This window comes from Oncorhynchus kisutch, linkage group LG11, assembly GCF_002021735.2.
Source record: "Oncorhynchus kisutch isolate 150728-3 linkage group LG11, Okis_V2, whole genome shotgun sequence".
Classification (NCBI taxonomy): domain Eukaryota; kingdom Metazoa; phylum Chordata; class Actinopteri; order Salmoniformes; family Salmonidae; genus Oncorhynchus; species Oncorhynchus kisutch.
In genome coordinates, this window is record NC_034184.2 from 23,640,682 (window position 1) to 23,707,258 (window position 66,577).

The 66,577-nt window shown below is 42.0% G+C and overlaps 1 protein-coding gene across 4 annotated transcripts; it reads right to left on the reverse strand.

Annotated features, from left to right (window-relative positions):
* Positions 1-33,427: 33,427 nt before the first annotated feature.
* On the reverse strand, positions 33,428-58,696 carry hps1 (HPS1 biogenesis of lysosomal organelles complex 3 subunit 1). 4 transcript variants are annotated; one of them, XM_031835462.1, is made up of 18 exons: positions 58,554-58,696; positions 57,546-57,675; positions 57,110-57,244; positions 54,100-54,242; positions 53,895-54,003; positions 50,490-50,650; positions 49,927-50,029; positions 49,746-49,842; positions 49,500-49,630; positions 38,911-39,078; positions 38,516-38,692; positions 38,018-38,094; positions 37,290-37,430; positions 37,045-37,110; positions 35,688-35,832; positions 35,312-35,425; positions 35,124-35,206; positions 33,428-35,011 (listed from the first exon to the last, which is right to left on the reverse strand). In XM_031835462.1, the coding sequence occupies exons 2-18, from the start codon at positions 57,660-57,662 to the stop codon at positions 34,849-34,851; spliced, it is 2,130 nt and encodes a 709-aa protein (XP_031691322.1). In that variant the 5' UTR covers positions 57,663-57,675; positions 58,554-58,696; the 3' UTR covers positions 33,428-34,848. The 4 variants fall into 4 exon arrangements, with proteins under 4 accessions (XP_031691322.1, XP_020351035.1, XP_031691323.1 ...); XM_020495446.2 differs by having other exon boundaries at positions 57,546-57,709; XM_031835463.1 differs by having other exon boundaries at positions 34,858-35,043; positions 57,546-57,709.
* Between the last annotated feature and the right edge of the window lie 7,881 nt (positions 58,697-66,577).

Below are 66,577 nucleotides of genomic sequence, written 5' to 3' on the forward strand. Positions count from 1 at the left end.
CGGCTATGGAACCCTGACCTGTTCACTGGACGTGCTACCTTGTCCTTGACCTGTTGTTTTGGACCCTCTCTCTACCGCATCTGCTGTCTCTAACTCTGAATGATCGGCTATGAAAAGCCAACTGACATTTACTCCTGAGGTGCTGACCTGTTGCACCCTCTACAACTACTGTGATTATTATCTGACCCTGCAGGTCATCTAGGAACGTTTGAACATCTTGGCCATGTTCTGTTATAATCTCCACCCGGCACAGCCAGAAGAAGACTGGCCACCCCTCAGAGCCTGGTTCCTCTCTCGGTTTCTTCCTAGGTTCTGACCTTTCTAGGGAGTTTTTCCTAGCCACCGTGCTTCTACATCTGCATTGCTTGCTGCTTGGGGTTTTAGGCTGGGTTTCTGTACAGCACTTTGTGACATCGGCGGATGTTAAAAGGGCTTTATAAATATATTTGATTGATTGATTCTTTTTTTTTTTTTTTCTTTTTTTTTTTTTGAATTTTACCCCTTTTTCTCCCCAATTTCGTGGTATCCAATTGTTGTTGTAGCTACTATCTTGTCTCATCGCTACAACTCCCGTATGGGCTCGGGAGAGACGAAGGTTGAAAGTCATGCGTCCTCCGATACACAACCCAACCAAGCCGCACTGCTTCTTAACACAGCGTGTATCCAACCTGGAAGCCAGCCGCACCAATGCAACAGTGCTGAACTTTCTCCATTTATAGACAATTTGTCTTATCGTGGACTGATGAACATCAAGGCTTTTAGAGATACTTGTGTAACCTTTTCCAGCTTTATGCAAGTCAACAATTCATAATCTTGGTCTTCTGAGATCTCTTTTGTTCGAGGCATGGTTCCCATCAAGCAATGCTTCTTGTGAATAGCAAACTCAGTGTTTTTTATTGGGCAAGGCAGCTCTAACCAATTTCTCCAATCTCTTCTCATTGATTGGACTCCAGGTTTGTCACGATCGTCCTAAGCATACTCGGACCAAAGCGCAGTGCGATATGGGTTCCACATGTTTATTCAATGAAACGCACAAAAACAATAAAGAAAAAACGAAACGTGACGTTCTGGAGTGCTCACAGGCAGCTACACAAAAACAAGATCCCACAAAACACAGTGGGGACATGGCTGCCTAAATATGATCCCCAATTAGAGACAACGACAAACAGCTGCCTCTGATTGGGAACCATACCAGGCCAACATAAAAATAAACACACTAGATCACCCACCCTAGTCACACCCCGACCTAACCAAAATAGAGAATAAAAGGGCTCTCTATGGTCAGGGCGTGAGAAGGTTAGCTTACTCCTTACTCCAATTAGCTTTTAGCTTCATTAACCTAGGGGCTCACATACTTTTTACAACCCACACTGTGAATGTTTAAATTATATATTCAATATAGACAATAAAACTACAATCATTTGTGTGTTATTAGTTTAAGCACACTATGTTTGTCTATTGTTGTGACTTAGATGAAGATCAGATCAAATTTAATGACCAATTTATGCAGAAATCCAGGTAATTCCAAAGGGTTCACATACTTTATCTTGCTACTGTATGTGACAAATGCAGAGAATAGTCTGCCTCATTTCCAAAAGTGTTTGGTCCTATTCCTCCGACTCCCCACGCACGCACGCACGCACGCACACACACACACACACACACACACACACAGTCTTGTACACACACAGTAATACCATTGATTGACATTCTTAGTCTATTAAGCCAAATCCTAACTAGCCTTCAACCCATGACCCACCATGTCGAGGCCGACCTCCCGTACCTCTGTCAAATCTCCAGGATAAGGCCTGGGACCGCATTAGGAAAGTCACTGGAAAGATCAGAGTCAACCCCTGTTGAGAAAACAGAGGTCAAGCAGCAGCACAGCCAAACACATCTGCCAGGAGTAACTATAATATTAACAAGAGAATATTTGAAAACTTGAGATCGTTAAAACATACTTTTGTTTAAAAGTTCAGCTCCCTCAAACAACACAGCTATGTTATATGCAATGTCCACAGTTTTGATGAGCATAGAATTACATTCCAAAATAATGTCAAGCGAGTATGATTGTGGGCCTCCCAAATGGCGCAGCAGTTTAAGGCGCCATTACAGACCCGGGTTCAATCCCAGGCTGTGTTACAATCAGCCGCATAACTGTCCCAGCGTCGTCCGGGTTAGGGGAGGGTTTGGACTGGGGTGCTTTACTACATGAAGTTGAAGGAATTGTCTGTAGAGCTCCGAGACAGGATTGTGGCAAGGCACAGCTCTGGGGAAGGGTACCAAAAAATGATGAGGGGAAAAAATTATTTAATCAACGTTGGAAAAAGGCTGTAACGTAACAAAATGTGGAAAAAGTAAAGGGGTCTGAATACTTTGCGAAGGCACTGTACATTCTGTATTGGATCATACAGGCGGCAGACACATGAATTCTTTAGCGCGCCAGTGTGTGTGTCTGTGTGTGTATGAGGTAGTAACAGCAGACAGATTCGGAGGTAGGAATCCCTGTTAGAAAGCAGCTGGATTAGACAAGCTTTAAGGAGGCCGTTGGCAGATGGGATCCTAATATACTAAACCTAAATTTGGCAGAGGAAGGAAGAACATGCCAGTTCAAAATGATGTGTGGACGCGTGTGCCAAGGAGAAAACACTTTTCTGCAGTGTAGCATGTGCTTAGATTATTCAACGATCAAGTAGCCTGTTATTGGGCCATGCATTCAGTTTATTTTTTGATGAGATGGAAAGGAGAAATGCTGTATTTCTAAAGTAATCTAACAGATCAGAATTTTGTATTTTCTGTCTCTAATAACCCAAAGGGTGTCTTGCTCTGTTGTGCTCTCAATATGTGGAGTGGCTAGCAGTTCAGCAACTAGACTCATCTTATTTCCAAAATGGTGGAACAATGGGGCTCAAGCATGGCCAGGGTACAACGTCCTCATACAGACACTCCAGGATGGACGACAGGTTTAGGGGCAATTCTAAATTGAGTTGCGAATTGGTCTTTAAATCCATTTCAGTTCTTGAATTGGAATTGGCCAGTCCCCACAGAAAGCAAACAAAATGCCTGCCTTTTCTGCTAGGAGGGGCTACTAACTCCACACAACCTTTTGATTGGTCTCTGTGTCTGGCAGTCAGAACCACACCAAATTTCAACAACAAAAAGTGAGATTACAAGCCATCAGTGTCCATTGTCTGAAATGTAAATAATTAGAATCGCAATAAATACAATGTGTCTGCAATGAAATCCACAACACAAACACAGCATCTCACCTCAACAGGAAAACACTGCCATCAAGCAATCTTAATTCCATACTCGATCTGAAGCTTGTTCAGGTCAGGAGTGTATAATGTTACTGGACTTGACGATTGAATAATAACAGTTATAATTGTTATTCATGTAGAATAAAAAGTATCCAAGTAAATGAGCTTTTATTTGTACTTTAATCTGTCTTAATGAATGTGTGTGGGAGGCCATATTGTTCTATTTTGTCTTGGCATATCTTTATGATATCACTGACAGGCAGCCTCCCAGTTTAGCACTCGCCTCAATTTTCGAATCAAAACACTGACTGCAGATATAGGTAACTGACTAAATAATGGCAACACTTGAGTAAATGAGGGATACAAAATATATCGAAAGCAGGTGCTTCCACACAGGTGTAGTTCCTGAATTAAGTAAGCAATTAAAATCCCATCATGCTTAGGGTCATGTATAAAAATGCTGGGCAGGCCATTATTTTGGCTACCATGGCTATGCTCCCATAGGATGACAATACCCCCATCCACATGGCACTGAATGGGTTGATGAGCATGAAAATGATGTAAACCATATGTCATGGCTGTCTCAGTCACCAGATCTCAACCCAGTTGAACTCTTATGGGAGATTCTGGAATGGTGCCTGAGACAGCGTTTTGCACCACCATCAACAAAACACCAAATGATGGAATTTCTCGTGTAAGAATTGTGTCGCATCCCTCCAATGGAGAGACACTTGTAGAATCTATGCCAAGGTACCTGTATTTTGTTTGGCTTTCACCTACAACATCAAACTCTCTGTATGATCATAATGTAAATGTACTATTTAAGAAGTAAGAATTTCATTTTTAAGCTATTTATCATATGGGCTAGTCTTTAACATCGCTCTCATAAACTAGTCCTACACTGAGACTTATCTATAGTATGTGAATAGTGACATATTGATTGTTTGTATTGTAGGTAGAACACTCATTTCACGTTTTCCTTAACAGGTTGTGTTGTAGAAATGGCCTAAAGAGAGTACTGTTCATTTGAGGAGGATCAGAATTCATAGAAGCCCTCCATCCTTCCTCCCCTCAGCCATCCTCTTCTTCCTATCCCTCCTCTCCTATCCCAACCTCTTCCCTCCTATTCTACCCTCCCCTCATCCTCCCTCCCATCCTCTTCCTCAATTCCTCCTCTCTACCTCTTCCATTTGCCCTCTGTATCCAGGAGTCTGACCCACCTCCCCCCCAGACAGTAGACTGTCCTCTCCAAGGATGTGATTTGGAAGGAGACAGGCATGACTTAACGGAACAAATAAAGGGAAAGAGGAAGAGCGGACCAACACATAACAAATGCAACATTTCGATAGGCCTTTGTCAAGACATGAGGGAAGGACATGATTGGTCAGATAGCAGGCTGTTTATTCTCCATGGTGTGTATTGCTTTTAAAAAAAAATGTTTTTATTTTTTATTTAACCTTTATTTAACTAGGCAAGTCAGTTAAGAACAAATTCTTATTTACAATGACAGCCTTGTTCAGGGGCAGAATGACCTATTTTTACATTGCCAGCTCGGGGATTCAATCCACCAACCTTTCGGTTACTGGCCCAACGCTCTAAACACTAGACTACCTGCCGCCCTTTACATGTGTATCTTATACCCTGACTACACCGCTTGCGTCGCTTACGTGAGCATTACAAAATAAATGTAGAAGTCTATATTATAAAATTATTGCACCCATACTGCTCATGCGCGCCTCTGCGTTGCCAAGGGCTAAAATAGAAGTCAGTTCTATTTGTGACGCAAATCACGCTGCAAGTCCTGCCTCTCCCATCTCCTCATTGGTTTATAGAAGCAATTTCCCACGTGCCATTTCCTCATTGGTTATACCCACGTGGGTGACTGAAAAACGAACGAGGTCAGTGGCGGTAATGCTCCTAATTTATGAAAGTTGCCAATCACAATATAAAGTCCAGAGAAGAAAAAGCCTGGAAGGAGGAGAGATGACTAGAAACAATTTGGTTGACCGTTTTATGTGTGGATTAATTGTCGGAGTTGTAACGATCGTGGTTGGTGGAATTAGACCAAGATGCAGCGTGGGGTAGGTTAATCATATTCTTTAATGATAATCAGAAAAACAAGAAAGCGAGAACCAACAAAACGTACAGCCTTGCAGGGCTCAACAGCAACAATACAAGGACAAGATCCCATAACAAGGGTGGGAAAAAAGGCTACCTAAGTATGATTCCCAATCAGAGACAACGATAGACAGCTGCCTCTGATTGGGAACCACACTCGGCCAAACACAAAGAAATACAAAACCTAGAATGACCACCCAAATCACACCCTGACCAAACCAAATAGAGACATAAAAAGGCTCTCTAAGGTCAGTGGGTGACAGGAGTAGAAGACCTTGTGCATTTCAGGTAAAATTACAACTCAATGTTTATATCCCAGGACAAATTAGCTAGTAACAGTAAGCTAGTTAAATAGGACAAATTAGCTTTGTTTTGATATTTTAACCTGCATGTCGTGATCGCGTTTTGTGGACAAAATATATTTATGCATGATGGCGCACGCGCGCAGCCGGTTTGGGTTCCCTGTTACACTATATCTCCTTAGGGGACAAGTGACACTTTATAGGCTAGTGAGACACTAGTCACTTTAATAATGTTCAAATAATGTTTACATAGTGCTTTACTCATCTCATATATATATATATATATATATATATATATATATATATACACAGTATATACTGTATTCTATTCTACTGTATTTTAGTTAATGCCACACTGACATTGCTCAATCTAATATTTCTATATTTTTTTATTCCATTATTCAACTTTTAGATTTGTGTGTATTGTTGTGAATTATTTTTAGATACTACTGCACAGTTGGAGCTAGGAACACAAGCATTTCACTACACCCGCAATAACATCTGCTAAATTTGATTTGATTTATTTGATTTTGACACCTATGTTACTTGTCATTATTAATCATAGAACGGTTGGTATCTGTATTCTACTAGGATGGATCATGGCTATGGTGTGATGACACCAAATGGATCCATTGTACTGGAACAGTTTACTCTGGATAAAGATATGGTTTTGTCGGTGGATGCCTAGAGCCTTAACCAAAGACAATGGGATGATTAGATAGAGGATCTCTGGGAAGCTGACTTGTCTAGAAGGAGACCATCATTATCAGGAATATACTCTGTTATTCCCCAGAGAGTAGAATGACATGGAGATCAATGCTATAATGGTAAAGACTTGGGGATTTTCAAGGGATTTATGCCAATAACAAAGACATAGATTGACAGGAGACTTAACATTCCGGCTGCTAACATTCCGGCTGCTAATTTGACAAAGTGACTTCTAAATCTTTATTTTCTTCGTTGAGATCTCTTTGTTGTTCGATATTATTCCACAGACAAGAGAAAATAATCATGTTAAAAATAATATTTATTAAAAATGTTATTTGATAGAAATATTGTCTCTTACAATGATAAAGGTTTCTCCATATCGAGGACATTGTCAGCAGAAATACTATGTGGACTTCCGGAGGAAAAGCAAAACAAAGAAGAACGTTCCCTTTCACTGGGTCTCCTGAATATTTTCCCCTGATTGAGGTGGATTTAGCAAGTGACATCAGTAAGAGATCACAGCCTTCCCCTGGATTCCTGATCTTTCTTATATCTCTTATACCCCCCCCCGGGCTTAGGCAGGGTTTAGCATTATATGGGATAAGCTAGACAACATGCTAGCAAAATGTTCTGATCATTAATATAGGAGCAGACTAGTGCAGGTGGGATCTCCTTTCCTTCCCCTCTTCATATTACACTACTTCAGGACTGTATCTCAAAAGTCTATAGGTCTCCTCATGTCATCTCTTTCATTTCAAAAGTCTATAGGTCTCCTCGTGTCATCTCTTTCATTTCAAAAGTCTATAGGTCTCCTCGTGTCATCTCTTTCATTTCAAAAGTCTATAGGTCTCCTCGTGTCATCTCTTTCATTTCAAAAGTCTATAGGTCTCCTCGTGTCATCTCTTTCATTTCAAAAGTCTATAGGTCTCCTTGTGTCATCTCTTTCATTTCAAAAGTCTAAAGTGACCACCTCATCTCCTCTCCATCATTTGCACTAACTGTAAATACAGTGGGGTAGAGTGAAATATGGTGGAAACCTAATTGAAAATACCATTCAGAGATACACGTCCATGTGATCAAACCAACAGACCGATGACGGGTCATTTCAGTTATACAACTGACTAGGTATCCCCCGTTCCCTTTCCTTTCTATCCTTGAGCAAGAGATCGTCTTCCCTCAGGCATGACTGTGATTACAACAGGGAAATATGTCCACTGAACCCACTGAAGTATGTGCACACATCCCTAACCCAGTCCTGAGATTTAAAAGAGGACAAACCAGTCATTACAACCATCCCATCCAACCCTGGGGTGCCACAGAAACAATAGAGCCAGTGTTTACTAAACATAGTCTGTAACGGTAGGCTACTCTGTGTGTCCTGTGCTTAACTGTAGCCTCTGTAAAAATTAAAAGCAGTCAAAACAGTTGTTCGGTGACCTTTTAAATTCAGAACAGCTACTGATGGACATCACTTTTTCAATTACTATGCCTGAAAAAGACTGCAGTGAACATTTATTCACTCCAGACTATCGGAAGTATGGTGGAGGAAACAAATGCAGTTGCAACTCAAAACCTAACGCTATGATGATGCAATCAACACATGGGCCTACTGCAGTAGCATTTTAATCTTCTCGTAAAATACTGCTCAAAAAGACTTTTAACAACAACGAGAAATGCACTTGGACATGAATTTGTACATCCTCATGGATGGTGTTATGTGGAGCGTCATCTAGAGAAAAGCCAGCAGTGCTACATCTTGGTTTCTTATATAGATTATCTACACTTTCCATTGAATATACAGTACATGGTGACTAAGCCTGTATGATGAGACAGTGTCACCCTACTGCAGCAACACAGCCTTTTGGGCTTTTTAAAGCTCTTTAGGAGAGAATCCTTGATGAGCTGCCTTCTTAAGTGCAAACTAGGCTAAAGGTTTGAACAAGTCACTAGTATCACACAGCTCAGCTGAAAGGACATGTCTAAAAATGTGTTTTCAGATAAGCAGTTGACATACAAGCAGCAGTCTCACTCTCTCTGGCATCACAGCACACAGTATTAATCTCAGAGATTAGCCTGTTTTGCCCTAGAAAGACAGACTTTGCTAGAGAGCAGCAGTAATAAGGCTTGGGCTGGATGACACATTAGTCAAACACCATTTCCATAAAGTGCATGAGTGTACTGGACATATAGAATACATTACATAATTAAAAGTGCTTGGTTTATGTGCTGAAATCCTGAGAGCAGAGAAGATCTTTTCAGGCCTCTACTGTAACTGTACGATCCTGATACATCAGATATAACCAGAAAGTGAGATGATGAGAGTTTGCAATGACTCTGTAGATCTGCATTGAAATGACATAATCCAACATGTGGTGAGCTTCTTTATTTAGTATAGCAGTGGTCACCAACCTTTTCAGAGTCAAGTTCACGTTCTGAGTCAAAATGCCGAGATCTACCGCTCTGATTTTGAATTAACATGACTTAAAAAACGTAAGCCTACGCAACATTAACCAATTAAAAACAGTACTGGAGCAATTAGGTTTGTGCAGTAAGCTATAGGCCCAACACATTATCACCACATACTGGCTTTGCTTGAATTTACCTGCCAATGAATTGTTGTTCAGACATTTAAAAAAAAATATATTTCAAAATTTGAGGTAGGCTATATGATCACAACGGTAATAGATCCATTGGTGTATTACTTGTGAGGCACAGCTGAGTGAACATACATTTAAATAATTTGCTTTTTATTTTACTGGGCTGATAGTGCCTGCATCTGATGGTCAGTTTCAGTGGAAGGAGAGAGCAGCAGACTGAGGGTCCATCTCTAAGCATCCCTCCGCTCTCCCTTTCCTCCACTGACACTGACCAAAAAAGGACCCCGTCTTCCAGCTGATGGCGAAACTCGAGTCGCACAACATTATTTCTGCCTCATGCAGAAATTCATGTTGTTCCTCCTATAAACAGAGAAAGTGAAATATTCCTTGATATTAAAAAATACCCAAGCCGCTAATAATAACAACAGCGCAAGATACACTTTCCTACTAATTCATTACTGCTGCACTGCTTGTTGTAGCGCTGAGTGGAAATAGGAAGAACGCGTATTTTATGGCTTATAAAAGTGTTGAATACAAAGTGTGGACAGTAATGAGTAAGAACTTAAACTCACTCATAAAAACAGCAGCTCTTTGCTGTATTCGTTAAACATTTAGAAAACTCACAGTATCAATTTTGTCATAGCTTTCTTTTGTCTGCTACGTTATTGCAGACTCTGTCATCTAAGCAATCTGATTGGCCAGCGGAAGCCTAGCAAACTTGATTTCCTCTCCAGGCCCACCTGGAAGGCAGTTTTTATCTTCAGACACATGAAATGGCAACAGTTTGCCTACCCGGCGCGCAGGGCAGCTGAAATGGCTGCACCTACCAGCAACAGCCCGAGACTAATACCAAAAAATAGGAACACAAGGCTTTATCATTGTTTTTTTTACAGAAATGTTTGAGGATCGACTAGAAATGCCTTGGAGATCGTCAAGATGATCGCGATCGACCGGTTAGTGACCACTGTACTATAGGGACAAAGATACAGGGCCAGGTCATGCAGGACTCAAAACCCTGCACATACTGTGCCTGTCCAGGATGGGAGTTGCAGTTAACCCCTCTTCACCCATTCAGGGGCTGATATGCTGGGGACTGGTTAGGTAGGTTCCAGTGGGGGTGCGAGGTTTAGGATTGAAGGCTGATTTGGTGGTCTGGTAAGGTATGTCCTGTTCTAGACTCTCCTTGGAGTCAAACTGACACTCTTTTACCTGCTCCACTGCTGTAAATCTCTCCCAATGTCTTGCTCCCAGACAAACTAAACAACTTCTTTGCTCGCTTTGAGGACAATACAGTGCCAACGACGCGGCCCGCTACCAAAATCTGAAGACTCTCCTTCACCGCAGCCAACGAGTAAAACATTTAAACTTGTTAACCCTCGCAATGCTGCCGGCCCAGACGGCATCCCTAGCTGCGTCCTCCGAGCATGCGCAGACCAGCTGGCTGGTGTGTTTACGGACATATTCAATCAATCCCTATCCCAGTCTGCTGTTCCCACATGCTTCAAGAGGGCCACCATTGTTCCTGTTCCCAAGAAAGCTAAGGTAACTGAGCTAAACGACTATCGCCCGTAGCACTCACTTCCATCATCATGAAGTGCTTTGAGACACTAACCAAGGATCATATCACCTCCACCCTACTTGACACCATAGACCCACTCCAATATGCTTACTGCCCCAATAGGTCCACAGACGACGCAATCGCAATCACACTGCACACTGCCCTAACCCATCTGGACAAGAGGAATACCTATGTAAGAATGCTGTTCATAGACTATAGCTCAGAATGTAACACCATAGTATCCCCCAAGCTCGTCATTAAGCTCGAGACCCTGGATCTCGACCCCGCCCTGTGCAACTGGGTCCTGGACTTTCTGACGGGCCGCCCCCAGGTGGTGAGGGTAGGACACAACATCTCCACCCCGCTGATCCTCAACACTGGGGCCCCACAAGGGTGTGCTCTCAGCCCTCTCCTGTACTCCCTGTTCACCCATGAATGCGTGGCCATGCACGCCTCCAACTCAATCATCAAGTTTGCAGACGACACTACAGTGGTAGGCTTGATTACCAACAACGACGAAACGGCCTACAGGGAGGAGGTGAGGGCCCTCGGAGTGTATAACCTCACACTCTAAAAACAAAGGAGATGATTGTGACTTCAGGAAACAGCAGAGGGAGCACCCCCCTATCCACATCGATGGGACAGTAGTGGAGAAAATGGAAAGTTTTAAGTTCCTCGGCGTACACATCATGGACAAACTGAAATGGTCCACCCACACAGACAGCGTGGTGAAGAAGGCGCAACAGCGTCTCTTCAACCTCAGGAGACTGAAGAAATTTGGCTTGTCACCAAAAACACTCACAAACTTTTACAGATGCACAATTGAGAGCATCCTGTCGGGCTGTATCACCGCCTGGTACGGCAACTGCTCCGCCCACACCCGTAAGGCTCTCCAGAGGTTAATGAGGTCTGCACAACGCATCACCGGGGGCAAACTACCTGCCCTCCAGGACACCTACACCACACGATGTCACAGGAAGGCCAAAAAGATTATCAAGGACAACAACCACCTGAGCCACTGCCTGTTCACCCTGATGCTATCATCCAGAAGGAGAGGTCACTGAAAAACAGCTTCTATCTCAAGGCCATCAGACTGTTAAACAGCCATCACTCACATTGAGTGGCTGTTGCCAACATACTGACTCAAATCTCTAGCCACTCGAACAATTAAACATTGGATGTAATAAATGTATCACTAGTCACTTTAAACAATGCCACTTTATATAATGTTTACATACCCTACATTACTTATCTCATATGTATATACTGTACTCTATACCATCTACTGCATCTTGCCTATGCCGTTCGGCCATCGCTCATCCATATATTTATATGTACATATTCTTATTCATTCCTTTACACTTGTGTGTAAAAGGTAGTTGTTGTGAAATTGTTAGATTACTTGTTAGATATTACTGCATGGTCGGAACTAGAAGCACAAGCATTTCGCTACATTCGCATTAACATCTGCTAACTATGTGTATGTGACCAATACAATTGGATTTGATTGTACAAACAATGACATTAAATTAATTAAGCAATTAAATGCAATTTTTTTTTTTTTTATATAAAATGTAAATGTCAACCTACAGTTTTTATTTGAGAAGAGGAGAGTCTGATACACATGGTTTTTCAGCCTCATGTCAACAATGAGCAGCTTGAGTATGTTATATCAGCATCAGGCAGCGCAGTGTCCCCCTCCTGGTTTACGCAGGGGCGGAGACAGAGGGGTGTCCGAGGTGGCACTGGACACACCTGACATCTGATTGGCCACCCCAAGTGCCTCCCCAAAATGTAATTCGCTACTGGCAGTTTGATGCTGATTGACATCTCATTTCACCTCTTGTTGAAAGAATAATTTAGTTTGGTGGCACATTTTTCAAATCGAGGACGAGGAAGAGAGAATACTAACGTTGGTTGCAAGATACAGAAGCAGAAGAAGAACATGCAGAATAAGAAGAGAGAATATTTTCACAGCTTCACAAGCTCTTTACGCGATTGGTGAAAGCATCATATTTGAAGTAAGTGTTAAGGTTTGGCATCGGGTTTAGGTTTCCTGAACAACTTTTATGAAAGTTGAGTCGCTGTGTAAGTTACCGTTAGACCTTTGGCTCTGTTAACAGACAGTTAATCAGATGAGAGAGATCAGTTCCCAATTTAGCCATTAATAACTCAGTTAGATTTTCACACTTGAACTCAAAACGAACAATTGTTATTAACAATCTGTTAACGTTACTCAAACGATTACCAACATTTGCAGATATCCTGTTTGCTATCGTAAAGGTGTAAGAAATTATAACTAGTTAAGTTACTTACTGCAGAGTAGGGCTAGCCATGATCTAACTAGTAACTTAGGCTGGTAGTTGATTTTAAGGTACAGTTGTGTTAATGGGGATTTGTAATTAAGATTGAGATTGGACTAAAATGTGGGTAATTGGATGTTTAGATGTAACCATAGACTGTCTTATTTTTGCATAGGGTCAATTAAACATTTTAGTTTAGTTTATTAATTCGAACATTTAAAAAAACAAGCACACATAAAACTTGAAAAAGCCTTACATGCACATTAATAAAATCATCGAGGATAACACACAATAAAGTCTGGGACTTATTTCCATTGTGGTTCTCTTGAGACAAGATGGCTAGACAAGATGGAACACAGTATGGCAGTGAAATAATAAAACAACAACAGAGAAGAAGAACATCTATCTCATCATTCCAGTTACATCATAGGGGTTATTCATATGGGCACAGAGGACATCAAACATATTTTTACTTTATGTTTAAAGCTGCCCAGAGAGGATGTTGTTTTTATGGGCAGAGGCAACTCATTCCATTCTGAGGCACCAGTATACAAGAAAGTACCTTTCCCAGCATTACTCCTGAACCTGTATAAGCACACATCAGCAACACCTGATCTGGGTGCTGTGATTGTGTGCATCCCTAACACGAGGAAAGTAATCACTTAGATATCTGGGCGCAGGACCATAAATACTCCTGTAAACCAAACCTAGTCTAATCTGGGACACCCCAGCCTCAACAGGCAGCCAGCTGAGTTCCTGAAAGCAGCTCCTGCCTATGTGAGTACGTGGACTCACCTTCAATACTACCCTGATCAACTTCTGGGCTATCTGGAGCTTCCCCTTCATAAGCTTAGATAAGCCCCCAAACCAGGAAGTACTAGCATAGTCAAAATGGCATTGAATGAGGGCAGTAGCTAGCACTTTCATGGAGTCCTTATCCAGCAGCTTGGACTTTCTAGCCAAAAACTTAGTCCTGGCATTAACCTTCCCGAGCACTTTATTGGCCATGCTCACACCTCCCAAGCTTCCATTAAAGATTCATCCCAAGTAGCTAAGATTTTAGTAGTCAGCACCTCGCCCTCTAATTTCACACTGATTTCAGAGGACCTACTCAATTTAGGTTTGGATCCAAAAATAATTGTTTCAGTTTTCCCTAAGTGCAGAGATAGCTTATTATCTCCAAGCAATTTGCTAATATTAGTAAGCTCTGTGCTAAGTATGCTCTCCAACAGTTTTACTTTTGTGAGACACCAGAAGTGTAGAGTCATCCGCATAAAGAAAAAGACAGCAAGAACAAGCATCTTTCATATCGTTAATATACAATAAAAACAGCAGAGGCCCAAGCACGCTCCCCTGTGGAATGCCACAACTTATTGGTTTTGCCTGAAAGAGTGAACCATTAGCCTCTACTACTTGCTCCCTTCCTGATAAATAGGACTTTACTCAGCCTAGAGGGATACTGCTTAACCCCAGTGCCTCCAATTTAGAGATTAGGAGACAGTGGTTAACTGTATCAAAGGCCTTCTGTAGGTCAAGCAGTACCATTCCACAGAGATTTCCCTCATCAATCTCTTTCCTGATGAAGTCAGTCAAGTAAAGTAGGCATGAATCAGTGGAGTATGTTTTTCTAAAACCTGACTGAAAATCATACATTAGACCCTGTTTGTTAACATATTCATACATTTGCTCATGTACAACTCTCTCCAGGATCTTTGATGTTACACAGAGGATAGATACAGGCCTATAATTCCCAGGGTCAGACTTGATCACCTTCTTATACAGAGGTATAACTTTAGCTTGTTTCATGTCCATGGGAAAGGTACCTTGTTCAAGAGAGAGATTAACAATATGTGTAATACAAGGGCCAATTTGCTCAGCAGAATCTATAAGAAACCAGGAATATTATCCAGGTCTGTGGCTTTGTAGCATTTAAGCTCTGCCAGTATACTGACTATTTTGTCTGTTGCTACCTTTGCAAAATAAATAGTCTAACTCTACATAATACTTCTTGACTTGGTTGCTTCCATACAATCCAGAACTGGTGGGCAGCTTGCTAACCAGCTTGCTGGCAACAGAAGTAAAAAAAGAGTTGAATTTATTGGCAACCTCTGCTTTTTTATAAACCATCTCCCCCTGATGTTCAGTCCAATACTGTTTAGTTTGTCTTTGGTAGTACTACTACAGCCTAGTTCCTTAAATGATTTCCAAAGATTTTATGGTAATTTTTGTTCTCAATTATTTTCTCAGCAAAGTAACCCCTATTAGCTTCATCCATCCTGCTCTGTGCTTCATCCATCCTGCTCTGTGCTTCATTTCTGTGATGTTTATATAGGACAAAATCATGCTGCTCTTGAGAGTTCTTACATTTTTTAAAGGCCTTATTCCTTACTTGGATAGATTCTAGAATCTCATGATTAACCCAACGGCTAGATCTCTGCTTTTACCCTGACCGTCTAATGGGAGCCATCACATTCACCACATCAGGGAATCTACATTTAAAGACTTCCCAGGCACTGTCTACCCCTACACTATCTAGCACAGGTGACCAGTCAATTTTACCCACTTCCTCCTTAAACTTTCAACAGAGTATTTTTTGAGTACTCGGATTCTAACGGTTTTGTGACACTTAAATATATCTTTCAAAATCCTCATTGTGCAAAATGTAATAAAATGATCACTGATTCCATATACTATTACTCCACTCTGCAATATTTTAGATTTATCAGACACCAATATTAAGTCAATTGTACTTTGCACTGTTTCACATATCCTGGTGAGATCTTTTATAATTTGGGTCAGAGCAAGTGATCTACATCAATACATTGTGGGTTGAACTATTTTTTTTGCAGACATCAGTATTGAAATCCACTAACAAAATTATTTCCTTCAACAGGGAATCATTACAGTTTGACAACACAATTTCAAGACCTTCATAGAATGCATTCTGATTGGGCGGTCTATATCACCCCCCCAACAAAATCGGTGTGGTTTTGGGAAGGCAGATATCCAGCCAGACAATCTCCAGATCAGCGCTTAAATCCGATCTGACATTAAAAGCAATGAGCTCTGAGCTAGACAGTGAGCCAGAGCTGCCAGGAGATGTCATCGAGCCCCTCCCTACTGCATCAAGCACCCAATATGCTGTTCCAAAAGGACCCTGTGGTAGGCCAGGCCTATACTTTAAACTACACATTTTAGTTAGCAGCTGTTAGTATCTAATCTTGTGTATCCCTTAATTATACATTTCCATAGAGATACAAAACACTATTTAATGTGTATTTAAGACATTTCAAGATCCAGAGATGAGGGTCCTGTATAGCCGTGTTTGAAAACATTTCCCAGAACTCAGCATGGTACTAAGGAAAAGGGCATTCAACAGCTCCAGGTATAAGGACAATTCAGGACTTGAATATTCTGTAAGCCAAGATTGGACTTACTGTTTCGTCTGTAGGCATTTTTCTCACAGTCAGGTTTTTGTAACTGGAAAAAGGCTCTGTTTAAAGATTCTGGGTTTAAGCTCCATTTGAAGGCAGAGCATCATATCAATGCTATGTATATTTGGAATCAGCATAAAAGGGCTATTGCAGCAACTCATCAATGTTAGATGTCATAAATGAGGACAGGAAAAAGAAAGTGGAGGAAAACTGTACTTACATTAAAACAATTGCAGATATGCTCCTCTTAACTGCCACTCAAAATATAGTGCAGAGAGGTCATCGAGAGTCTGATGACTCTCACAACAAGGGTCATGTTTTGACAATCTTAGAAGAAATATCAAAGCATGACCCTCTCATAGAGAAAAGGATGATTGCATGTGGCAATGCTAAGTACACAAGCTACCAAATCCAGACCAAAGTTCTTGAGGGCTGAGCTGAGATGGTACAAAGTGAAATAATAAGAGGAGTAAAAGAAAGTGACTTTTTTTGTGTAATTGCAGATGAAACCAAAGATTTAAATAAAAAAATAACAAACGTCTTTAGTTGTGAGGTAATATTACAATGGAGCCATCCACAAAAGCTTTTTACACTTTCAGTCAGCTGAAAGCTTAGATGCATATATGAGCATAAGTATGATACTGTAAGTTTGTAATATTGATTGGCACCAAAATTATTTATATTTTTCAAGTTCTGCTTGATACTTGGTATGTGAAATTGCAGTGTTTTTAAAAAATAAATTAACTTTTTTGTAAATAAACCATGCAATTTATGTAACACACAAATGCTCTTATCTCCTTGGTGCTTGAGCTTAATTTTAAGAAAATATTTTGGATGTTCAACACTTATAGACTCAGATTACAGTATATATTAATGAAAACAGAGTGATGCAAGTCTCTCCAGTATGTGAGTACAGTGTGTGTGTGTATGTGTGTGTGTGTGAGAGAGAGAAAGAAAGAAAGAAATTGAGCTTCGGTTCCATGGTAGAGACACTGACTAAAGAATTCTAGTGAAGTAACCCTTTTGGACCACACTATCTGCCTCATTGAAGAACTCCGGGTTAAGTGAGTTATCACTTCTACCTCTAATCAGCAATCATAGAATTCATTCATGCTCCTAAGATGCCAGGTTAGGGTTCTGTCATGGTCTATGGACCCTCTGAAGTAGCCTTCGCCACCCCCTGGCCATCCCATGTATAAAACTCTAGTTCCGCCACTGGGTATACACAATAACAAACTATGAGGATAATGAAGCTAATGTTGATAACGAGGACAACCAAGAGGATTAATCATATTGTTATAGTGTTGATGATTGTTTATTGTATTTCAAGTAGAAAGGAATGAGAAAAGGCTTGAGAAAGTTTTTTTTTACCCAGCAATACCACACTAACTGGCTTACAATTTCATATTAGACCAGATGTGATGCAGTGAGAAAGCAGGATGTCCTACCCTGTCTCTGGCTTTGACCTTGGCTCCGCTCTTCAGCAAGTGTTCCTCTACGTCAGCATGGCCTGTCCTGGTGTCCATATGGAGAGGGCAGGCCATCAGCTATGGACCAGAGAGAGAGAAACTGAGAGAGTGAGAGAGAAAGAGAGAGAAAGGAGAAAGAGAGATTTTATTAATTTATAAAAAAAAATATCACAGTAGTTACATCAATAAAACCACAAACGTTACTTCATTGTAACAGATCTCGAAAGTTAGAACCAAGCCCCCCTCCTCGTCCACTGTACATAAAACCCCCCTGACGTCCCCCAACCCTACAAAGTCCCCCAGACGGTTCACCAGCCACCGATATACATACTCCAGTGTGAGCTGTGCTCACACCAGCCCCAGTAGCACAGCTCTGGTGTCCGTACAGCCCTCATGTCTCCTGGTCTTCCACACTGCTCTATTAGCCTAGTTTACTAGGCAGTCCCTTCACCTGTTGGCTACGCTATACCTAGACCCTCCAACATATATTGTAGGTCCACAGTCAGCACCAACCCTAGGCCTGTACACCACCCATCCAGGACAGAAAACAACCATACCAGTCTGGAACAAGAAAAAAACATTCTCCTCCTCCCCACAGAACAGACACCCCCTCCCCACTGATGGATCAATGTGTGATACGTATCTGTTCATAGCGATAGCCCTGTGAATAATCCTCCACCGTAGATCAGCAGTACCCTTCTCTATGGGAGGCTTATACATGGAGCACCAACATCCTCTCAGAGATGTTTTGCTGCTGCGAAAAACGCTCCCAGCTCCGGAGTCTTGAACTATAGGATCATTCCCTCACCTTCCTGGTGTTCCCCTGCATCGGCAGCAATGGTGAAAGGGTTCCAAAAGGGTTCTTCTGCTGTCCCCATATGATAACACTTTTTGGTTTCAGGTAGAACCCTTTTTGGTTTCAGTTAGAACTCTTTTGGGTTCCATGTAGAACCCTATGTGTAAAGGGTTCTACATGGAACTCAAAAGGGTTCTACTTCAAACCAAAAGGGTTCTCCTAAGGGGACAGCTGAAGAACCCTTTTAGGTTCTTGATGGCACCTTTTTTAGTATAGGTCAGTGTCATTCGTGGTTAGACGGTCCAGTTTCTGCCTACTCCCCAGCAGCTCTCTGAACGAGCCTAGTAGCGCAGCACGGATCCCCTCCACCATGCCGCTGGCAGATTTCCACCATCTTCTTGCAGGTCACCCAACTTAGTGAACTCCGCTCTCACAAGAGGGAGAGAGAGAGCGAGAAAGAAAGAACAAACAAACAAAATAAAGTAAGTTACAGCCACCATGGGTGCATCTCTCCTCATCTCCTCCTCTTCACCGGGATTGATGTGATGCTACAGATAGCAATTCCTTGTAATTATACATGTCTGAGGACAGAGAAACATGTATGTTCTTTATTCTATCTTAACCCCATTTAGAGCAACCCTGGACTGGTGAAAGGGTAGGGCTGTGGGTAGATGGTCATTCTGCTAGCTGGCTAACTCCAGAATAAATTAATGTCAGCAACAAGCTATAGTTGCACAAAAGCATTAGGACACACACACCCACGTCTTTTACCTTGTCCCTGATGTTGAGGTCAGCTCCATGTTTCTGTAGGACCTTGACGACAGCCAGGCTTCCTCTTCTACGGGCCCAGGGAACAGCTCTGGACTCCAGCTGAAACACACACACAACATGGCCGCCTTCACTATACAATGTCTGAGGCTTAACAAAAGATTCATCGCAAACTTTCCATTCCACAGTCCTAATCTTACCAATTATTCAATTATTAGTACAACAGTTAAGGTTATATAGAGGTTACATCTTGGAAGTTACATATGTGATAAAAAATAGTCAATTTGTTCCCTAGTATTGAGGTTAAAAACACAATTAAGTGAATTATGTTATTTCAAAGCTTTTATCATGGCAATTTATATTGACTATAGAAAGTAATGGCCAGTGTGCCTCACCTGATCTTTCAAATAGATGTTAGCTCTTTTCTCTAGAAGCTTCTGGATGACGGTAGAGTGTACTTCGATGGAGGCAAAGTGCAGCGCTGTCCTTCTGAACTGGAAAAAGATTTAGTTACATAAGCTATTGAAGTGTTAAAAATAGGTTTGTCCAAGGTTAACTGTACAATTTTAAATCTTTATGTTGATCATGTGTGTTACTACAGTACTGCAAGCCCATGGCAGATTGTTAGCCCATTGCATTCAGTGTACCTGCAGCCAAACCAATTTTCCTCTTGGACAATACAATTGAAATGAGCTTGAACTTCAACTATTGAGGACAGAACTTTCAACAAGCAAAGAAAGATATTCTTTCTAAGCTGATGTCACGTCCTGACCTTAGTTCCTTTTTTATGTCTCTATTTTGGTTTGGTCAGGGCGTGAGTTGGGGTGGGCATTCTATGTCTTTCATTCTATGTTTTTTATTCTATGTTTTGTTCTGTGTGTTGTATTTCTATGTGTTTGGCCTGGTATGGTTCCCAATAAGAGGCAGCTGTCAATCATTGTCTCTGATTGAGAACCATACTTAGGTAGCCTGTTCCCAACTGTGTTTGTGGGTAGTTGTTTCACCTTACAGGACTGTTTCATGTCATTCACTCGCTTTGTTGGTTTTTGTCATTCAGTGTTAGGTTTATTTAATAAAATTTACTATGAACACTTACCACGCTGCGTGTTGGTCCGATGATTCCTATTCCTCATCATCAGACAAAGAGGAGAGCCGTTACAGCTGACATATGGAATTGTTTTAAGAAGGTCATACCATGGATCATTTAGCTATTTGATTTTGAATTTTAGGACCCCAAAAACATATTTACAAATTATTCAAAAAACTATTTAATTTATCCATGACTACTATAGCCCATGCAAACGCATTGAACAAGACATTCATAAATGGCACAAAAAAACTGTCAAAAGATAAATAATAAGAAATAAGGTTTTGAAGTGTCTGTCCCATATCTAGGAGATATAACAAAGCTCAGGATATATACACTATGATTCAAAAGTTTGCGGCCACTTAGTCACCTCTTCACCGTTGAGGTTGGTGTCTTGCGGGTACTATTTAATGAAGCTGCTAGTTGAGGACTTGTGAGGCATCTGTTTCTCAAACTAGACACTCTAATGTACTTGTCCTCTTGCTCAGTTGTGCACCGGGGCCTCCCACTCCTCTTTTGGTAAGAGCAGTTTTGTGAAGGGAGTAGTACACAGCGTTGAATGAGATCTTCAGTTTCTTGGCAATTTCTTGCATGGAATAGCCTTCATTTCTCAGAACAAGAATAGACTGATGACTTTCAGAAGAAAGTTTCTTGTTTCTGGACATTTTGAGCCTGTAATCGAACCCACAAATGCTGATGCTTCAGATACTCAACTAGTCTAAAGAAGGCCAGTTCTATGGCTTCTTTAATCAGAACAACAGTTTCCAGCTGTGCTAACATAATTGCAAAGGGTTTTCTAATGATCAATTAGCCTTTTAAAATTATAAACTTGGATTAGCTAACACAACGTGCCATTAGAACACAGGAGTGATGGTTGCTGATAATGGGCCTCTGTACACCTATGTAGATATTCCATAAAAAATCAGCCATTCCCAGCTCAATAGTCATTTACAACATTAACAATGTCTACACTGTATTTCTGATCAATTTGATGTTATTTTAATTGACTAGGGGGCAGTATTTTCATTTTTTGAAAAATAACGTACCCAAAGTAAATGGGATATTGTGTCAGGACAAGATGCTAGAATATGCATATAATTGACAGCTTAGGATAGAAAACACTCTAAAGTTTCCAAAACTGTAAAAATATTGTCTGTGAGTATAACAGAACTGATATTGCAGGCGAAAGCCTGAGAAAAATCCAATCCGGAAGTGCCTCATGTTTTGAAAGATCTGCGTTCCAATGCGTCCCTATTGAGCAGTGAATGGGTTATCAACCAGATTACTTTTTCTACGTATTTCCCAAGGTGTCTACAGCATTGTGACATAGTTTTACGCATTTATGTTGAAGAATACCCGTAAGCGGCTATATTGTGTAAGTGGTCACCTGATGGCTCTCAGAGTGATTCTCGCGTAAAATACAGAGGTAACCATTTTTTCAATCGGTCCTACTGAAAAACCAATTGTCCCGGTGGATATATTATCGAATAGATATTTGAAAAACACCTTGAAGATTGATATTAAACAACGTTTGCCATGTTTCTGTCGATATTATGGAGATAATTTGGAATATTTTTCGGCGTTTTCGTGACCTCAATTTCCGGTCGATTTCTCAGCCAAAGAAATACCTCTTAAATGGAGGTATTTCGCCTACAAAAATAATATTTTTGGAAAAAAGGAACATTGGCTATCTAACTGGGAGTTTCGTGAGTGAAAACATCCAAAGCTCATCAAAGGTAAACGATTTAATTTGATTGCTATTCTGATTTTCGTGACCAAGTTACCTGCTGCTAGCTGGACATAATGCTATGCTAGGCTATCGATAAACTTACACAAATGCTTTGGCTGTAAAGCATATTTTGAAACTCTGAGATGACATGGTGATTAACAAAAGGCTAAGCTGTGTCTCAATATATTTCACTTGTGATTTTCATGAATAGGAATATTTTCTAGTAATATTTATGTCCGTTGCGTTATGCTAATTAGTGTCCGTCGATGATTATGCTCCCGGATCCGGGATGGGGTGTCACTAGAGGTTAAAAAAATATATATATTTCAAAAACAAGGACATTTCTATGTGACTACAAACTTTTGAACTGTAGTGTGTATATATATATATATATATATATATATATATATATATATATATATATATATATGAATAGTGCCTTCAAAAAAGTATTCAGACCCTTTCCACATTTTGTTTCATTACAGCCTTAATCTGAAATGGATTAAATAAATAATCTACACACAATACCACATAACGACAAAGTGAAAACAGGTTTTCTGAAATGTTTGCAAATGTATTAAAAATAAAAAACAGAAATAGTTTATTTACATAAGGATTCGGACCCTTTCCTATGAGACACGAAATTGAGCTCAACTGTCTATATAAAGTCCCATGAGGTTGAAAGAATTGTCCGTCGAGCTCCGAGACAGGATTGTGTCGCTGCACAAATCTGGGGAAGGGTACCAAAATATTTCTGCAGCATTGAAGGTCCCCAAGAACACAGTGGCCTCCATCACTCTTAAATGGAAGACGTTTGGAACCTCCAAGACTCTTCCTAGAGCTGGCTGCCCGGCCAAACTGAGCAATCAGTGGAGAAGGGCCTTAGTCAGGGAGGTGACCGAGAACCTTACAGAAGGACAACCATCTCTGCAGCACCACCTATCAGGCCTTTATGGTAGAGTGGCCAGGCAGAAGCCACTCCTCAATAAAAGGCACATAATAGCCCGCTTGGAGTTTGCCAAAAGGCACCTAATGACTCTCAGACCATGAAAAACCAGATTCTCTGGTCTGATGAAACCAAGATTGAACTCATTGGCCTGAATGCAAAGTGTCACCTCTGGAGAAAACCTGGCACCATCCCTACGGTGAAGCATGGTGGTGGCACACTAGTCAGGATCAAGGGAAATATAAACAGAGCAAAGTATAGACAGATCCTTGATGAAAACTTGCTCCAGAGCACTCGGGACCTCAGACTTGGTGAAGGTTCACCTTCCAACAGGAAAACAACCATAAGCACACAGCCATGAAAACGCAGGAGTGGCTTTGGGACAAGTCTCCGAATATCCTTGATTGGCCCACCCAAAGCCTGGACTTGAACCCGATGGAACATCTCTGGAGAGACCTGAAAATAGCTGTGCAGCAACACTCCCCATCCAACCTGACAGAGCTTGAGAGGATCTGCAGAGAAGAATGGGAGAAACTCCCCAAATACAGGTGTGTCAAGCTTGTAGCGTCATACGCAAGAAGACTCAAGGCAACAAAGTGCTGAGTAAAGGGTAAAGTATATTTCATATGTATATATTTGTTTTATAAATGAGTAAAAATGTCAATAAACTGTTTTTGCTTTGTCATTATGGGGCATTGTGTATCGATTGATGAGGGAAAATATCCCAGATCCTCCACCAAATTTCACAGTGGGTGCGGGACACTATGGCCTGTAGGCCACTCCAGGTCTCGGCACCCACTGTGAAATTTGGTGGAGGATCGGTGATGATCTGGGGGTACTTCAGCAAGGCTGGAATCTGGCAGATTTGTCTTTGTGAAGGACGCATGAATCAAGCCACGTACAAGGTTGTCTTGGAAGAACTTGCTTCCTTCTGCTCTGACAATGTTCCCCAACTCTGAGGATTGGTTGTTCCAGTAGGACAATGCCCCATGCCACCCACACAGCCAGGTCAATCAAGGTGTGGATGTAGGACCCCCAGATCAAGACTCTGTCATGGCCAGCCCAATCTCCAGACCTGAACCCCATTGAAAACCTCTGGAATGTGATCAAGAGGAAGATGGATGGTCACAAGCCATCAAACAAAGCTGAGCTGCTTGAATTCTTGCGCCAGGAGTGGAATAAAGTCACCCAACATCAATGTGAAAGACTGGTGGGGAGCATGCCAAGACGCATGAAAGCTGTGATTGTAAATCAGGGTTATTCCACCAAATATTGATGTCTGACCTCTTCCTAAGTTAAAACATTAGTATTGTGTTGTTTAAAAATGAATAGGAACATTTTTCATTGGCATTATTCGAGGTCTGACAACACTGCATCTTTTTTGTTATTTTGACAAGTTGTCATTTTCTGCAAATAAATGATCTAAATGACAATATTTTTATTTGTAATTTGGGAGAAATGTTGTCAGTAGTTTATAAAACAAAACATTTAATTTTACCCAAACGCATACCTATAAATAGTAAAACCAGAGAAACTGATCATTTTTTCACAAAAGTAGTGCACTGGGACTTTAATAGTGCTGTATTAGCAGACCGATATAGCAGTCTGCAGCGCAGGCAAAAACTTTATCCAATATCCATGTCCTTGATTAGCCACGACTCTGAAAAACATAGTTCTTCAGATCACATTGATAGGAGTCTCAAACGGAGCGCGTCCAGTTTATTCTCCAGGGATTGCATGTTCGCCAATAGAACAGAAGATAGAGGCGGTTTATCCACTCGCCGATGTAGTCTCGTCAGGTATCCCGCATGCCAGCCTCTATAATGGCGCCTCTTCCTCTTTCGGGTGTCGGGGATTTGGGCCTGGTCTGGGATGAGCAGTATGCCCTTCACCTCAGACTCCAACATTCTGTCGAAAAAAAGTTAAGATCAGCCCGAGAAAACCCCACACAAAATAGCACAATCGGTCAGGGGTTGTAAACGGCTGCTATTCCCACCAGCGCCATTTGAGAAGGAGTATTTGGCTGTTTTGGCTTCCAGAGCCAATTCGACTTTAAACAGAACATGTTTAAAGAACATCCTTGGGCTATAAGGAGTAATGTTAGGCTCCTTTAGTCCATGATTGTGCTAGTGGTAGCCTACATAGGGTGCTATATGTCCGAGGTCAGGCTGATAAACAGGTTAACAAGCTGTAAACTGTTTCAGAAAAGCAGCAGAGTGGTTCTTAAGCTTCCTACTGGGCAAACACTGGTTGAATCATTGTTGTTTCCATGTCACTTCAATGAAATTACGTTGAACCAATGTGACCAGTGGGTTGGTTCATACGACAGGCTTTAATGGTCAAATCAGTTTTGTTTTTCAAATCCGTTTTGGAATACATACTGTCCAAACAAGTGACCAAATCTGATTTTTGTGTGTTCAGACCCATGTTGTATATCTATGGTTCAGACAGTAGTCATTTGCTGACATGGCTACGCTAGTTGTCATAGTAATGACGGGTGTAGGCTGATGGTGGTGGTGCTTGTCCTTCCTCTCACTCGGAAGTTGCTGTTTAGCAAGCTAAGGTGACAACAATGCCTACCATGTATGTTTTCCAGTTGCTTTGAATGTTCAAAATCATAGTGTTTAAAGTGTCAAATGATAAGATTAACCAACTTTCAAAACAAGTCCTTTTTGGCTAGCCACAATAGTCAAAAAGCTAGCTAGCTGTTTAGCTTGCTAACACACTGAGATACCACATGTTCTTGTCAAACTGTCAACAGAGTAGCTAGCAAGTGACAGGATATGCCAAATAACAGTCTAAAATAAATCTGCTTTGACCATTCAGACACAAGTCGCATGTGCAGGAATCAGATGTGTATCTGATTTCAAATCACCTATGAATGTGGTTTAAATCTGTATTTGACAATATCCGAATCAATGTGGTTTTTGGCTGTTCAGACTGCACAACAAAGATCAGATTCAAATCAGAAAAATTGTGATTTTAGTCACTTTAAACTGCCAGTGTGAACAAGGATTTAGACACCTCAGATAACTCTAGGTATCACACCAGGTGAGAACGACTGCCCCCTCTAATTGAAACCATGAGTTCAAGGCCGACCCGTGTACTGCTGTCACGACATCCGCCGAAGTCGATCCCTCTCATTGTTCGGGCGGCGTTCGGGCGGTCGACGTCACAGGTCTTCTAGCCATCGCCGCTCCACCTTTCATTTTCCATTTGTTTTGTCTTGTTTTCCCGCACACCTGGTTCACAGTCCCTCCTCAGAGTAAATGTTTATTACCCTCTGTTTCCCCCATGTCTGTGTGTGGAATTGTTCTTTGTGTAGGGTGTTACGCTACAGGCTGGCTTGCGCAAGGTTTGTTTCAAACCTAGGTTTGTTTGTTTTGTTTAATCCGGTTCATGTTACCGTGGTTGTGCGTTGTGCTGCCTCGCCTGTGCCTTTGGGCCAGGGTGTATATTAAACTTCTCCGGTTCTCACCCATCTCTGCTCTCCTGTGCCTGACTTCCCAGCAACCAGTCACTCACCCCGTTACAAAATTCCACACCTGATCAATGGAGTCAGCAGGTGCGGGTGCACCCGTTGTGGGGGTAGAGGAGCGCGTCGGGGAGCAAGTGGTGATGCTTCACCATCTCGGCGCTGTCATGGACTATGTCGTCCAAACTATGGACCGCTGGGAGAGACAGGGAGTCTCTCCAGCGCCCCCACCAGCACAACAGGGGTCTCCACTACTCGCCTCACCTGCACGTGGTCCCAGTGGGATTCGTCTCGCCCTTCCCAGGAAGTTTGATGGGGCGGCGGAACGCTGCCAGAGGTTCCTGCTGCAGTTGGACCTGTATCTAGGGACCGTCCACCGGGCTCCTTCGTGACATGAGAGGGTGTCCGCCCTCGTCTCGTGCCTCTCGGGGAAAGCCCTGGAGTGGGCTAACGCCGTGTGGGTAGAAGGAGATGCGGCACTGGACCACTTTGAGGAGTTCACCTGCCGCTTCCAGGCAGTCTTCGACCACCTGCCCGAGGATAGAGCGGGGGGTGAACGTCTCTTTGCCCTGGACTTCCGGACCCTGCCCGCCGGAGCGGGATGGAACGACAGGGCCCTGATCAACCACAATCGCTGCAGCTTGCGCGAGGATGTCCATCAGGAGTAGGCCTGCAGGGATACCACCCTCACCTTTGACCAGCTGGTGGACCTGTCTATCCAGCTGGATAACCTGCTGGTCACCCACGGATGTTCAGACGCGGCTCTGTCGGTTCCATCTCCCAGCACCACCGCTCCGGTGCCTATGGAGCTGGGGGTGCTGCGCTCAGGGAGGCCGGAGGGGGAGCCTTCACATGCACCATCTGTGGACGCAGAGGTCACACTGCCGGTCGATGTCGGGTTGGTTCCTCTGGGGGTCGAGGCAGCAGGCAGAGCGCTCTGGCGGCGTCATCCCAGGTGAGCTTGCACCATTCTCACCCAGAGCCCTCTGTTGCCCACCTGTTTTTGCAAGCCAACTTTCCTCAGTTTTCCCCTCATTCCCAGCATAAGGGGCTCTTCGATTCAGGCGTGGCTGGGAATTTTATCGACAGAGCATTCGCCCATAGTTTAGGGATCCCCATTGTTCCAGTGATTAGGCCCTTTCCAGTTCACGCGTTGGACAGTCGAACATTAGGATCCGGCTTTATCAGGGAGGCCACCACTCCTTTGGTCATGGTGACGCAGGGGGGTCACAGGGAGAGAATCAGTCTCTTCCTAATTGACTCTCCTGCGTTTCCCGTGGTGCTAGGCCTTCCCTGGTTAGCCTGTCATGACCCCACTGTTTCATAGCAACGGAGGGCTCTCACGGGATGGACGCGAGAGTGCTCGGGGAGGTGTTTGGGGTTCCATTGGTGCTACTACGTTGTATTGTGTATTGACAATCGAGCCCTTAACCAGATCATTGTGAAGTACAGTTACCCGCTACCTCTCATAGCCACAACGATTGAGTCAATGCACGGGGCGCGCTTCTTCACAAAATTAGATCTCAGGAGCACTTACAACCTGGTGCGTATCCGGGAGGAAGACGAGTGGAAGACAGCGTTCAGTACCACCTCAGGGCATTATGAGTACCTCGTCATGCCGTATGGGTTGATGAATGCTCCGTCAGTCTTCCAAGCCTTTGTAGACAAGATTTTCAGGGACCTGCACAGGCAGGGTGTAGTGGTGTATATTGATGACATTCTGATATACTCCGCTGCACGCGCCGAGCATGTGTCTATGGTGCGCAGGGTGCTTGGTCGACTGTTGGAGCATGCCCTGTGTGTCAAGGCTGAGAAATGCCTTCCAGCAGTCTTTCTCCTTCCTAGGATACCGCATTTCCACCTCAGGGTTGGAGATGGAGAGTGACCGCATTTCAGTCATGCGTAATTGGCCGACTCCCACCACGGTAAAGGAGGTGCAGAGTTTTTTTAGGGTTTGCTAATTACTACCGGAGGTTTATCCGGGGTTTTGGTTAGGTAGCGGCTCCCATTACCTCACTGCTGAAGGGGGACCCGGTGCGTTTGCAGTGGTCGGCTGAGGCGGACAAGGCTTTTGGTGACCTAAGGGCTCTGTTTATCTCGGCTCCCGTGCTGGCGCATCTGGATCCCTCTTTGGCGTTCACGGTGTAGGTGGACGTGTCCGAGGCTGGGATAGGAACTGTGCTCTCTCAGCGCTAGGAATCGCCACCGAAGCTCCGAAGAAGATCAGCCTGGTGGAGCGAAACTATGATGTGGGGGACCGGGAGCTGTTGGCTGTGGTAAGGGCATTGAAGGCATGGGAGACATTGGCTTGAGGGGGCTCAACACCTTTTTCTCATCTGGACTGACCACCACAACCTGGAGCACATCGGGGCAGCGAGGAGACTGAATCCTCGTCAGGCAAGATGGGCCATGTTTTTTACCCATTTTGTTTTCACCCTTTCTTTCAGACCAGGTTCCCAGAATGTTAAGGCAGACGCACTGTCCTGGCTGTATGACACAGAGGAGCAGCCCATGGATCCTACCCGCCATACTCCCGGCCTCCTACCTGGTGGACGTGACCGGTTGGTCTATTGGGCCCACACGTCACCCTCCTCTGGTCATCCCGGCATCGGTCGGACGGTGCGCTGTCTGAGTGGGAAGTACTGGTGACCCACCTTGACAAAGGACGTGAGGGTTTATGTCTCCTCCTGCTCGGTGTGCGCCCAGTGTAAGGCTCCTAGGCACCTGCCCAGAGGTAAGCTACACCCCTTACCCGTTCCACAACGGCCTTGGTCGCATACGTCGGACGATTTCCTCACCAATCTTCCTCCCTCACACGATCCTGATCGTTGTGGACCATTTTTCCAAGTCCTGCCGTCTCCTCCCTCTGCCCGGTCTCCCTACAACCCTACAGACTTGTTTACGCACATCTTCCGTCACTACGGGGTGCCTGAGAATATAATGTCTGATCGGGGTCCCCAATTCACTTTGAGGGTCTGGAGGGCGTTCATGGAACGTCTGGGGGTCTCGATCAGCCTCTCGGGTTTTAACCCTGAGAGTAATGGGCAGGTGGAGAGATTGAACCAGGATGTAGGTAGGTTTCTGCAGTCTTATTGTCAGGACTGGCTGGGGAAGTGGGCGGAATTCGTGCCCTGTGCCGAGATGGCTCAGAACTCGCTCCTCCACTCCTCCACTAACCTCTTGCCTACCAGTGCGTACTGGGGTACCAGCCGGTTCTGGCTAATTGGCATCAGTCATACCGAGGCTCCTGCGGTGGACAACTGGTTTAGGCACGCGGAGGAGGCCACCCATGTTCACCTCCAGCGGGCCGTGCTGCGCCAGAAGGCTAGCGCAGACCGTCACCGCAGTGAGATCCCGGTGTTCGCACCGGGGGACAGGGTCTGGCTCTCGACCGAGTCTGGCTCTAGTTACCGGTTACAACTTCCCCCCGATTACCTTATTAATCCCTCGTTCCATGTGTCTCTCCTCAGGCCGGTTGTGGCTGGCCCGCTCCAGGAGTCTGAGGTGCGGGAGGTTCCTCCGCCTCCTTTGGACATCGAGGGGGCCCCGGTGTACTCCGTTCGCATCATACTGGATACGAGGCGTCGGGCGAGGGGAGATGAGATGCTGGTGGAGGACATTTTGGACCCTTCTATGCTGCAGGAGTTCCACCGTCTTTGTCCGGATCGCCCTGCACCTTGCCCTCCGGGTCACCCCCGAGGCCTGTGTCGGCGCGCTGCTGGAGTCGCGCATCAAGGGGAGGGCACTGTCACGACTTCCGCCGAAGCCGGTCCCTCTCCTTGTTTGGGCGGCGTTCGGCGGTCGACGTCACCGGTCTTCTAGCCATCGCCGCTCCACCTTTCATTTTCCATTTGTTTTGTCTTGTTTTCCCGCACACCTGGTTCACATTCCCTCATCAGACTAAATGTATATTACCCTCTGTTTCCCCCATGTCTGTGTGTGGAATTGTTCTTTGTGTAGGGTGTTACGCTACAGGCTGGCTTGCGCTAGGTTTGTTTCAAACCTTTGTTTTGTTTAATCCAGTTCATGTTACCGTGGTTGTGCTTTGTGCTGCCTTGCCTGTGCCTTTGGGCCAGGGTGTATATTAAAGTTCTCCGGTTATCACCCATCTCTGCTCTCCTGCCCTGACTTCCCAGCAACCAGTCACTCACCCCATTACAACTGCAGGCTGTATATTTCACAAATCAGGCTTCCCCACTATAGTGAATGGTCAATATTTGTGTAAAAAACAATTGGAAGACAATCATGGTACCAATAATTATATTACACCAGATGTAAGTCCTTTAACCAATTATTTTGAAATCGCACACAGAAGAAGTTATAATTATAACTTTGTTGCTACCAGCAGCCTGCAGTACCAGTGGCCTTCAACTTGAGATACTCAATGAGCAGGGGCAGTCGTTTTGCCCTGGTCGAAACCTGCAAAGTCACTTCCTGGAGTAGCTCAAACTACGCATGTTATGTCTTGAGAATCTCCCCCTTGACATGCCATATTAGCAAGCTAAAACTGACTTCCTAACCTTCAAAGGTGCCATTGAGTCTTCACAGAAGAATGAATGGTGTGACGTCAATGATGGCTTTGTATACAGTCAATGAGTCACATGTAGTCACACAGTCATATATAGCCTCGCAGGAAAGTGTCCCACTTGCCATGTTAATAGAGCGCTCCTTTTCATTTTTTTCTTGGATAGTCACCCGTTGAAGTGTCCTGGGGCAAGGAATGTTATTTTTAAATACTCCATTGTTGTTTATAAAAAAAAAGGCAATAGCAAGTTACCTATTAAATAAAATAAATTTTTTAATTTAAAACATGCTAAATAAATAATAATTTCCACTTCCCTCAGATTTCTTGAGGTCGAGTCATTTTTTTCTCATTGGTAGGCCACTGCACATCCATTCTGGGTTGAAATGAAAACAAAACAAAACAACAGGAACACAACCTGTGGTTGAAACAACTTTACAATCCTCACTTCCAATCTATATCTAATCGTTCTAACAGGAAGAAAAGCTGAATAGTAAACAGATTCTCTGTCTAAATGTCAGTTTGTCTGCTCAGGGGACCGGTTGGTTACCAGCTGTGTTGTGGAGGTCTGAGTGGTCTTATACTTCCTGATTGGAATGCCAGCCTCACCGAGGTGCAATGTGAAACGCTAGTAGAAAGGACTACTACTGTGTGTGTTTGTGGTGTATACCCTGTGCTGGCTGCCATGGCGACACATGACCCCTCAACACCACACCTACATACACACACAAGTGCGTGCACAGATACAAACCCTGATCCAGAGTCATGAGCACAAGGTGCATTCATTCCACAAGCTCTTAGTTGTACACACTGCCTCAGTGTCAGCCCTAGTAGCTTTCATTTTACAAGGACTCCAGACTCCAGGCCTGTGAACACACTGTTTTGGAGGATTACATTATTTATAAGTATGTCAAGTGATACCTTGTAAATACCTGTCAGTCTCATACCGTGAAACAACCAATCAGGGACCGGTGCCGCATACCGTACTTTACGGATACACCTTCACACAAATATGTGTAGATTTATCGGTCTGAAACAAAAATGTTTGTATGTTACAAATGTTGTTTACACTATACAGCTTTCTGTACTAAAATGTTTCTGTACTAAAATGTAAAATTACAGAGAAACAACTAAATGTTTTCATTGAATTTATTCATCAAGAATAAACATACAGTGGGGAGAACAAGTATTTGATACACTGCCGATTTTGCGGGTTTTTTGCTACTTACAAAGCATGTAGAGGTCTGTCATTTTTTATCATAGGTACACTTCAACTGTGAGAGACGGAATCTAAAACAAAAATCCAGAAAATCACATTGTATGATTTTTAAGTAATTAATTTGCATTTTATTGCATGCAATAAGTATTTGATACATGAGAAAAGCATAACTTAATATTTGGTATAGAAACCTTTGTTTGCAATTACAGAGATCATACGTTTCCTGTAGTTCTTGACCAGGTTTGCACACACTGCAGCAGGGATTTTGGCCCACTCCTCCATACAGATCTTCTCCAGATTCTTCAGGTTTTGGGGCTGTCACTGGGCAATACGGACTTTCAGCTCCCTCCAAAGATTTTCAATTGGGTTCAGGTCTGGAGACTGGCTAGGCCACTCCAGGACCTTGAGATGCTTCTTACGGAGCCACTCCTTTAGTTGCCCTGGCTGTGTGTTTCGGGTCATTGTCATGCTGGAAGACCCAGCCACGACCCATCTTCAATGCTCTTACTGAGGGAAGGAGGTTGTTGGCCAAGATCTCGCGATACATGGCCCCATCCATCCTCCCCTCAATACGGTGCAGTTGTCCTGTCCCCTTTGCAGAAAAGCATCCCCAAAGAATGATGTTTCCACCTCCATGCTCCACGGTTGGGATGGTGTTCTTGGGGTTGTATTCATCATTTTTCTTCCTCCAAACAGTGAGTGGAGTTTAGACCAAAAAGTAACTTCTGCGAGCAGTGGCGGATTTAGGTATAGGCAACATGGGCAGCCGACAAAAAGTCACTTGTTAAGATTATCTTTTTAAGATAAGTATTCAAAAAAATGGCCCAAATTTAGATTTTAATGTTCACAAATGTAACAAATTATGAGGGGGGGGGGCACTACTACATCAATAAAATATTGCCCTCTTACTAGATTGAAGACATAAACAATAGCAAAACAGTGGAAAACGTCTGTCAGCTCAACTGGGTTTAAAGCAAAGAAACAAGGAGAAGTGTTTTTTTTATTGCATTCGAAAAAATAAACTCTAGCACACTAGTAATCTTGATGCTTCCATCATTTCAATGGATAAATAGATCCATAACATTTTTGAAAGCATCAATATTACCAGTGTGCTGGAGTTTTTTTCTTATATTTAATAAGTATATTGTTTGCTCCATGCACCTGGTATCACGCTCAGCTGTGTGAGTTACTTGTTCATATTTTCATTGTACTGCCATGTCATCACTATAACACCCATTTGAATTGTTAGCAGAAACATTATAGGAAATTAACTGCCTGTGAGAAATGAAGAAAAAAAATACAATAATTGACTGAATTCAATACATGGTGAAATACAAGACAATATAAACATTTACAAAAATAAAATAAAAACTGATTATATTATAACTGCAATATCTGCTATCACTGAAAAGACTCAAAGCAGTTTGAACTTGTCATTCTCCACTAGGTAATACATAGGTTCACAATCTATTCAAAATACAAAAACAAAACACAAAAACATGAAAGGATAAAGTATTTTTGAGGATTCAGAGAAAAGCCAGTGATGACAACAATGAGGTATTGTATCATAAAAGCAGCAGGACAAGTGCCAGTCAAACAGTATTCATCAGTGCTAAAGGTCAATCACTTGGCTATGTCATTCCAGTGACTTGCAGATCGTAGAACAGGATGATTTGGAATATAGAATACACACTGTTATTGTTGGACAAACTGTCACCTGTAAACATCCTTTATTGGCACTGATGCCCACACGTTTCGGCAGGGTTGAATGTGTAGCACCATGTTTCATGGTCACAGATGTGTGTGTGTGTCAGTGGAGGCTGGTGGGAGGAGCTATAGGAGGACAGGCTCATTGTAATATCTGGAATGGAATTAATGGATCGGAGTCACCAACATGTGGTTTCCATTTATTCCCTTTTAGCCATTGCAATCATTCGCCATAGCACCTCCCACCAGCCTTCCCTGGTGTTTGTGTGTGTATTACCGTGGTAATGGTGTGTGTATACACTGAATATACAAAACATTAAGAAAACCTTCCTAATATTGAGTTGAATACCCCTCCTCTTTCCCCTCAGAACAGCCTTAATTCGTCGGGGGAATGGACTCTACAAGGTGTTGAAAGCGTTCCACAGGGATGCTGGCCCATTTTGACGCCAATGCTTCTCACGGTTGTGTCAAGTTGGCTGGATGTCCTTTGGGTGGTGGACCATTCTTGATACACACGGGAAACGGTTGAGTGTGAAAAATCCAGCAGCGTTGCAGTTCTTGACACAAACCGGTGCCCCTGGCACCTACCTACTAACATACCAAGACAAACATTGTTTGTCTTGCCCATTCACTATCTGAATGGCACACATACACAACCAATGTCTCAATTGTCTCAACGCTTAAAAATGATTCTTTAACCTGTCTCCTCTCCTTTATCTGCACTAATTGAAATGGATTTAACAAGTGACATCAATAAGATATCATACCTTTCACCTGGTCAGCTAATGTCATAGAAAGAGCAGGTGTACATAATGTTTTGTACAATCAGTGATCTGTGTGTGTGTGTCTCCTACAGTAGGGGTATACGTGAGGGCTCCCAGAGTTTGCGTGCTAATTGACTACAGTGTTGTAGTATGTACTCTGTTGGGATGACTCCTAGATGGACTGTCAGCAGCTCATAACACTTCACCACCTCCCCCTGGTGGCTCTTACTGTAGTAGCGCAACAGCTTCCTGTGGAGGGGAACAGGAGCACACACACACTCCTGTAATACAGCCATAAATACTAGAGAATGCATTATACATACATACACACACCCACACAGAACCTCCTCCTCCTCCTCACCTGTAGTAGTCCCAGGCCAGCATTCCGATGGGGGCGGAGTCATTGGGCAGTATTGGCAGGTCCTTTACTTCCAGCTTGTAGCCCTGATTGGTCAGGTGACAGAGGTCAAGGGTCATACAAACAATGACGTTCCATAACATTCCAATGGAAAAATCCAGCTTGGTATACCCAACATTGAGGTAATTTACCGTTTCGTTTTCGAACCAGAGGAAGTAGCAGAAGAAGTAGTCTCCATCTCTCAGAGTGACAGTGGAATAACCCTTCTGTAGGTAAATCCTCGATGTATTAACCAGGCCCCATACCTACAGAGAGAGACCGAGAAGAAAAGAAGAAAGAGAGCGAGAGATACAAAGAGGGAGAGAAACAGAGATATACAGACAGAGAGAGACCGAGAAATCATCAGTGAAATCCATTTACTAAAAATATCAAACCAGCTTTACATTTACAGAGGCAACTTTTGATTTCCCATATGCATGGAGAGCCTACTTTAGTTGATTCCAATCCCAAACTAGTGGATAACTCTTAGACAACCCTCTAGAACCAGTGTAGATGGTACAGTCTAACCTTGCCCTTTATGAAGTGAGCCAGTGGCCCCTTTCCTAGCTCAGAGGTTGCGCGGTCCGTGATGTTGAGAGATGGAGCGATCATCTGACCAGCGGTGCGGTCGACGTAGATGAAATGGATCAGGCCCGGGAACTCCTCAAGGTACGTAATATCCGCTGTGTTAAGGTCAATACACCTCACAACACACAGATACAGCCACCAATAACAGCCACCACTAACATTGAGTGGCTACTGCCAACACACTGTCAATGCCACTGACTCTACTCCAGCCACTTTAATCATGGGAATTGATGGGAAATGATGTAAATATATCACTAGCCACTTTAAACAATGCTACCTTATATAATGTTACTTACCCTACATTATTCATCTCATATGCATACGTAGATACTGTACTCTATATCATCGACTGCATCCTTATGTAATACATGTATCACTAGCCACTTTAACTATGCCACTTGGTTTACATACTCATCTCATATGTATATACTGTACTCGATATCATCTACTGTATCTTGCCTATGCTGCTCTGTACCATCACTCATTCATATATCCTTATGTACATATTCTTTATCCCCTTACATTGTGTATAAGACAGTAGTTTTTTTTGGAATTGTTAGTTAGATTACTTGTTCGTTATTACTGCATTGTCGGAACTAGAAGCACAAGCATTTCGCTACACTCGCATTAACATCTGCTAACCATGAGTATGTGACAAATAAATGTGATTTGATTTGATTTGAGATACAGTACAACACAGAGCCTAATACCACAACACTACAGTAACTTCTCTGGGTACGTAACATCATCTGGAGTAAATACACTTGACAATCTCTTGTCTAGAGATATCTGTCCAACCTGGTCAAACTACTGTACAGTAGCAACATTTGGTTCGATTTCAACGAGCTGCATGATTACATTCCACACCTTCAGTGACATACAGTAGACATTTCATCCAATATATAAATAAAAACTGTCTGTGACACACCAGGGCACAACATAACTCATGGATAGCTATCAGCTCCTATTGCTTTCAAAATGCTCTGGAAATGGGGAAACATGGGGGTCTGCACTGAAAACATTGGAGATTTAGCCTGACGATGGGAGTTTCTACAATAATTGACTTATTGCTCCCGGTTAAATCTAGATCAGGGGTGGCCAATCCTCTTGGAGAACAACTGGGTGTTTTGGTCAAACGCTACCTCTTCTAAAGACTTTGTATAGGCTACCCCTTCTCTTTAACACACCAACCCTACATCTAACCTCTTAATATTAGGAGCACAAGCATAGGAAATAAGGGGCCATTTGAGATTTCTAACATGGCTCCAGAGGGTGGGGTTAATGTGAGGCAGGATATGACACCATGGTGATGTTTCTCTTACTCTTCACCAACAGGAAGTCTTTCCAATCCATCAACTTCTCCCTGAGAGAGGGGGGGGGGGGGGGGTGAAAGGAAGGGGATAGAGGAAGGACAAGAGGAGGGAGAGAGAATAGAGAAGATAATAATAGTATCTTCACCTGTACAGGTATCCAGAGCTCTGTCCTACAGGCCTTTACACAATGAGAGAAATACTATTAGCTAGTCCTGGGCCTCATACGTACTGCACCATGGTGAGAGCTCTGTCCTGTAGACTGGGTGATAGACGCTGTGGATTCCCTCCTCCAACTGTGTTCTCTGTGATGAAACATTGTCTGTAGACTCCACACAGCTGACTCTTCATAGTACGACACCAGGGGACCAGGCTAGGGACAGATAAGAGACAGTATGATGAAAAACTGTCTGTAGACTCCACACAGCTGACTCTTCACACTACCACACCAGGAGACCAGGCTAGGGACAGAGTTCAGAGATAACATAATGATACACAACTTCCCAAATGCTAAATGGACCCATGGCAAATCATATCAAAGTTATTTTATTTTATTTTTTTACCTTTATTTAACTAGGCAAGTCAGTTAAGAACAAATTCTTATTTTCAATGACGGCCTAGGAACAGTGGGTTAACTGCCTGTTCAGGGGCAGAACGACAGATTTGTATCTTGTCAGCTCGGGGATATGAACTTGCAACCTTCCGGTTACTAGTCCAATGCTCTAACCACTAGGTTAGAGCGTGCACAGATTTGCAGATGTTATCGCAAGAGCAGAAAAATGATTGTATTTTCTAGCTCCAACAAAAAAGTAATATCTAACAATAATAAAAATGTATAGAACAACACATATACATACTGTATCTAATCCTCCAGATCTACAGTAGAACATAGGGAGCAGGGCTAGGGGTCGACATGGGATTGGGACATATAGAGCAGGTGGCAGTAGACAAGACACTTACTCCTTGCTGAAGCCAGGTCCTCCTCTGGTGAATGCGCGGCTCTTAAACTCTGTCCACACACTCTGTAGCTGGGACGTCTGAAAGAGAGGAGACCAGCAGATGTGTTAAATACTTTAGCAATGTTTTTATGTAACATTTTGGGCGACCCGACCATAGAATTGTGTGTTATAGATCTGTCATTCTCAATGAAAGCAAGTTTAAGACGCTGTAGATATGTTCTTATGTGTGCTATTTCTATGCTTCCCGTTCTTAAGTTTAGTTTATGCGTCTTACTTCCGGTTTTATACACCAGCTTCAAATAGCTGAAAATACAATCTTTTGGGTTATGGAAAATACATTTCACAGAGGTTAAGATGGTACAATGATTCTCTACGCAATACTTGCTTGTTTTGTCATAAACTGAAATTAGGTTTTAAATCTGTCACTGGCAGCATATCAAATGCTTTTCAATGACAAACCGCTTCCATATACAGCTAGGACTTCATACATTACACCCACCTGTATGTCTAAGGTTCCCAATGCCCTAATGAACTTGTCCAGTTTGTTGCGGAGGTCCTGTATGGACGTCTGGCCGCGGGCCGCTGACCCCTCCAGACCTTCACTCAGACGCTTCTCCAACTTAGCAAATGCCTCCAGGAACACATAGACTGACATGGCCAGGTTACTGTTAGGTAGCTACAGAGAGAGAAAGGGGGGGGGGGGGGGGGGGGGGGGGGGGGAGAAGGAACGAGGGAGAGCTAGAGAGAGCAGTCTTATCTCAGTGACAACTACTGCCATCTTCTGGTCTGATTTAAAATAACACCCACAGTTGTGAGATTTGCATGATTTGCTTACTCTTTCTCTTTGAATGTGTGTGTCTGTCTGTGCATATATGCGTGTGTGTGTATACAGACCTTAGTGAGCAGCACCAGAGTGATGCCCGGCCAGAGTGGCAGACAGTACATGGAGTGAGGCATCATGGGATAGCAGCCCTCCTTCAGCGTGACCTCTAGGAAGACTCTGCTAGGGTTTGAGGGGTCAGGGGGAGGAGCTTCCAGGGTCTGGAGACTGTCCTCTGCCATCTGAAGACAGAATGTTATTTACATTCATTTAATCTCATGAGAAGTTACACTATATAGATTCTAAAGAACATGCAAATCCAAGGGCTTTGAGCAAGAGCAAGTTTCAAACAGATCAAAAAATAAAATGACCCTCCAAGGTCTGTCTAATTTAAATGCATGATTTATGAGAAAGTCTAAGGTACATGCATTTCTCTAGTTAGGATCCAGCCCTTTTTGGTGCAGTAATGCCGTGTTGCCATTTTGTCCTAATGGTTTGGCCCTATACAACAAATCTGGTTTGAGGAAATAGCGAGGTAACTTTCATCAACTCTGAGGTTAACTCGGGATAACCGGTGTCACAAAAGTGGCTCACCTTTTAGCCAGGTACATTAATGTGGCAACGAATCCTTCAGAACTAACTTGATCCGGGGCAGGCTAACTCAGGGGTAACTTCACTTATCCTGAATGAAGTGTCTGAGACGCGAGTTGAGGACCAATTAAATCAGCTTCCCTCCCTCTCACAAAGAATGCGTCATCATCCCCTTAATTTGAGGAAGACGATTTATTAAACATTTTATAAAATCAACATTTTTGTGTGTTTAAAAACCTATATCACACTACACATTTAGTAATACCAAAATGGATTTGAAACTTCTGTATGACATTTTGTACCACAACAGCGAAAATATTTTTTTCAGCTGAAAGACAATGCCCAGAGCTTACCCACGATGTTGCACGATGATTTAAGTAAATTAGTCATCGTTTTAGTCAAGGTATAGTAGATTTGGGGTCCAAAGTGGGAACTTCATGGAAATCAGTGTCAATTTTCTTCATTATTATATTCCATAATACAAAATGATCAACAACTTACATCAAACAAAACACAGGTTTAAACAAGAAAATACATGCACAAATTGTTATATATATATATACACACACACACACACACATATATATATATACACTACCGTTCAAAAGTTAGGGGTCACATAAAAATGTCCTTGTTCTTGAAAGAAAAGCAAATTTATTTTGTTCTTTAAAATAACATCAAATTGATCAGAAATACAGTGTAGACATTGTTAATGTTGTAAATTACTATTGTAGCTGGAAACAGCAGATTTTTTATGGAATATCTACATAGGCATACAGAGGCCCATTATCAGCAACCATCACTCCTGTGTTCCAATGGCATGTTGTGTTAGCCTTTTTAAAATGACAAACTTGAATTAGCTAATTGATCATTAGAACACCCTTTTGTAATTATGTTAGCACAGCTGAAAACGGTTGTGCTGATTAAAGAAGCAATAAAACGGGCATTTTTTAGACTAGTTGGGTATTTGGAGCATCAGCATTTGTGGGTTTGATTACAGGCTCAAAATGGCTAGAAACAGAACTTTCTTCTGAAACTCGTCAGTCTATTCTTGTTCGGAGAAATTAAGGCTATTCCATGTGAGAAATTGCCAAGAAACTGAAGATCTTGTACAGCGCTGTGTACTACTCCCTTCACAGAACAGCTCTAACCAGAATAGAAAGAGGAGTGGGAGGCCCCGGTGCACAACTGAGCAAGAGGACAAGTACATTAGTGTCTAGTTTGAGTAAGACGCCTCACAAGTCCTCAACTGGCAGCTTCATTGAAGGGAGAAAGGGCCCCTGTGTTGAGGATCAGTGTGGCGGATGTGTTGTTACCGACCTTTACCACCTGGGTATGGCCTGTCAGGAAGTCCAGGATCAAGCTGCAGAGGGAGGTGTTTAGTCCCAGGATCCTTGGCTTATTGATGAGCTTTGAGGGCACAATGGTGTTGAACTCTGAGCTGTAGTCAATGAATAGCATTCTCACATAGGTGTTCCTTTTGTCTATGTGGAAAAGAACAGTGTGGAGTGCAATAGAGATTGCATCATCTGTGGATCTATTGGGGTTGGTATGCAAATTGGAGTGGGTCTAGAGTTTCTGGGATAATGGTGGTGATGTGAGACATGACCAGCCTTTAAAAGCACTTCATGGCTACAGACGTGAGTGGTACAGGTCGGTAGTCATTTAGGCAGATTACCTTGTGTTCTTGGGTACTGGGACTATGGTGGTCTGCTTGAAACATGTTGGTATTACAGACTCAGACAGGGAGAGGTTGAAAATGTCAGTGAAGACACTTGCCAGTTGGTCAGCGCATGCTCGCAGTACACGTCCTGGTAATCCGTCTGGCCCTGCAGCCTTGTGAATGTTGACCTGTCTAAAAGGTCTTACTTACATTGGCTGCGGAGAGCATGATCACACAGTCTTCCTGGAGCTGGTGCTCTCATGCATGTTTCAGTGTTATTTGCCTCAAAGCGAGCATAGAAGTAGTTTAGCTTGTCTGGTAGGCTTGTGTCATGGTTTGTCTGTAATGGTAATGGTTTGCAAGCCCTGCCACATCTGATGAGCGTCAGAGCCGGTGTAGTACGATTCGATCTTAGTCCTGTATTGACACTTTGCCTGTTTGATGGTTCGTCGGAGGGCATAGCGGGATTTCTTATAAGTTTCCGGGTTAAAGTCCCGCTCCTTGAAAGCGGCAGCTCTAGCCTTTAGCTCAGACTGGAATATGTCATCGATGCACTTATTGATAAAGCCAATGACTGATGTGATGTACTGCTCAATGCCATTGGAGGAATTCCGGAACCCATTCCAGTCTGTGCTAGCAAAACGTCCTTTAGCTTAGCATCTGCTTCATCTGACCACTTTTTTTATTGATCTCGTCACTGGTGATAGTGTCGTCGTTCAGCCACGACTCCGTGAAGCATAAGATATTACAGTTTTGAATGTCCCATTGGTAGTTTAATCTTCTGCGTAGATCATTGATTTTATCCTCCAAAGATTGCACGTTTGCTAGCAGAATGGAAGGAAGTAGACGTTTATTCCGGTCGCCTACTAATTCTCAGAAGGCAGCCCGCCCTCTGGCCTCTTTCTCCACCTCCTCTTCACGCAAATCATGGATATCTGGGTCTGTTCCCAAAAAAGCAGTATATTGTTCGCGTCGGGCTCGTCAGACTCGTTAAAAGGAAAAAAGGATTCTGCCAGTCCATGGTGAGTAATCGCAGTCCTGATGTCCAGAAGTAATTTTCTGGTCATAAGAGATGGTAGCGGAAACATTATGTACAAAATAAGTAAAATACTAAGTCACAAACAATGCAAATAAACTTTTTTTTTTTAAACAATCGGTGGGGGACACGTAAAACATCTGGCTTCTTCTCCGGTGCCATTTTTCAAACATTTCAAGGCCATGACAGATGGTATCACGTCTGCTGCAGGCGCAGTTGATGAGCTTATTTCTCAAGTCAGTTGTTCGAATGGAGCTAGCTAGGGTGTTCATGTTTCCATGTTTCAAACATATTATCTCAAAAGCCATTGAAATGGCAGCAGCGATATGACAACCAGCACATTCATGAGCATGAAATACGACTTTCCTCAGTACGAAATCCTTGATGACTCACTGTGCTGCGAGACTCAGCAGGCTCATGGGGCTGATTTCGCTGACCCAAATGTCAGTCGTGAAGCTAATAGCAGTGACTCTATTACTGTGTAACTCCAGTAGGGCAACATTTGAAAAATAGCACACTTAGTAACGTTAGTGTGTACCGGTACTCAACCAGTCGGCAAAAGCCAAATTGATTCTGTAATGACATATTTTCAACCAATTGATCTTGAAAGTGTTATTTATGTCAACATAATCCAATACTTCCAGATCTCCTTCAGTTATTTTATTTGAAAGGACTGACTTTTTTAGTTTGAGACTTATTTTTCTAGATGAAGTCAAGAAAGGTCTTGTTGATCGCTTTACAAATGAAAGATGATGAGGGTGTACACAAAGCAAGACAGTCCCTCTGCACTGGACAGAAGCATTTCTCCCAAGTATAGAAAGATCCCTTTGTAGCAAATTATTAACTATTTTCTTGGTTTTCTTAATTTTAGTAGAGAAATTTGTTGTTTGATAAGTGTCTTTTTGATAGATATATTCCTAAATATTTAACAGTCCTTTACAGGAATATTTCATTATCCTCAGTCATATAAACATTTCACATTTAGAAACGTTCAGTTTTAATCCAGATGCAATAGAGAATGCAGTGATAGCATTAAGGGCATGGGCAACCTGGTCTTTGTTTATAAAAGAGAAGAAAAAAAACAGTAGTATCGTCAGCCAGTTGGTAAATTCAGATTTCTCTGTTAAAAAGGGATAAACCATGCAGATATGCAATATTCAGAATATCTAGAAATAGAAGATCCACTACCAAAATGAATAAAAAGGGCAAAATTGGGAATCCCTGTCGTACACTTCTGTTGATAATGAATCTTTTGGATGTACAGAATTAAGGTTTAGTATCACAGAACTATTTATATCTTTGTAAAACATGCGAATGACTTTGATACAATTTTCACCGAAACCAAAATGTATAAGAGGCCGAAAGAAAAATGTATGTTCAATTGTGTCAAAGAAATACAAAAATAAAACACCATCTGAATCAATTGCATCTGAATAATCTAAAAGGTGCAAGACTAAACGATTGTTGGAGGTTGTGACGGCCCTTCATAAATCCTGTTTGAGTCTAATTTATAATGGTATGTATTCCTTTCTTTAATATTTTGGCATAAACCAGAGCAATCAATTTGTAATCAATATTTAATAAAGTAATTGTGTCTCCAATTGACAATGAGAGAAGGGTCTTCGGGAATCAGTGAAATAAGGCCCTTTCATAGTGGAGACCGTTTCACCATTTTCGATGCAATCTTAAACCATATAAACAATGGGGTCTTCTAGTAACTCCCAAAGCCGTCTATAGAATTCAACTGACAGGCCATCAGCGCCAGGTGATTTCCCTTTTTTCGTTGAATTCAGAGCCTCTCTAATTTCTTTGATTGAAACAGGTGAATTGCAATCTGAGTGGAAATCATCCTCAATTACAGGGCCATAACTCTGAATGTGGTAAATTTAAGCTTTCACAACCATCTTCCTGAAATTGTGAGTTGTAAAGGTTTTCATATAAGGAATTGACAAATGTTGATATTGTAATGGGATCTTTACATAGCATCATTCATGTTGAGTGCCGTTATTGTTGTTTCTCTTTTCAAATGCAAAAAAAATAACTGGTGTTTCTTTCCCCCTCTTCAATACATTTAGCTCTTGATCTGACAAAAGCACAATTTGCCAGATCTGTGTAAAGTTGTTTGAATTCTAGTTGTAAAGATTAAATACAAACTCTTCTTCTTGAGATAGATTATCTTTCAGTAAAAACTGTCAAGCTTGCTCATCAAATCTTTTTTCCAAAAGGTTCTTCAGCTCTTTGGCACATTTAATGGCTACTCTGACTTTCTATTATAGAATTCCATCTACTTCCATGACCCAAGTCTTTTCTTACAGAAATATGTTTGGCTAACGATTTGATGTTTCCAATAAAAATAGGCTCTTTAAGAAGTGTGTGGTTTAATTTCCAATATCCACAAATACCTTTAGAATTTTTAGTAGCTTGTAAATTCAGGGAAATGAATGATGACCAAACCAAATGATGATCTACATCTATAACATACTGTAACAAAAAGGGGGAAATTAGGAATAAATCTATTCTAGATTTTCGTGACATAGTCGGTCCAGGTATAACCCTTTGCATCCGGATTGAAAAAACACCAGGCATCATCAACAGAGAGATCCTTGCATAATGGTGTAATGATATTGTTATTTTGAGAGCTTTGACTCATTCTAGGAGTAAAAATTATCAGCAGAGTCATCAGGTGTTTCGTTAAAATCTCATGAGAGAATTAGAAAAGCCTCTGAGTAATTGTTGCATAAATCCTGTAATTTTCTGGTAAATTGGGCTAAAAGGGTCTTATTTGGAGCATGTGAGTTACAATACAGATGATGAAAATAGCATTGTCAAGTTTAACCGTTACTATGACCCATCTGCCATCCTGTGAAGATGTGGATTCTAGAATGTTGCCTTTAAACTTGTGGATAAGCGTCAAACACCAGCAGAATGGTTTGATCCATGACCGAAATAGGTCATGACTGAAATAGGCCATGACTGAAATAGGCCATGACTGAAATAGGCCATGACTGAAATAGGCCATGTCTTCCAAAATTTCAAGTCACTTTACACAAATGAGTTTCCCGAAGAAAAACTAAATCTGGATTACTGCGTTTACAACATAAAAATGTGGCTTTCTTTTTGTAAGATCTCTCAAACCCCTAGCATTCAGGGTAACGATATTGAGAGAGTTGAAAAAAAACTCCTGCATTAAAAAATAAAGAGACACAAACTAGACAGATGTAGTAATGTGAACAATAAAACAAACAGTAAACATTGAGAGGGTTAATCGGACAGAAAACGACACTCAGTTGAGGTAGCGGTGGTTAACAGTAAAACAAATCCCTTTTCTTTTTTGGGTTGGCAAGTGTTCATAAATTGTAGTTCGAACTGTAAATTTACTCGTGGCAGTACAGTAAATGTACTCTTGGCAGTACTCACAGTTCAAGTGTGGTTAATGTCAGAGCTAGCCAGTACTCTTTCTTCCTTCGGTGAACGCATGTTCCCTTGAACCCAGCCTTCTTTCCCTCTTGTCGTACTTTCTGTATAATTGGCCACAGTTTCTCCCTGGCAGTCTGATCCTGCGGGATCAGAGCCTCTTTGATGCGGAGCTTCTTCTCGTCCAGAAACGTGTTCCCCTTGGCCATTCTCCAGATGATGTCCCTGTAATTGCGCATAGTGAAGCGCAGGATGACATTGCGAGGGGGTCCATCAGATGTTCGTTTCCCAAGTCGATGAACCACGTCGATCAGGTTTCTTAGCTTGTCTTTGATGCACGGAGCCACCTTTCCCAGGATATTAATGACTGCTTCCCTAATGTCCTCTTCCTCTTTTACACCTTGGATTTTCAGATCCCACCTGCGAGAGTACCGTTGAAGTTCAGCTACATTCTCACACAGCTCATTATTTGGGGATTGCAGTTTCTTCAGCTCATTCTCTAGGAACGTTATATTGTCCTTGTTCTCGTTCACAACTGTGTGAAGCTGACGGACAGTCTCTGACAAATTATCAATCTTCTTTGATGTTTCTTCAGTAGCCCGCGCTGATGGACATTTTGGAGAACGTAGCGTCTTGTTTAGTAGTCAGGGTCTGGATTGCAGAGAAAAGTTCAGACATGGAATTGTCCTCTTTCACTTTTTTCTCCTGTGGATTTTTAATTGGGGTCAGAGGTAAAGAGATTGCAATGATCTCTTCCTGGTCTGTCCTGTTCTTTCTCTTGCTTGAGCTAGCGACATCTTGTGTATCCATGCTGCTCTGGCTCTCATCCGTAGCTAGCTAGCATGCCTGCAGTCTTCTGTGAAGCTTGGATATTCCATATGTTCTTGTTTTACTGTCGTGTTCTTCGCATTCAACTTGACACAAACTCTAAACTAGCCATATGTAGCTAAAATAAGTTATAGTTAGTTTCTTGCTACATTGATAGCCAATATTAGACTGTTAACCACTTAACCCTCAGTTGCTTGGACAAGCGAGAAAACAATCCCTCTCACAGCGACGCCATCTTGGCTCCGGAAATCGGTTCAATGCTGTGCGTTTCCCCAATGAGATGACGTGCAAATAAATACTTTTCAGGGCTGGGTTTTATTTGAATGTTACCACCCAATCCACTGGCTACAGGTTATCTATAAGTCTCTGCTAGGTAACGCCCCGCCTTATCTGAGCACACTGGTCACCAGAGCAGCACCCACTCGTAGCACGCGCTCCAGCAGATATATCTCACTGGTCACCCCCAAAGCCAATTCCTCCTTTGGTCGTCTTTCCTTACAGTTCTCTGCTCGACAGTGACTGGAACGAATAGCAAAAATCTCTGAAGCTGGAGACTCACATCTCCCTCACTAGCATTAAGCACCAGCTGTCAGAGCAGCTTATAGATCACTGCACCTGTACAGAGATGGGCTGTTTACAGATGGGCTATCTACCTACCTACCTCATCCCCATACTGGTATTTATTTACTTATTTTGCTCCTTTGCACCCCAGTATCTCTACCTGCACATTCATCTTCTGCCAATCTACCATTCCAGTGTTTAATTGCTATATTGTAATTACTTCGCCACAATGTCCTATTTATTTCCTTAACTTACCTCATTTGCACTCACTGTATATAGACTTTTTGTTTTATTTTGTTCTACTGTATTATTGACTGTATGTTTTGTTTATTCCATGTGTAACTCTGTGTTGTTGTATGTGTCGAATTGCTACGCTTTATCTTGGTCAGGTCGCAGTTGCAAATGAGAACTTGTTCTCAACTAGCCTACCTGGTTAAATAAAGGTGAAATAAAATAAATAAATAAATGGCATGTTTATTACTCAGAAACTCCTGAAATGTTCTTCCTCTTCACAAGTCTCAACGTCCATTTGGGCACCTGAGCCATGGAGCAAATTAAAATAGGAGGTGCATACTTATGTTTGTGCACCTCCACTTTTTTTTACCAGATAATTATCATAATACATGGGATAATTTGTTAATTGAAAAAAAAAGAAGACAATTTTATAAAATGATATGATTGCATTTTGCAACCCTGCTCCCGCTGTTGCCCCAAGATGAATGATTTTGACCACTTAAGTTTGGCTTCCCTACATACGCCACAGCTAGAAAGCACTATATCACAACAAATGTCTATCCTATAATGAAAAATCACCCACGAGGAAATTGCTTATCTATTTTTTTGTGCTGTTAGATTTGTATTGGTGTTTCATCCAATACGCTCAGGGTGTTGTTACAGATCATTTTCACGATCAACATCCAATACGCTCAGGGTGTTGTTACAGATCATTTTCACGATCAACATCCAATACGCTCAGGGTGTTGTTACAGATCATTTTCACGATCAACATCCAATACGCTCAGGGTGTTGTTACAGATCATTTTCACGATCAACATCCAATACGCTCAGGGTGTTGTTACAGATCATTTTCACGATCAACATCCAATACGCTCAGGGTGTTGTTACAGATCATTTTCACGATCAACATCCAATACGCTCAGGGTGTTGTTACAGATCATTTTCACGATCAACATCCAATACGCTCAGGGTGTTGTTACAGATCATTTTCACGATCAACATCCAATACGCTCAGGGTGTTGTTACAGATCATTTTCACGATCAACATCCAATACGCTCAGGGTGTTGTTACAGATCATTTTCACGATCAACATCCAATACGCTCAGGGTGTTGTTACAGATCATTTTCACGATCAACATCCAATACGCTCAGGGTGTTGTTACAGATCATTTTCACGATCAACATCCACGTTCCTAACATGGATGAAGCCTGAGTTGGAATGTTCATCTAACTGAAGCTGACCAGCTTTAGAAAATATATCGAACTTGTGTCATAGTATACAGTCGTGGCCAAAAGTTGAGAATGCTCCAAATATACATTTTCAAAGTCTGCTGCCTCAGTTTGTATGATGGCAATTTGCATATACTCCAGAACGTTATGAAGAGTGATCAGATGAATTGCAATTATTTGCGAAGTCCCTCTTTGTCATGCAAATTAACTGAATCCCCCAAAAACATTTCCACTGCATTTCAGCCCTGCCACAAAAGAACCAGCTGACATGTCAGTGATCCTCTCGTTAACATAGGTGTGAGTGTTGACGAGGATAAGGCTGGAGATCACTCTGTCATGCTGATTGAGTTCAAATAACAGACTGGAAGTTTCAAAAAGGAGGGTGGTGCTTGGAATCATTGTTCTTCTGTCAAACATGGTTACCTGCAAGGAAACATATGCTGTCATCATTGCTTTGCACAAAAGGGCTTCACAGGCAAGGATATTGCTGCCAGTAAGATTGCACCTAAATCAACCATTTATCGGATCATCAAGAACTTCAAGGAGAGCAGTTCAATTGTTGTGAAGAAGGCTTCAGGGCGCCCAAGAAAGTCCAGCAAGCGCTAGGACTGTCTCCTAAAGTTGATTCAGCTGCGGGATCGGGGCACCAACAGTGCAGAGCTTGCTCAAGAAGCAACTTTTCTCCAGGAAAAACATCAGAGACAAACTGATATTCTGCAAAAGGTACAGGGATTGGACTGCTGGTGGACAAACAAAACCCCACAAATTCTGACAAACTCCAAGCATTGATTATGCAATAATGGGCTGCCATCAGTCAGGATGTGGTCCAGAAGTTAATTGACAGCATGCCAGGGCGGATTGCAGAGGTCTTGAAAAAGAAGGGTCAACACTGCAAAAATAGACTTTGCATCAACTTCATGTAATTGTCAATAAAAGCCTTTGACACTTATGAAATGCTTGTAATTATACTTCAGTATTCCCATAGTAGCATCTGACAAAAACAATCTAAAGACACTGAGGCAGCAGACTTTGTGAAAACTAATATTTGTGTCATTCTCAAAACTTTTGGCCATGACTGTACACCCCTCCCCCCCAAGCTCACCTGAATGTCTGGATCCAAAAACTGGAACACAGGAGTACCGCTCCCCACATGACAGCTCTCTTCATGACAGCTCTCTTCATGACAGCTCTCCTCATGCCTGCTCTCCTCATGCCTGCTCTCCTCATGCCTGCCTGCAAAGAGAGCGAGCAGAGGGTTAGTGAGTTGAAACAAAGGCAGTGGAAGTATAGCATATCACTGCACCGAGCCACATAGGCAAAAATGACAGAGCACGGCACAGACACCTACCTGAATTAACAGAGTCCCTGTCAGTCCCAGAGTCCCTATTAGTAGGGGAAGGCTCTGGAGTGTAGAATATATCTGGGGCTGAGGTGTTCTCCACATCCTGCACACACACACGACACAGTTATTAAACTTCCGAAGCATCCAGAGTATGATATTCTTCTTCTTTCACTCTCAGTGCTCCTACCTCGGGGGCAGTATCCTCCAGGTTGATGTTGCTAGGATACATGTTCTGCACCATGACGATAAGAGCCAGCAGGTCAGACGAGGTGAGGGTACTAGCGTTACGACTGTGGGGGAGAGGAGAGGCGTGGATAGAAAGGTACTCAGAGCAGGTTTGGGGGTCAATTCAAGTCACTCAATTCAGGAAGTGATTTGAATTTAAAATTCAGAAATGTTTTTTTTATTTTTTAAATAGCTCCACCTTTTCAGTTTATTGAGAAAGCATTGAAAATGAATGCAACTGAATTGGAATTTCAGTTAATTTCCTGATTTGACCCCAACCCTGATTCAGAGGCACCTCCCTCTGTACGTGATTTGCAATGTCATATTATGTGAAAATGCTCTTTATTATGTGAAGAAGTTACGTTACAGTGGCCCGTCAACCTTGAGTAGAAAGCTTGTAGGTTTGTGAGAATAGTAATGGACAGTAACCTGGAATAGAAGGCTAGTAGTTTGGTCTTAATAGTAATGGACAGTAACCTGGAATAGAAGGCTAGTAGTTTGGTCTTAATAGTAATGGACAGTAACCTGGAATAGAAGGCTAGTAGTTTGGTGTGCACCAGTATGAATGCATGGAGGACCTCCTCTCCTGCTCTCTCCACACTACTGTTGATCTGCTGCACCAAGCGACGCTCCAGGAACTCTATACACTGTTCACATAGAGTAGGATGGATCAACCTCTCTACTGCCTGATGGAGGGAGACAGAGACATACGTTGTATATACAGTACCAGTCAAAAGATGACACACCTACTCATTCAAGGGTTTGTCTTTATTTTTACTATTTTCCACATTGTAGAATAATAGTGAAGACATCAAAACTATGAAATAACACATATGGAATCATGTAGTAACCAAAAAGTGTTAAACAAATCAAAATATATTTTATATTTGAGATTCTTCAATGTACCCACCCTTTGCCTTGATGACAGCTTTGTACAATCTTGGAATTCTCTCAACCAGCTTGATGAGGTAGTCACCGAGAATGCTTTCAATTAACAGGTGTGCCTTGTTAATTTGTGGAATTTCTTTCATTTTTAATGCATTTGAGCCAATCAGTTGTTGTTTCCAGGTAGGGGTGGTATACAGAAGATAGCCCTATTTGGTAAAAGACCAAGTCCATATTATGGCAAGAACAGCTCAAATAAGCAAAGAGAAACAACAGTCCATCATTACTTTAAGACATACAGGTCAGTCTATCCTGAACATTTCAAGAACTTTTTAAGTTTCTTCAAGCTTAGTTGCAAAAGCCATCAAGCGCTATGATGAAACTGGCTCTCATGAGGACCGCTACAGGAAAGGAAGACCCAGAGTTAACTCTGCTGCAGAGGATAAGTTACCAGCCTCAGAAATTGCAGCCCAAATAAATGCTACAGAGTTCAAGTAACAGACACATCTCAACATCAACTGTTCAGAGGAGACTGTGTGAATCAGGCCTTCATGGTCGAATTGCTGTAAAGAAACCACTCCTAAAGGACACCAATAAGAAGAAGAGACTTGCTTGGGCCAACAAACATGAGCAATGGACATTAGACCGGTGGAAATCTGTCCTTTTGTCTGAATTCCAAGAGTGTGCAAAGCTGTCATCAAGGCAGGGGGTGGCTACTTTGAAGAATCTCAAACATAATATATTTTGATTTGTTTAACCCTTTTTTGGTTACTACAGGATTCCATATCTGTTTTGACATCTTCACTATTATTCTACAATGTAGAAAATAGTAAAAAATAAAGAGAAACCCTTGAATGTGGTGTGTCCAAACTTTTGACTGGTACTGTATGTTGTCGTGTAGGTCAAAACTACATTTCCACATTGGGGAGAAGAGTGAGTATAGTACAGTTTACAGTACAATTTCCTCCACATTATAAACTGTGTGGTTCGAGGCCTGAATGCTGATTGGCTGACAGCCATGGTATATCAGACATATACTACAGGTATGACAAAGACATTTATTTTTACTGCTCTTATCACGTTGGTAACCAGTTTATAATAGCAATAAGGCACCTCAGGGGTTTGTGGTGTATAGCCAATATATTTACTTTATTTATCCGTTATTTTACCAAGTACAGTGCCTTGCGAAAGTATTCGGCCCCCTTGAACTTTGCGACCTTTTGCCACATTTCAGGCTTCAAACATAAAGATATAAAACTGTATTTTTTGTGAAGAATCAACAACAAGTGGGACACAATCATGAAGTGGAACGACATTTATTGGATATTTCAAACTTTTTTAACAAATCAAAAACTGAACAATTGGGCGTGCAAAATTATTCAGCCCCTTTACTTTCAGTGCAACAAACTCTCTCCAGAAGTTCAGCGAGGATCTCTGAATGATCCAATGTTGACCTAAATGACTAATGATGATAAATACAATCCACCTGTGTGTAATCAAGTCTCCGTATAAATGCACCTGCACTGTGATAGTCTCAGAGGTCCGTTAAAAGCGCAGAGAGCATCATGAAGAACAAGGAACACACCAGGCAGGTCCGAGATACTGTTGTGAAGAAGTTTAAAGCCGGATTTGGATACAAAAAGATTTCCCAAGCTTTAAACATCCCAAGGAGCACTGTGCAAGCGATAATATTGAAATGGAAGGAGTATCAGACTACTGCAAATCTACCAAGACCTGGCCGTCCCTCTAAACTTTCAGCTCATACAAGGAGAAGACTGATCAGAGATGCAGCCAAGAGGCCCATGATCACTCTGGATGAACTGCAGAGATCTACAGCTGAGGTGGGAGACTCTGTCCATAGGACAACAATCAGTCGAATATTGCACAAATCTGGCCTTTATGGAAGAGTGGCAAGAAGAAAGCCATTTCTTAAAGATATCCATAAAAAGTGTTGTTTAAAGTTTGCCACAAGCCACCTGGGAGACACACCAAACATGTGGAAGAAGGTGCTCTGGTCAGATGAAACCAAAATTGAACTTTTTGGCAACAATGCAAAACGTTATGTTTGGCGTAAAAGCAACACAGCTCATCACCCTGAACACACATCCCCACTGTCAAACATGGTGGTGGCAGCATCATGGGTTGGGCCTGCTTTTCTTCAGCAGGGACAGGGAAGATGGTTAAAATTGATGGGAAGATGGATGGAGCCAAATATAGGACCATTCTGGAAGAAAACCTGATGGAGTCTGCAAAAGACCTGAGACTGGGACGGAGATTTGTCTTCCAACAAGACAATGATCCAAAACATAAAGCAAAATCTACAATGGAATGGTTCAAAAATAAACATATCTAGGTGTTAGAATGGCCAAGTCAAAGTCCAGACCTGAATCCAATCGAGAATCTGTGGAAAGAACTGAAAACTGCTGTTCACAAATGCTCTCCATCCAACCTCACTGAGCTCGAGCTGTTTTGCAAGGAGGAATGGGAAAAAATGTCAGTCTCTCGATGTGCAAAACTGATAGAGACATACCCCAAGCGACTTACAGCTGTAATCGCAGCAAAAGGTGGCGCTACAAAGTATTAACTTAAGGGGGCTGAATCATTTTGCACGCCCAATTTTTCAGTTTTTGATTTGTTAAAAAAGTTTGAAATATCCAATAAATGTCGTTCCACTTCATGATTGTGTCCCACTTGTTGTTGATTCTTCACAAAAAAAATACAGTTTTATATCTTTATGTTTGAAGCCTGAAATGTGGCAAAAGGTCGCAAAGTTCAAGGGGGCCGAATACTTTCGCAAGGCACTTTCGCAGCAACGACCTGGGGAATAGTTTCAGGGGAGAGGAGGGGGATGAATGAGCCAATTGTAAACTGAGGATTATTAGGTGACCGTGATGGTTTGAGGGTCAGATTGTGAATTTAATATACCACAGCTAAGGGCTGTATCCAGGCACTCCGCAGTGCGTCGTGACTAAGAACATCCCTTAGCTGTGGTATATTGGTCATATACCACACCCCATCTGGCCCTATTGTTTAATTCTACAGTACCTCTACTAAAAAGCTCTGGTCCTGCTCTTGGAGGCGGCTGTAGGTCTCCAGGAGATTCTGTAGATATTTCCATAGATTGGTCCTCTGCTCTGTGTCCTGAGGACGCAGCCTGGAGAGAAACCACAAAGCCCATTAGGACACAAGTCCATCTGTCACACACAAACACAGCTCTAATGAACTTCATAAGGTAAGAGTCATGTCATACTCTTTCCTGATCAGGGTGCTGCTGAGGGTAACCATGCCGAAGAGGACCTCAATCATCTTCTTCATCACGTAAATCTTCCTCTTCAGATCCTCCTCGCCCTCTTCTCTGTCTCCGTTCACAGCGATGTACAGACACTCCTCAAACTGTCAATCAACATCTCAATCAGTCAATACTTCCATCAATCAAATAATCAATAACTCAATCACCCCTAATCAGTTCCCATTCACACACAGCGATGTACTACACGTCCCAAGCTCTTTATTAACACAACTGAGAGGCTTGGATTGGTGTAAGGAATATGGAGGATGCTCCTCTTAGTTTGTTGGAAGACTCACATGGCTAACAACTATCTAGTCCTTTGAGATCCGTGAACACCGGAAGGCGTAGGGGCAAGAAGCAGAAAAGAGAGTCATTTGGTCTGAATGGAACTGCTGTTGGCTATTGGCCACGTCATCGTAACCCATTTACAGAGCCACACCGTCTGATCCCATGACTACTGCGAGGTTCAGGCAGGCTCACATGATGTGAAGCTTTACTGAACAGCAGGCTTTCACTTTTACTACAGCACAGTAGAGGAACTGTAATTGAGTGGCTTATGCGCTCAAATGAGTTGTAGGGGAGAGTGGGGTAAGTTTTGATTTTTTTTTACATTCAGCATCACTCTGTCAAGGGAAATATAGTATTTTTTCTAACAAAGATACTGTAGCTACATACACTACCGTTCAAAAGTTAGGGGTCACATAGAAATGTCCTTGTTTTTGAAAGAAAAGCATATTTTTTGTCCATTAAAATAACATCAAATTGATCAGAAATACAGTGTAGACATTGTTAATGTTGTAAATGACTATTGTAGCTGGAAACGGCTAATTTGTAATGGAATATCTACATAGGCATACAGAGGCCCATTATTAGCAACCATCCCTCCTGTGTTCCAATGGCATGTTGTGTCCAAGTTAATAATTGTAAAAGGCTAATTGACCATTAGAAAACCCTTTTGCAATTATGTTAGTTTTCAGCTGTGCTGTTGTTCTGATTAAAGAAGCAATAAAACAAACCTTCTTTAGACTAGTTGAGTATCTGGAGCATCAACATTTGTGGGTTCGATTACAGGCTCAAAATGGCCTGAAAATAATAACTTTATTTTGAAACTTGTTAGTCTATTCTTGTTCTGAGAAATTAAGTCTATTCCATGTGAGAAATTGCCAAGAAACTGAAGATCTCATACAATGCTGCGTACTACTCCCTTCACAGATCAGCTTTAACCAGAATAGAAAGAGTAGTGGGAGGCCCCGGTGCACAACTGAGCAAGAGGACAAGTACATTAGCGTGTCCAGTTTGAGAAACAGACACCTCACAAGTCCTCAACTGACAGCTTCATTAAATAGTACAATTTACCATGGGTATGGGGTAAGTTGAGTTGCTGGACAGGGTGCATTAAGCCACCTACACATTTCTGTACTGAATAAAACATTACCACTACCTTTTTAAAACCATGTTAATGGTTAATTTCCCAAACCCAATTACTTTTTTGTATTTTAATCATATTGTAACACCTAACAAACACTTTGACCTTTTTAAAACACTTGTAACATAGGCCAGGCCCTGTTGTTACCTCATATCCCAACGCAATGACCTGAAGAGAGCTGGGACCACAGTCTCAAAGAAAACCATAAGTAACACACTACGCCGTCATGGATTAAAATCCTGCAGCTCACGCAAGGTCCCCCTGCTCACGCCAGCGCATGTCCAGGCCCATCTGAAGTTTGCCAATTACCATCTGGATGATCCAGAGGAGGAATGGGAGAAGGTCATGTGGTCTGATGAGACAAAAATAGAGCTTTTTGGTCTAAACTCCACTCGCCGTGTTTGGAGGAAGAAGAAGGATGAGTACAACCCCAAGAACACCATCCCAACCGTGAAGCATGGAGGTGGAAACATCATTCTTTGGGGATGCTTTTCTACTAAGGGGACAGGAAGACTGCACCGTATTGAGGGGAGGATGGATGGGGCCATGTATAGCGAGATCTTGGCCAACAACCTCCTTCCCTCAGTAAGAGCATTGAAGATGGCTCGTGGCTGGGTCTTCCAGGATGACAACGACCCGAAACACACAGCCAGGGCAACTAAGGAGTGGCTCCGTAAGAAGCATCTCAAGGTCCTGGAGTGGCCTAGCCAGTCTCCAGACCTGAACCCAATTGAAAATCTTTGGAGGGAGCTGAAAGTCCGTATTGCCCAGCGACAGCCCCAAAATCTGGATAAGGTCTGTATGGAGGAGTGGGCCAAAATCCCAGCTGCTGTGTGTGCAAACCTGGTCAAGAACTACAGGAAACGTATGATCTCTGTAATTGCAAACAAAGGTTTCTGTACCAAATATTAGGTTCTGCTTTTCTAATGTATCAAATACTTATGTCATGCAATAAAATGCTAATTAATTACTTAATCATACAATGTGATTTTCTGGATTTTAGATTCCGTCTCTCACAGTTAAAGTGTATCTATGATAAAAAATTGCAGACCTCTACATTCTTTGTAAGTAGGAAAACCTGCAAAATCGTCAGTGTATCAAATACTTGTTCTCCCCACTGTAAGCCCACATAGTTACAAGAATGCACTTTCATGCTAAGTTTGAGACCTCATATTGATTCTTATTGAGACCCCAACTGATGTATAGAACAATCGTAAAAATATCTACTTTGGTATAGAAACAAGCATCACCAAACCTCTACCTGATAAATTCATTTACACTTACTACTTTTTCCATGTGGTTTCTTCCTTCACAGACTCCATGAAATGATGACCTCTTCCTAAATATATGGCCAATTGATACATTTTATGTATGGTTTCCTAGAAACAAGGTTGGCTCAACTTACCCCACTCTCCCCTACACTTATTTTATGACCATTCTTTACTATCGGCATAGTTCTCTCACAAATTGCCCTGTATCTGTTGATGTGTTTTTGTGTCATGACGCAACATTAGTTGTGTGTGTGTGTGTGTGTGTGTGTATTACCTGATGTAGCACATAGGTGTGATTGTTCTCAGTACTAAAGGATGTATAGCTGTCTCCCAGTCTGTCCACCATGGTACTGCAGGAGATGATGATGGGGGCAAACAGAGTGTTGATGCAGTCCTCAAATGCTGGTGGCTGAGAGGGATGGAAAGAGACACTCAACCATATCCTTCACCGGAATCTCTCCTCATAACCCCAATAATCTGTTCTGGAATGACCATGAGGGATTATGGTACTACATGAACCAGCCAACATGTCTACAACCCCTGTCGGACAGACCAGAGAGTACAGCAAGTCACAGAAACGTGATATGAATGAGGTCACTGGGGATATTTGGGTTAATCCATATATGCAATATGCTATCATTGCTTCTATATTTATGTAATAGACCAGACGACTTGAACCATCCTGTATCCCTCGCCCGCTCCAGTCTTACCTTCTCCCCCTCTTCCTGTGACGCGCCATACTGCTCCTGGATGTTGAGTTCAAACTCTGGGTCTGTCCAATAGAAGAGGACCTCAGCGCTCTCGCTGGCTATCAGCAGACACTTCATAGTGGGATCTTATCTGTAGCAACCAACCATACCAGCACTGTTGTCATCTGCAGAATATGCAGGTTTTGTTTTATTTTTTATTTAACTAGGCAAGTCACAGTAAGCTTACAGTTTGAAACGTTCTTTGCCCTACACACAGCCCTTAAATAGGCTAAGCAAATTATTCGTAAGAAGCTCATTTTTTGCCATATTACAGGAAACCACGGAACAACATTACACTGCAATTGGATAGAAATTAGCCTTCATGCAAAGATAGATTTATAATGGAGTTACCACATTTGGGATTAATCCTTTGTATTATCTTGGAAAACAGAATAACAGTGTTTGTATAACTGGTTCTACTTACGTAGCTGGTATGAGGGAATAACATAAGTTATTCTCATATCAACAATGTATGTGGAATTCATGAAGAGGACAAACCACTTACAATTTTCTACTGGACTCATAATTGAATTAATTCTCTGATAAATGTATTTGTAGAGTGGTCATATGATGAAGAGCATGATAAATAAGAAGAGTACCAAGCCTTGCCAAACTCTATCATGCAACACGAGTCAAACATCCAGACTATGCGGATTGTCTTCAGTGATCACCAACGCATGGCTGACAGGTCGGACCCCAAACCATCACAGGGGTAGCGCAACGTAAAATATAGCGTTTACCCATATGGGACTTCGAAGTTTGCCTTCTAACGCTCATACAATAACATTATAAATATGTCATGCACATAGCTGACATTAGCCTATTCTATAGGCATATTCAACGTGACAAATATATGTTTTACACAATTCATTTCTATTAGGATATTCTTGCACCCATCAGTAGGCTATAATAACAACATGCTACACAAAGTAACTTTCCTGTGGCCTATCAGTTATGCATCATATTTACCCCTCCGTGATTTCCACCAGTTTAATCAGATGTTGTTCAAATGTACCTCTTCGTTCGAAACCCTTAGCTTTCCGATTATAAACGATCATACTTTGAAACTCTATCGCAACATTTCTCAACTCAGCTTCCGTGGTGAATCTTGGAGCCGAATCATGTGACACTAACAGCGGAAGCTAAGCTCCTCCTAGATATATCACTCTAAATTAAACGCAGGTCTATGATCAGTTTTCCCTCCTGATGCGTTCTCTTAGAAAACGGCGAAGGTAAAAGAAAACTGACTAGAGATCAGTATTTAGTTTTTGACGTTGGTTCCCAGACGGTGAAAGGATAATCCTTTAAAAACATTTTTTTTAAGGGTAATCTTTTCATTGGGGGTAGATAATTAGGTGAGTTAAAGTCATGTGCTGAAGACTAGACTAAAGCGCATGATTCTGACACAGTAATGATCTGGTATTCATTGAATGTATTATGGTGTTGTGTGTCTTTGGTGTGTGTGTGTGCGTGCGTGTGTACATACGTGTGTGCATGGAGAGAGATGTCATGTGTCATTCACTTACTTCCTTGTGAGATTCATAGGCCTACATTATTGTATCACATGAGATAAGTAGCCTAGCCTACATATTGAGCAGAATCATTTGTTTCATTGTCAAGACAGGCACATCATTATTATTAGAAAGGATGTTCAGAGTTATACAAATTTAACCCTGATTATGCAACTATCTTTGAGCAAAGTAAAAAGAAACACACACACATGTACGCACACACACACGTATGCACACACACACACACACACACACACACACACACACACACACACACACACACACACACACACACACACACACACACACACACACACACACACACACACACACACACACACACACACACACACAAATGGAGATCTTGTGGAATTTTGGAATGTTCCTTTTTCCTTAAAAAAAGGCTCTTAAAAGGTTATAAATGAATGGGCAGAACAAATCTGCGCCTGTGGGGACATTCTAGAATACTCTGAATAGTCTGCGTTTGGCTTCTGGCAGACCATTCATGTTTCCGGGTCTAGCTACTAATCTGTACAATCAGTTTCCAGCGGCTGGACGTTCATGGAAGTTTTTTTAAAGCTGACTACTGTATACACAGAGTAAACATAGCAAAGGGGCCTGCAGAAATCCTTACATGTTTCAAAATGGATCACAGAGTATAAACAGTGTGTGTGTGTGTGTGTGTGTGTGTGTGTGTGTGTGTGTGTGTGTGCGCGCGCGCGTGCACACGCGCACATATTTGTGTGTGTGTTCTTCAAAATGGATCACAGCGTATAAACAGAGTTAGCCAGGGTATGGTTACAGCTACCTCTGTTAAAGAGTCGCTGTCACGCAAAGGTATCTAGAACAACGGTATCCAGAACAAAGGTATCCAGAACAACTGTGTAGTGTCCTAAACCGCGCCACCATCAGATTGGGTCAAAAGAAACGGCGCACAGAGGTCATTATCACAAAATACTGGTTTAGAAGAAGCTGAGCTGTCCAAACAAAAGTTTCCCAGAATTTCCTGATGAGAGCACTGGATAAGATTCTGCTAAATGGTCAGAGCGTCAGTTCAGAAGTATGGGTTGGATGGATCAGAATCAGATCTGGAAGGGTAACAGATAACACACACTTACGTCCGTCCATGAGCTCTAGGCTTAACGTTCACTTCAGCACTCTACAGACAATATTTCTTACTCTGTGAAGTCTTTTCTGTTTAGCACTGTTTCCTTTGTGCACTTCATTATTTTATTCAATGAATTCAGCCATGAGAAATACAAAGTGTTGAACTCTAAATAGCCATGTTCTTGGCATAAACATATGTGTTTGTGTTTGGCAGAGACAGTTGTTTGTGTCAGTTCATCCCTGTATGTGTGACAGACTACATCATGAGGATCAGGTCTTGGGAGTTGTAATCAAATGAACTGTGAAATCTCTCTGATGTTGTTTTCCTGAGAAACTCCAGTCCATTTTTCACTTTGAACGTGTTTCTGGAGATCAGTGTGTGGATCAGTGTGCTTTTCTCTCTCCTTTGTGTGTGTGGGTGTAAGTGTGTGTGTGTGTGTGTGTGGGTGTGAGTGCGTACATTTGTGCATGCGTGCATATTCTTGCTTGTGTGTGTGGTATTACTTAATTTTGCACAAATAAGGTGAGTGAAGTGCTTTGATGATTTAAGGGCTGATTGTGGATACATATACTGTTGCCTTCAGACCAAAACATGCACAAAGAGAGAGAGACAGAACCCCGCTTTCTCTTACCAGGACCACTGGCTAAATTAACCAAGTGTGACTGAGTCTGGTACTCTGTTTAAAAGTAAACCCGTTTGGCCCTTTTAAGATGAACCATATGTGGGATGGAGACTGGGTTCTTCAGGCTAATTTCTGAACAGGTCTGTGATATTTATATGAAGTCACAATTCTGTACATAACGCAAGTTCAGTGATTAGGTTCATGACTCTTGAAGGACTGCCAACACAATGTCACAATTTCTAAATATTCAACATAAAAGTACACTGTTCAACAAGTATATGAACACCACATACTGTTGTACTCAAGGCCGGCTCTGACAAGCTTCCCTGGGTAGACCTCGTCACCTAAAAGAAAATAATAGATATCATACTTGTTTCACAGCAGCGTAAACTCTCAACAGTACTGTGTCTGGTTTATGGTCCGCTGCTAGCCCCCCACAGCCCATACAAACCCTCTCCTCTCAAGGCCTTGATAATTAGTTGAGTAGTTTATCAGGTGTGCTGGTATAGGACTGTAACAAAAACGTGCAAGGACAAATATTGTCTATTATATTGACAGCTCTAGCAATGGAAATACATGTCCTCAAAGATGGAAGGCAGGCAAGACGAGGTGAGGTCAGATGAGACCTAGCAGTTAGAGCGTTGGGCCGGTTACCAAAAAGTTGCTGGTTCAAATCCCTGACCCAAAAAGTTGAACAGAAATCTGTCGATGTGCTTTAGAGCAAGGCACTGAACCCTAATTGCTTCTGTAAGTTGCTCTGGATAAGAGCGCCTGCTAAATGACTCAAATGTAGCCAATGAGAGGGCAGATATGCATGTGAACAACAAGCCATAGATACGGGACTAATTTTTATATCTGCGTCATTATAGCATCTGGAACAGCATGGGCAACAGCATGGGCAACAGCATGGGCAACAGCATGGGCAACAGCATGGGCAGCACCATTGAGGCTATAACCCTTTTAAAGTAGTCAATTTTCTTCTTCTTCATCGGCTGATTGCGCCCAACTCATAGGAATCCCCACCCAGTTGACTACTTTAAAATGGTGGGAGCCCTCATCCATGCTAAAAGTCCTCTATCTATCTCTATCAAAACAGGCACAATTCTGAGGTAAAGTTGCCAAAATGCCACGTGCGTCACCTTATATCAGTACATTCATAACAATCTAACCATTTGGAAATTGACGTAAAATATATCACTAGTCACTTTAAACAATGCTACTTAATATAATGTTTACATACCCTACATTACTCATCTCATATGTATATGTACAGTGCCTTGCGAAAGTATTCAGCCCCCTTGAACTTTGCGACCTTTTGCCACATTTCAGGCTTCAAACATAAAGATATAAAACTGTATTTTTTTGTGAAGAATCAACAACAAGTGGGACACAATCATGAAGTGGAACGACATTTATTGGATATTTCAAACTTTTTTAACAAATCAAAAACTGAAAAATTGGGCGTGCAAAATTATTCAGCCCCTTTACTTTCAGTGCAGCAAACTCTCTCCAGAAGTTCAGTGAGGATCTCTGAATGATCCAATGTTGACCTAAATGACTAATGATGATAAATACAATCCACCTGTGTGTAATCAAGTCTCCGTATAAATGCACCTGCACTGTGATAGTCTCAGAGGTCCGTTAAAAGTGCAGAGAGCATCATGAAGAACAAGGAACACACCAGGCAGGTCCGAGACAAGACCTGGCCGTCCCTCTAAACTTTCAGCTCATACAAGGAGAAGACTGATCAGAGATGCAGCCAAGAGGCCCATGATCACTCTGGATGAACTGCAGAGATCTACAGCTGAGGTGGGAGACTCTGTCCATAGGACAACAATCAGTCGTATATTGCACAAATCTGGCCTTTATGGAAGAGTGGCAAGAAGAAAGCCATTTCTTAAAGACATCCATAAAAAGTGTTGTTTAAAGTTAGCCACAAGCCACCTGGGAGACACACCAAACATGTGGAAGAAGGTGCTCTGGTCAGATGAAACCAAAATTGAACTTTTTGGTAACAATGCAAAACGTTATGTTTGGTGTAAAAGCAACACAGCTCATCACCCTGAACACACATCCCCACTGTCAAACATGGTGGTGGCAGCATCATGGTTTGGGCCTGCTTTTCTTCAGCAGGGACAGGGAAGATGGTTAAAATTGTTGGGAAGATGGATGGAGCCAAATACAGGACCATTCTGGAAGAAAACCTGATGGAGTCTGCAAAAGACCTGAGACTGGGACAGAGATTTGTCTTCCAACAAGACAATGATCCAAAACATAAAGCAAAATCTACAATGTTAAACAATAAACATATCCAGGTGTTAGAATGGCCAAGTCAAAGTCCAGACCTGAATCCAATCGAGAATCTGTGGAAAGAACTGAAAACTGCTGTTCACAAATGCTCTCCATCCAACCTCACTGAGCTCGAGCTGTTCTGCAAGGAGGAATGGGAAAAAATGTCAGTCTCTCGATGTGCAAAACTGATAGAGACATACCCCAAGCGACTTACAGCTGTAATCGCAGCAAAAGGTGGTGCTACAAAGTATTAACTTAAGGGGGCTGAATAATTTTGCACGCCCAATTTTTCAGTTTTTGATTTGTTAAAAAAGTTTGAAATATCCAATAAATGTCGTTCCACTTCATGATTGTGTCCCACTTGTTGTTGATTCTTCACAAAAAAATACAGTTTTATATCTTTATGTTTGAAGCCTGAAATGTGGCAAAAGGTCGCAAAGTTCAAGGGGGCCGAATACTTTCGCAAGGCACTGTACTGTACTCTATATCATCTACTGCATCTTTATGTAATACATGTATCACAAGCCACTTTAACTATGCCACTTTGTTTACATACCCTACATTACTCATCTCATATGGATATACTGTACTCGATACCATCTACTGCATCTTGCCTATGTCGTTCTGTACCGTCACTCATTCATATCTTTATGTACATATTCTTTATCCCTTTACACTTGTGTGTATAAGGTAGTAGTTTTGGAATTGTTAGGTTAGATTACTCGTTGGTTATTACTGCATTGTCGGAACTAGAAGCACAAGCATTTCGCTACACTCGCATTAACATCTGCTAACCATGTGTATGTGACAAATAAATTTGATTTGATTACTAAACATATATTTGATCAAATAAGTATCATGTAGAAAATTATCGATTACATTTTTTGTTTACCAAATTCGACATTCTCTCATTGAACTCCATATGACTGTGGGCTTATTTTTGTGGACAGATTTTGGGCGGATCAAAACTTCTCACTTGGCCTCTTCCTCTCTGGCAAGGACCAGTGTAGTGAAACACTGAATTTACCTGGTCCTGAAGCATTGGGGACTTACCCTGACCCAGCTTGGTCGGGCCGAGCCTAGCCTTGCGAATGTTTCCCATCAACCACTGACCCTCCACCTCTCTCTGACAGGACAGGACTCTCCCTCTCCACAACACAGCAAAGCCTGATTCCAGCTGCCCCCAAATCTGCTGGGGGCTCTGTGTGTGTGAGTGTGTGTTTCTGTGTGTGTGAGTGTGTGTTTCTGTGTGTGTGTCCCCTGGCTCTCTTTGTGAGATCTCCAGCGTGGGGACTGGAGATATGGGCGGCACTCTTTGAGGATACGTTAGTTGATTCACCGGCTGGAATGGATAGAAAGAAAGAAAGACAAGAAAGAAAAGAAAAAGAAAGAGTTTGTGTATGTGTGTGTGTGTGTGTGTGTGTGTGTGTGTGTGTGTGTGTGTGTGTGTGTATGTGTATGTGTATGTGTATGTGTATGTGTATGTGTATGTGTGTGTGTGTGTGTGTGTGTGTGTGTGTGTGTGTGTGTGTGTGTGTGTGTGTGTGTGTGTGTGTGTGTGTGTGTGTGTGTGTGTATGTGTGTGTATGTGTGTGTGTGTCTCCAGGGATGTGCGTTCTGATTGCTTCCTACTGTTACCTTTCGGTCCTTTCATCCTCTGACTTTTGACTCACTAACATGTGGTCCTGTATATCCCGTCTTCCTCTTTTCGTCTATCCTCTCTCTTTTCTCCACAATCATTTACACTCAGTAACCTTGCAGAGAGAATGGAATGTTCATTTAATTCTATGGCATTTTAATGCTATTTATTCAGTAATACTATTGACGTAGACAAATCTGCTTTCACATAGTTTTAGCCATACAGTAGCTGCGCGTGAGACAGTACTATATGGGCTAACTAGATCTACTTTGCCTATAGTAGCTTACAGTAGCTACTGTAGGATTTTCCAAATAGGAATTTGCACATAAATCTACTGCATGTGTGGTTTGTTAGATCAACAAAATCCCCAAACAAAAGTAAAGCAGAATCACAATGGAAATCAAAGTTATTGTAAATATTTTATTATCGATGTATATATTTTCTTTTCCAAAAAAGAATGCTCAATTGCACACTTAACACAATAAAATAACGCTATTTAAAACAAAGGAAATATGAACAACTCTACATGAACTATGAAACACATTCAGAGGAGGAAAAATATGCTTATTACTATTTAACACACATAAAAAATGATCAAATCTACCTCTCCCAACCCTATACATACACTGGAGAATAGTTACATACCATTTACTGTACCGTCATTTTCAATTGGACTTAGGGTTCTGTTTCAGTCTTACCCAAAAGGTACCATTGAGTTCCATTTTGCTTCCTCAACATAAAAAATTATTACATACAAATATACATTAGATTTAAATTACAATGATATGTAAGTAAACACTTCAAGCACGCATCTTCTGTAATTAACACACTTTTATATACATTACATATTCAAATAGGATGATGATACACCGGCTAAGGGAATTCTGTACAAAACAATCCAAACTTAAAGGACAATTCCGCCACTTTTCAACATTATATTCATTATCTCCAGTCCCAAACCAGTGTCTACATATGTGAGTTTCTATGATCTGTAGCTAATAAGATAAGAAAGGTCCTAAGAAATACTTGTCACACTAAACCTCCAATGAGTTTCTAGCCAGTATTTTCTTCCTCCCCATGTCACCACAAATCTCATAGTGTTTGACAAACACTGTTTGTAAAATGTTTTAGCTTTTAATGATGTCATCGAGAACGTAGAAATGTACCGTTTTCAAGTATGTAGACCGATGTATTGTGCTGTGAATAATGAAAATGAGGTTGAAAAGTGATGGAATTGCCCTTTAATAAGTATTTAATAATAAAAGCTAGCAGCATAATATGACTGTACATTGGACTAGACGTGTAGTGATGAGTATGCTTCTGAAATATGAATGGGAGGTTGAGTGACAAGAAGTTTTCAGTTGCAGACTGTATATTCATATTGACCCCACTCTGTGCTGCTAGAGAGAAATACTGTAAATGCAATGTTTGTTATTTCGTATTACAGAAAAATGAACATTAAACCAGTGACCCGACCAGTAACCAGTAACCCGACTCTGTCCCTTTCTTTTCTTTCTGAAGATGGATACTCTGCTGTGACGGGGTTGGGTAGGTTACTTTCTTAAATGTAATCTGTTACAGTTACTAGTTACCTGTCCAAAATTGTAATCAGTAACGTTACTTTTGGATTACCCAAACTCAGTAGTGTAATCTGATTACTTTCAGTTACTTTTGGATTACTTCCCCCTTGGTGTGTCATCATAGTGGTCTCTGACTTGTGGTCAGAATTGCTACGATGGAACAAACTTAAACTTGAGACTTTTTTTTATGTCATTGACAAAACAGAAAGGTGTCAATTTATTTTTTTCCACAAACAACCTT

Excerpts from the sequence above, each read along its gene's own strand:
- hps1 (XM_031835462.1), bottom strand. The coding sequence starts at position 57,662 with ATGAAGTGTCTGCTGATAGCCAGCGAGAGCGCTGAGGTCCTCTTCTAT. Across the intron at positions 49,631-49,745 it reads CAGGGACTCTGTTAATTCAG|GCAGGCATGAGGAGAGCAGG; the intron begins GTAGGTGTCTGT and ends CTCTCTTTGCAG. Across the intron at positions 37,111-37,289 it reads AGAGCTCTCACCATGGTGCA|GGAGAAGTTGATGGATTGGA; the intron begins GTACGTATGAGG and ends CCCCTCTCTCAG.